The 72089-nt window shown below is 34.3% G+C and overlaps 6 protein-coding genes, 1 long non-coding RNA gene and 2 pseudogenes across 7 annotated transcripts; 4 read left to right on the top strand and 5 right to left on the bottom strand.

Annotated features, from left to right (window-relative positions):
- Positions 1-1375: 1375 nt before the first annotated feature.
- LOC113769046 lies at positions 1376-3265 on the top strand (annotated as a pseudogene).
- Positions 3266-12218: 8953 nt separating this feature from the next.
- LOC113769577 lies at positions 12219-15061 on the bottom strand. Its single transcript, XR_003468167.1, has 2 exons — positions 15017-15061; positions 12219-12384 (listed from the first exon to the last, which is right to left on the bottom strand). It is a non-coding gene; the product is annotated as an uncharacterized LOC113769577 (long non-coding RNA).
- Positions 15062-17212: 2151 nt separating this feature from the next.
- On the bottom strand, positions 17213-17569 carry LOC113769045 (self-incompatibility protein S1-like). Its single transcript, XM_027313530.1, has one exon. It carries the CDS (start codon positions 17567-17569, stop codon positions 17213-17215), a length of 357 nt encoding a protein of 118 aa, XP_027169331.1.
- Positions 17570-21104: 3535 nt separating this feature from the next.
- Positions 21105-21731, top strand: LOC113769044. The gene is made up of 2 exons (XM_027313529.1): positions 21105-21382; positions 21489-21731. The coding sequence occupies exons 1-2, from the start codon at positions 21191-21193 to the stop codon at positions 21729-21731; spliced, it is 435 nt and encodes a 144-aa protein (XP_027169330.1). The 5' UTR covers positions 21105-21190.
- A 9310-nt stretch (positions 21732-31041) lies between these two features.
- LOC113769576 (galactinol--sucrose galactosyltransferase-like) lies at positions 31042-34896 on the top strand. The gene is made up of 4 exons (XM_027314062.1): positions 31042-32356; positions 32937-33114; positions 33587-33954; positions 34186-34896. The coding sequence occupies exons 1-4, from the start codon at positions 31136-31138 to the stop codon at positions 34750-34752; spliced, it is 2334 nt and encodes a 777-aa protein (XP_027169863.1). The 5' UTR covers positions 31042-31135; the 3' UTR covers positions 34753-34896.
- A 4898-nt stretch (positions 34897-39794) lies between these two features.
- Positions 39795-40985, bottom strand: LOC113769043 (F-box/kelch-repeat protein At3g06240-like). The gene has a single exon (XM_027313528.1). It carries the CDS (start codon positions 40983-40985, stop codon positions 39795-39797), a length of 1191 nt encoding a protein of 396 aa, XP_027169329.1.
- Positions 40986-42005: 1020 nt separating this feature from the next.
- Positions 42006-44537, bottom strand: LOC113769042 (1,4-dihydroxy-2-naphthoyl-CoA thioesterase 1-like). Its single transcript, XM_027313527.1, has 3 exons — positions 44370-44537; positions 43959-44150; positions 42006-42149 (listed from the first exon to the last, which is right to left on the bottom strand). Exons 1-3 carry the CDS (start codon positions 44535-44537, stop codon positions 42006-42008), a joined length of 504 nt encoding a protein of 167 aa, XP_027169328.1.
- A 3216-nt stretch (positions 44538-47753) lies between these two features.
- Positions 47754-50826, bottom strand: LOC113769040 (annotated as a pseudogene).
- Positions 50827-67284: 16458 nt separating this feature from the next.
- Positions 67285-67578, top strand: LOC113769039 (disease resistance RPP8-like protein 3). The gene has a single exon (XM_027313526.1). The coding sequence runs from the start codon at positions 67285-67287 to the stop codon at positions 67576-67578; it is 294 nt and encodes a 97-aa protein (XP_027169327.1).
- The last annotated feature ends 4511 nt before the right edge of the window (positions 67579-72089 follow it).

Below are 72089 nucleotides of genomic sequence, written 5' to 3'. Positions count from 1 at the left end.
TTGTATACGGTGCGTTCGGTCATTGTTGAGCTGGCTGCAGGAAATATGTTCATTCTCTTAGTGGATGTTGGCTTGTATCCATTTAAAATTTTAGTTGCTTTTGTTGTTTCCTTTTGCTCTGCTTCGTTCCTGCTCAGACTTTGGATCATTTGGAACCTTACTGCAAGCGATAGGGATTTTCTTGCATCGTTAATTTCTTCTGACATAATAGTAAGCTCCCTTTAAAGATTCACAAAAAGTAATAGATCACAGTTAGAATGCTCCAAACTTAGGCTCAATATCAGATAAAGTACATTCAGATTATGTGTCTTTGGAAGATCTTGTTCCATTAGCAATGGGTAATTTTGAAGCTCTCTCCATTGAAGGGTTGAGGATTCAATGTGGCTAGTCAGATGCAGAAGCACCTTCAAGCATTAGGCCCCAATTTACTAAGAACTGGACCTCCGTGAGCCAGAATGTTAAACTAGGTGGGGTTATGGGATCTTTGGGATCCACTCCATTGCAACTTTTGGATGTCAAAGGGGATGATGATATTGCTGAGTTAATCAAACTCTCTATCTCCTTGGATGAATGGATCAGGTTAGATGCAGTAGATATTGATTATGAGAATGAAGTTGATGGAGAGAAATTGAAAATCTTAGAGCGTTTTTGGTCTTATACGGTTGAGATTTATTTTCTTTTTCTAGGCCAAACTATCCTCTGAGATCAACTATTGATTTTCTTCTGAAAAGAGGAATAGCCTAAGTGATTTGGTTTATTCGAACGTCTATTAACATATTGTAGTCACATACTCTCCACTATTTAAATATCTTCTTCTTGATTTGTTGGTAAAAAAGGAAAAGGAGAAACTAATATCCTGTTTCGATTATTATTTTTTGAAGATTTTATAGAAAAATATATTATAGCGAATTAATAAATATAAGATAAAAAGTTGATTAAAATGGTGTTTATGAAAAATGAAAAAAAATTTTTTAGGAAAAATGTCAATCCAAAATGTATTTTCTTGGGCACATACTATTATACTAATTCAATTGTTCCTACTAACTTTATTCTAACCGCCCAAATGACCATCAATCTCACACGGCAGCGCTGGCTTAGCTACTAGAAGGCCCTATGGCCATGAAAGCAAATCTCTCTGTAGCCAACTTGTAGGTTGTTCCACAAATCACTATACCACAACCATGCCTTCAGAAATTATTTTTTCGTACTTGATCACATACCTCTAGATTCGATTTCCCCCCACAAATGTCTATATAAACCCCTCTCCAGTCTTGCATTGATCACAACATTTCATTCCAAAGAATTTAAATAGCTCCTTTCTTTTCTACTTTTCTACTTATATGCTCAAAACCAGTTTCTTGATTCCTTAACAGTTATGGCTCCTAGCTTGGGCAAAGGTGCCCCTGAAGTAATAGGGGTTGGTGATGATAGAAACCGTTGTCAATCACTCTTGAAGGGACACAATTTCTAGCCAATGGTCATCCAATTCTAACTGAAGTCCCTGCCAACATTGTTGCCACACCATCACCGCTTTTCTTTAACCAGAAAAAAATGGTCCGCAGTTTTATTGGATTTGATGCTATAGAACCAAAAAGCCACCATGTGGTCCCTCTTGGTAAGCTCAAGAACATAAGATTCATGAGCATATTTAGATTTAAAGTCTGGTGGACCACTCATTGAGTTGGAAATTCTGGTAAGGATGTCGAACATGAGACACAAATGATGATTCTTGATAAATCAGACAATGGCCGCCCCTATGTTCTTCTCCTTCCAATTCTTGAAGGACCCTTTAGAGCTTCATTGTAGCCTGGCATGGAGGATTACTTGGATATTTCCTTGGAGAGTGGATCAAGCAAAGTTTGCTGATCGCGTTTTTGCAGTTGTCTGTACACGCACGTTGGAGATGATCCATTTTATCTAGTGAGGAAGGCAATGAAGGTGATCAAGGTCCGTCTAGGGACCTTTAAGCTTCTTGAGGAGAAACGTCCACCAGGTATAGTTGATAAATTTGGTTGGTGCACTTGGGATGCCTTTTATCTTAAGGTAACCCCTAAAGGGGTTAGGGAAGAGGTAAAAACCCTAGTGGAGGGTGGGTTCCCTCCAGGAATGGTCCTAATAGATGATGGATGGCAATCCATTTGTCATGATGATGATGATGTTAATGACCAAAAAGGCATGAATAGGACTTCAGCTGGTGAACAAATGCCTTGTAGGTTAGTAAAATTTGAAGAAAATTACAAATTTGGAGACTATACAAGTTCTAGGGTACCCTATGATAAGGACATGGGTGCATTTATTAGTGATCTTAAGGAGGACTTTAGGAGTGTAGAGCATGTTTATGTTTGGCATGCATTGTTTTGATACTGGGATGGGATTAGACCTAATGTCCCAAACATGCCTGAGTCTAGGGTCATTAGTCCTAAACTGTCACGGGGATTGCAGATGACAATGGAAGATTTGGCTGTGGACAAAATTGTCAACAATGGAGTTGGACTGGTCCCACCAGAAGAAGTTCGGGCGATGTATGAAGGATTGCATTCACATATTGGATCTGCTGGCATTGATGGGGTCAAGGTGGATGTTATACAAATAAGTTATCAAACTTTTAAATTGCTAATTTATTGCTCAAAAGAAAAAAATATAATGCCTTTATTCCATTTTTATCCTTTTGGATCATAGTGGTCTACTACATATATTTACAGGGATGTTTATAATTGGCTGGCTTATAATCTTCTTGCATGGATTACTATCTTTAGGTCTTCTAATATGACATGTTGTTGATAATGTAGAGGGCATGGACTGTAATTGATAATAATATTATTGGCTCACCCTGTTATGTAGAGTAAACGATTGCTCTTTTCCAAATCAGGTTTAATAGGAAAATGAAAGGAAAACGAGACTTAGACCCTATGTAAAGAAAAAATGGAAGAAGTAGAAAGATGTAGTAAAAATGGAAGAAGAATACTTCAAAGGAGCAAATTAATTTATTCAATAATGGAAAGAAATTGAAAGATATGTATCATTGAGTTTTGCTATATATAGACAAATTAAGTGCTAGTATTTTTAGGAGCTTGGGGGACATAGATCCTTTGTATATGTCAACATGGCTTGTAAAACAACGGACTTAATAGCAAATTAAGATTAATATAGTATTAAAACTACAGAAACATTCTATTGGTTTCGAGTTGAGCTTGCTAAAGCTTACTATAAAGCCTTAAAAGCTTCAGTGAGAAAGCAATTTAAAGCCTTAGGAGCACTGCAATGATATCTTTTATCTTGGAACAGAGGCCATAGCTCTTGGACGTGTTGGTAAGCTAACCTGAATAATATATTATTCTCACATTTAGTTATGCTTTTCTATTTAGCCAAATTAATAAATTAGAGAATGCCAATTAAGGACAATGGACTATATCTACTAATTTGGTTCGTGATGAAGAAAAATGATTGTGGATAGCTGCCACTCACTAAATGTTTGAGTTTATATTCCTGCGACGTGAAAATTTATAGTTTTAGATTGTTGGTTACCTAGCCTAAACTCTTGGAATATACATTAGTAGTTATTGTGGATGTTGTCGATGTAACAATTATGAACTTTTGCACTTTCACTCTCTTCTTTTTCCATTACACCAAATGTGTGATGCTCTTATGTCAGAGAAATTGATATTTTGTGGCTAGTTAGCAGTCATTAAATGTTTGAGTTAATATTCTTGTGACGTGAAATTTATACTTTGAGATTGTTTGTTACTTAATCTGGCTCTTAGAATTCGCATTTGTATTTAATATGTGATGTTGTGGACTTGGTAACTATCAACTTTTGTACTTTCACTCTTTTCTTTTTCCATTATGCCAAAGTGTAATGTTCTTATGTCAAAGAAATTAACATTCTGTGATATTTGTTAGTAATTAGTTTGGACTCCTAAAATTTACATTTTTCACTTGATTTTTAGTATTGTCATAGTTAGGGTTGCATATGATTCGAGTTATTAGCAAATCAATCGTGAGCAGTTTGAATCAAAACTCAACTCATGATCAATTAACATCGAATTCGAGTTGAATTCGAACTGACCAAGTCGAGCTCAAGTTCGAGTTCAAACTCAAACTTAAAATTACTAAACTCGTTAACTTACGAGTCGGCTCGATATATATATATATATATATATATTATTTTTTATTTTAATAGAGAAATTTCATATATGTCCATAATATTTTATTACTTGTTAAGAAAAATTATTAAAAAAATAAAATAATTATATTTTATTTTTTTAACTTGAGCTGGAGCTTTACATTGAGAGCTCGCCGAGTTCAAACTCGAGTTCGAATTTGATAAAATTAAATCGAAATTCGGTTCAATTAGGTCAAAACTCGATTCAAATCTTACAATGTGTGAGCTTCTTCTCCTACTATTTATGGGTTAGTTTGTGGGATGATTTGTTAGTAGTATTCCTGCCTGTGTGGGTTGCTTTTAATGTCTTTCATATACATAAATCCTTAGTATCAATCTTTTCTGTGACTTCTACAGATGCCAAAAAATTTCATGCTTTTACGAGAAAGAAATATTTACACTTTGATCGTTTGCTCTTTAGTTTAGATCCTTAAAATTCACTCTTTGAATTTGACAATGACAGTTATGAACTTCTCATTTTTTACCAATGAATTTGCTTTTAACCACAAAGAATATAATAAATGATAAATTTTATGGTGCCCTTGCAGGACTAGTGAAAAAAGTAAAAGGGTGTACTATTTTTCTTTACAGATTTTTTCCTCCTCAATATCTCAAATAATTAAAGACACCATCCCCATGTTTACAATCATTTTTATATTCTTACCATTATCCAAAGTATAATAGAAGAATTAATTAGAAACATTATTAATTTGTTTCTCATATGCACTTTAAATTTGTCTTGAATAGGTATTCATCATACAAACCAAATGGTCTTTAAAGCAATCTATGTGAACTAAATCAACTAATATATAAATGCTCCCAATAGCCACTGTGCTGATTTTATTCGAATAAGTAGTGATGTTCGAGTATCACCCTTGAGCTCTGCAACTTGCATTTATAATAGTCCTTGCTTTCATCATAGGCATCAAAATGGAACCATATTGGATCGAGATCCATCTAGACATCATAGTTGCATAATGTTGTGCCAATAATATAAGGACCAAACGTCCAAGTACATTGAGTTCCATTTTCCATACCGTGGTAGCCAAGATCATCATCCTTCTATGTATTGGCAATGAAGACTAATAGTTTTTCTTACTTTAAAATTTTGCATGTACTTTTGCACAAGTGCATGATATTCTAAAAGCTGATAGGAGCAGAATAATGCAACAAAAAGATGTGTTAAATGTTTCATTTCTACAAATAAGGGATAATTTCACAAACCTAAACCTTCCCTGAGGTTTATGACAATTTCACTCGGCTTCCCTCAAATTTTACAAATTACACTGACCTCCCTTATCACAATAAAATGATTGTAATGACCTTTACTTAATAAATAATTTATAGTATAATGAAATGAGATAAAAAAAAAAGAAACCTAACTTCTTCGGTTATCCTATTTATAAGTTATAACTATTAGGTTCATGAGTAAAGAGTTAGTTCCACATTAACCAGAGAGATAGAGAAAGAGTGGTTAATATATAAGTAAGGGCCCGAGACCGAATGGCTTAAGTTTTTGGGTCAGAATTGGATTCCTGACTTACATATTGGGCTTTTTGGTGGACTCTCTTGAGATGTTTCTTCCCATCAAATTAGTATCAGAGCTTCAGGTTGCGAGATTGGATTACTCATGGGCAAGTAGATCCTTCTCGGAGTTGGACCGATGAAAGTTCTCTTTTTGGTGGTGGACCGAAGTGCCAAGGAGTTTGGTTGGTGTTGGACCAGGTGTGCCATGAGTTTGGCAGGAGGCCCCGTTGGTGTTAGACTAAGGAATCAAGGGTTGGTAGGATTCCGGAATGTAGTTTGAATGTTGAAGAAGAGTAGGTCCATGTTTGGGAGAAGAGGTAACCTTAGATGATAAGGTGTGCTTGTGTTGAGTATTAAAGTGGGCTCAAAAAAGGGCTTGTAAATTTGGATTTAATGTGGGGTTACTCATGAAGGGGGAGATTTGTTAGGTTTATAAGTAAAGAGTTAGTCCCACATTGGTCCAACAGATAGAGAAAGAGCGGTTAATATGTAAGTAAGGGCCCGAGACCTAATGGCTCAAGATTTTGGGTCAGAATTGGGTTTCTGACTTACATATTAGGTTCTTTGGTGGACTCTCTCGAGGTGTTTCTCCCTATCAATAACCAACAACGATTCTCTCTCATTTAATATCACTCCGTTCTTATCCATCGACCCCTCCCTCGTCAATCACCTCCCAAGGGATCCCTCAAACTCTACTATATATTCCTATTTCTCCTTTCTTCTTTTTGGAATCACCAAATTACAAGCTTAGTTGAGGGATTTAAATTTGATGGTTGAAGTAAAATCCGATTTCATGGTCAAACTAAAAGGAGATGAAGAGGCACACAATAATAATGGAACAAATAATGCACTCATTGGTCAAAAGAGGAAGAGGGATTGAAATTGGTAAATTTGCTAATTTTTTTTATCACCTATCCAAAATTTTTTTTAAAATGTTAATAAATACATTTACATTTCTTTTTATGCTTGACAATTGTTGGTTGTGATTTTGTTATAGAGATAGAATTTCTTCTCTGTATTTAAGACATTAACATATTTGGATATTTAATGGTAGGCTAGATTATTTTGTTTTGAGAAGGTGTGGGCATTGGGTTTGAAGTTTGAGATGCCATTAGTTGTAAATGAATTTATGATTTTTGGTGAAATGAATTTTTTGAAAATCTCTATAGTCATAATGATGTCTTTCCTTCTCTTAAACTTGATTAATCCCATCCATGAGTAAATCTCCCCTATGGATTTTCTTCAAGGCCATAACTGTGGCTCATGTAATAGGAGTTAAGTCATTTATATGGAACCAAACCATGGCATTATATGTTGAAGATTATGCAAGCATAAGGATAGTTGATTGTGAGTTTAACCATTCCATAGAACCATATCATGAGAATATTTCTAGAGAATGGAATGAATCTTCAGAATTGAATACATGCTTTGGGAGAAGCAATTTTATGACTATGATGATGGAATTGCTTGGGTTTAGAATTTGGAATTAGACTATTTATTAGGCTAATTTGTTAGTATAGTGGGTTTGAGTGAAATACGAAAGAAAACAATTGCCAAAATAATTTTTGTTTTATTTTTGTACAAAAAAGGTAGTTTAGGATTTTTGAAAAAAATATAGCTTTTTGGACCTATATTGCTATACAAACAGTAAAAGTAAGGGAGGTAGATATAATTTAATAAACTTAAGGGAAGGTCTCTGCAATTGTTAGAAATCTCAAGGGAGGTTTCTGAAATTATCCCTATAAAAAACATTGTGATTAGTTGTAGGGATGGGCGCGGGTCGGGTACTCACCCCATTCACCATTTGGCTGACCCGATTCGCACCTTGCGGGTCAGCCATTTTCTGACCCTTACCCGCTCCGAATATCAGCGGGTATCCTATAACGGGTACCCGCTGAGATAGGGTCGGATCAGCGGGTACCCGTCCCGTCCCGTTTATCATTTAATTTTTTTTAAAAAAATGATTTATACCAATTTAATTTTATATTTTGCACATTCATCTAAGATTTAATAATTTTTTTTTTCTAAAAAAAGGTTTTCCACCAAGAAACAAGCATATGAAAAGAATATAAGATAAAGGAAAAAAATTAAAAGAATTCAAAATCAATAAAAGTTTGAAATAAGTAGCACAATTTTTAATATATATGTTCCACATTAATTAAACTTTTTTGTATAAAATATAAGATCATGGCCTTTACAAATGAATCTTATAAATAAACTATAGTCTCTCATATTTGTAATACAGTTTGTTTAATAAAATTACTTATTTAGTTCTAACTTATTATTTTATAGTGTGTGTATAAAAATAAAAATAAAAATAAAAAATATATATATGCGGGGCGGATCGGGTACCCGCGGATTTTTAATTATGTGACCCTAACCCGCTCCGTATCTTAGCAGATACCCGACCCTCTTTTGACCCGATCAAATAATAAAAATCGGATATCCTAATTTTCGGATCGGATCGGATCGGATATGCCGGGTTTTCGGGTTAGCGGATAATTTTGCCCACCCCTAATTAGTTGGGAACAAGAGAATATGGATAATAGTGAATAGACTTAGTTGGAATTTTGTGTTTTTCAATTGAAACTATAGATACAAGCTCTGTATGGTCTCATTTTACATAAGATTATTGGCTTTCATAACAGTACAAATATCGAGTAGGTACCAGTTGGCACGTAGTTTAGCTTCTTATGCAAAATCTGCTAATTGTAGAGACTATTTATAGAATGCTCTTCTAATTTTGTTAAGCAAATAGTGATGGATGATTTTTAAAATTTTCATTAATAAATATTTCTTATTTATATATATAAAAAATATCGAACAGGTACCATGTCTGACGTACAATAGATATTCCAAAGAGGATATAAATACAACTTTAAATTTGATATGAGAATTTTCTTTTCAATTTCTTACAATAGGAAATCTTCCCATTGTTTGCGACTTAGTTTGGATTCTTGGAGTTCAGATAATTTTATTTAATATTTGACATTGTTATGATGACAGTTTCCTTACCTTTAAGCCAAAAGAGTTAATGTTTCTTATCACAAAAAGATTGTCATTATCTGATTCTTTTTCACTTTGGTCTGGATTATTGAATCCTAATAATTCACATTTTGCATTTTGAATTTTTCTAATGGGGGATTAGTACATCTAAGCTACATTTAATCCATCAATTAAATATTCATACTCACTTTTATTATCATTATGATACTCTGTCGGTTTGCTAACATTATTGAATCAGTACACGTCTTCTTGCTTGATTAGGGCACGAAGTAAAATAATCACTGCTGTATTAACACCGATATATCATATTTATCAAAGACATATTGAAAAAGCAAAATTTTTTGGCAAAAAAAGAAAAAGAGAAATCAACTTTTAGTAATAATTTAGATAGAGAGAGATCAAAATTTAAAGAAAAAGTTATGGAGTGTAAAGGAGATGTTTGGATTATTTTAATTTATTCCATCTTCCGTAAAGGCGTAACCAGAGGAAAATAAAGAAAAGAGACTATAAAATGGACGTAGAAATTAAAAGGAGTAATTAGAAACATATGATTTCACTTCTCAAGCACCAATTACAGATATCTTGGAAAGAAATCGAAATCAACATCTTCTAGATCAATCACTTTGAAGTATAATTGGAACGTTCCAATTTGAAGGTTTCCTATGTATCTCCCAATTGCGTGGCCACTTACATCTCTAATCAAATCTCTTTGTACTCATAGACATCAAAATAGTATCAGTAGAGATTAGAGGTGTAAACAAATCTAATTAAACTAAACACTCCTGCGTTCAAACTTGTTTGATTACTTTAATAAATTTGAAATTGAGGCTCAGTTGGGCTTGTTTATTTATCAAGACAAACTAAAACAAACTTTTATTGACCTAAACTCGAGTTTGAATAGCTTGAAGTTCGAAAGTTTACCAATATAAATTATTGTTGCAATTTGATTTGGCGAGTTAGTGAAATAAACTTTAACACTCAGTTACCTAATTGAACTTAATTCGAGTATCTGGCAACTAGGTTGTCTTTCACCCATATTTGGGATCGAGATTGCACTGCATAGGACGGAAAACAATGTTGTGCCCCAAAGTTGGATTTAGATTTCCACTTATATGCATAACTAATCTCAAAAGTGTGGTAGCCAAGGTCATCATGCTTAAAATTTCCTTGACAGTCACGTGAACTTTGATATAGGTGCACAATGTTTCCAAAACACAATAGTAGCAGAAGAATCCAATAAAAAGATGCACTAATAGATTTCATCTCTGCGTATAACAATTTATTTTAAGCTGGAGAGAAGGCTTTTTTTTTTTTTTTTTTTTTTTTAAGTTGGGGAGAAGCCTGTTTACATAGTAGTGCTTAACAAAGAAAAAATATATCCCTTTTTTTTTGGAGCTCTGATATATGCCAAACGAGTTAATATTCTTGTGACAAGAAAATTTTAATTTTCCTATCTCTTGTTAGGTTGGATTCTTGAAATTCAATAATTGGTAATTTATTAAATTCTCATACTGGTAAACTTAGGGTCATGAACTCCTTACTCTTTTTCTTTTGTGTCTTTCATATATGCCAAAAGGGTTAATGCTCATATGACGAAGTAATTAGCATTTGTCAGTTGTCTATTAGTACTTAGTGTGGATTTTTCAAGTTCACATTTTGTATTCAGTACTTGAAATTGTAATGACAGTTATGAACTCCTTATCGTCAATCTTTTGTGCCTTAATTTCATATGCACTAACACAAAGCAACATCTGAATCCATCTGATCCGATGTGGAAGCCAAGTGTCAATGAACTGGCACACAATATCAGAATAATGTAAAAGAAAATGGGGTCTGGCCCTCTCCAGTTGAGAGCCGTCTAGTTATATCCAGTTGTGTAAATTGATAAAATTTCGGTGTAAATTAATATATTTTTAGTATAATCATGAGTTCTATATTAATTCTTTTTTTTTATTTGTTTATAGTATACGTGAGAGGGTTCAAATCCAAAATTTCTCACTTACACTCCTTTCTATCAAACTATCTAACCCATTCGAACCCCAGTGCTACATCAATTCAATTTTAAATCACGTTTATACTAAAATTGTACAAGTTTATAATAAATTTTTATTAGTTCAGATAACTAGATATTTGGGAGGCCCTTCTTCCAAAATGAAAAACCAAATTTCGTGGTGTCCCTGCTGAATTAATGAAAAACTAAAAAGGTGTAAATTTTTCTTTTCTCATTTTCCTCCTCAATATCTCAAATAATTAAAGACCCCATCCACATCCCTGCAATCATTTTTATGTTCTTATTATTATGCAAATTATAGCAGAGGAATTACTTAGAAACATTATAGTTTATTTCTCACATGCAAATCAAACTGGCATTGATTACAAGTGTTTTCACAGTATAATCGATGAAATCAATTATTTCCTTTATAATAAAGTAGCGCAGTACATGCTAATCTATCAGAATTAGTAATACCATTTGTTGTTAATTATGATTAGGGACATTTAAAAATAATATCTTAGTGTGGTAAGAATCTCATCATCATAACTCTTTGCTAGTTTTCTCTACACGATTAGTTATTCTAAGGACTTTTTTATTTATATTATACAGAACAATATACGTAATCGAAAATGATAAAGATGCCATGATTAAAGTTACATGAATATAGAAGTGTAAATAAAACTCCAAATTCGATTAGATTTAGGACATTCAAAACTAACACCTTTTTGTCCCCTACATAATTACTTTCGTAATGGCACCATTTCGATGTTTCTTTTTTATTTTTTATGTTCCTATATAGTTCAAAGTGAAAAAAGGTACTGATTAGAAACATATCATTGAAATTACACCAATAAAAGATGCCTTGAAATTACATTTTCTACAAAATGTTCTCGAAAGCAATCATTTTGAAGTTAAATTGTAGCATATCAATCCGCCAGTTTGCTCATTTACTTGACGTGGCTGGTGATCTTCAATTACCTGCCACCAACAATAGGCATTACATATATAACGATCTCTTTTCTCGACTATAGGCAACAAAATAGTACCGTTTGGGATCGGAATCAAACAGTATACTGCAAAAGAACAACATTGTCCCCCAAATATTGGGTCTAAATTCCCAATTGTACGAAGATCCATTTATAAGATTGTGGTAGCCAAGATCATCCTCCTTATCCTCCGTTTGGATTAACTGTTTTTGGGGGTGTTTTTTAAAAATTTTGCTATTGCAAAGTTTTTAGATTATATTTTGAAATATTTTCAGAAAATATTTTGAGATATTTAAGAGTAGAAGAGTTTCTAAAATATATTTTGAGTATTATTTAAAATTTTTAAAAAATTTAAACTAATTTTTAGATTACCTTTTAGAGTATTTTTAAAAAATTTTTATTGTATTTGAAAAACACTGTGACGCCCCCACTTCTCCCCAGGGCGAACCCAAGGGTATCCGCGGGACGCCTGCCCAGCTCTCGCCAGGACTCAAGACAAATCAAATCGAACTTAACGATACATACCAAATACTACGAGTCAAAATAAAGAAAAGTCGCTTCCTTAACTAAATATTTAAATCTTACATCATGTCCACAAAAGATACATCAAGTTCCAAAATGCAACCATTAAAAGTCGACTACACATTTACAGCCCCGATTCCAATCAAAAGTATAATCTAGTCGGCTTTACCAAAATCTTCCAATCCAACCTGTTAAGGAAAACAAACTAATAGGATCGTCCAATACTCAGTGAGGCCAAGAAAACACACATGCAAACACATAATCCAAGTAGCAACAACAATTACATTGTAGGTAAGGCTATCAAATTCGAATAATTCACATTTCGAATAGGAAAAATAAACAGAAATAATTCAAGGATACTGTAGCTCTCAGGAGCTAAATTCCACGTAGTCGAGTCGAAGTCTTGATCACATCTCACGTTGACACTCCGTCAACCACATAAGTATCAAATCCGTAGATACACCACTTTTCTTCGAATCCCGTCACCGTTACACCCCCTTACCGGGCCCGCTCATCAAAGTTTTTGATAATACTCGAGTATATCATGGCAATACTGCACGAGTAATGCCGAGCAAGATCTCTCCAATAGATCATGCTCTACGAATATCTCATGGTTTGCTAAGCTTATCGACCAAGCCCATGCTGGCTCGATTCGCAAAGTTAGCCAACGAGTTTTGGGCGTCCCCCGAATATGAATACGAATACGAATATAAGTCGATGAGCAACGCTCAAATCGACGATTCCAAATAGGAATCACAAATACGGATCACATATACGAATCACAAGTACAAATCACATCCACATTACCATGTACAAGTTGGATACGAATTCACATAGCAAAATTCGAATATAATTTCATTTGAAAGAGAACGAGTGCGATAAAGTACACCCTCGTCTCAAAATTTCAAATTTACATAACGGATAAGAAACAGATAACCACTTAACAACAAGTTCATGCACTTGACACTCACAGTGATTCAAGTAGCGAGTTCAAATGATGGTTTAGGCGTCTCCCGTGAGATCCTCTGGAAGGTCCTCTTGAGCGCCTGAGCATTTAATAGTGAATTATCATTCACACATCCCAATTATCAAGGAAGATTGTGCACTAGTACAATCTGGGGAAATTTCATGAAAATGAACCTCAATTACTAGTAAATCGAGGTTCAAGTGGAGTTTCTTAATGTACAAGAGCAATCGAGTTTTGTTATCTTGGAAATCAAGCATAAATGTTCAAGTATTATCGAAGGAATAAGGAATACTTGAAAAACTCCATTTCCTTGAAATTCAGAAAATTTCAGTTTTGATACGATATTTTGAAAAAATCGTATCTCAGATTCCACATTTCGAAAATTGGAAAACTTGGTACCGTTGGAAATCTCTTCCAAAGTACTAAAAGTTCTTAGAAGACACTTTTCCATGAATCTAAGTGGAAGGTGTTCAAAAATGAGCTTAAAGTTACTGTTCCAAATCACCCAGGATTGAGCCGGGGTTGGTTTTTCGCTAACTTTGAAAATTCAGCAGAATTCACTCGTTGCAAACCAGCCCTTGAAATTTGTAGCTCAATTAGAGGTGCAAGTAACGTTTAGGGCCTCGATCGGAGTTTCGAGCACCAAGATATGGTAGCTCAAAGTTGGGTAAATTTCAAGACTGTTAACAAATTTCCAGATTTGGTTCCGACTTTGGACCTTTAGTTAAGTGTCGAAACGGACTTGGATTGATACCAAATTTTGTAGTATAATACTCCTATATGAAGGGTATCTCTCTATCAAATTTCGTGGAAAAATACCTTCGGAAAGGTGGTTAACCAATCAACCAAAGTTTGGAAAAATTCTCAAGGCAATCTGCCCTTAATCCTTTTCTTCCCAAATCCAATCGTTTGGCTAAGAAAATCCTCCAATCATGGTTCATATGTGAAAAGAAAGTTTAAGAAACATTCATGGTACATTTGGTAGGTGTTTAGCATCAAGAAATTCATTTAGTAAGACCACCACAAATGTCACGTCAAATCTGTCCAAATCCAAGGCTTTCAAGAACAAAACAGTCACCGTATTTTGATCATAACTCACTCAATTTAACTCGGATTTGAGCATGGTTGATAGTGTTAGAAAATACATTCATAGGGCTGTGATTTCACAGAAGAAATCGTTTTAAGTTTCAGCATGCAACTAGCTCGAAATTAAGCCTAAAGTTGCAGCATCATCAAATCATTTCGGCAGAACGGAGAAACAGGACAGCCGACTTCAGATGAATGGTGTGGCTCACACACATGAAACCAGAATGTGCATTATACACCGTTGGAAACATGGGAACGTCTAGTTTCAAATGCCGCTAACGGCACTTGATTTCGACGTCGGAGTACGGAGTTATGGACGAAATACAAACACTGGTCTGGGTTACGACGAAACCGTTTTCCAGATTACTAGTTTTTGAAATAAATTCGTTTGACCCACCAAAACTCAGTATTTTTCAATGAAAATTTTTACACAACTACTACAACATATAAACAACACAATCAAGCCATTAAATCCTCAAATTTCTGCATTAAAGTGACCGAACAGAGCAGGGGTAAAATGGGAACTTTTTGCTTCAAGAGTTCAATAACGTTTCTGGCAACAATGCACCTTTAATCTACTTCCTTAAGCTCTAATTCAGCAATAAAACCATCATCAAACATCATCACAGCCATCAACCCAAAGTGGGAGTTCATAGAGCCCACATTTAACAATTTTCCAACATCCACAACAATCCATAAGAGATCAAGAGCTAAAAGATATACTAGACTTCCAAAAATCAAAGTTAGAAGGCTAGATTAAGACTTACTCTTAGTTGATGTTTAAGACAGAGATTCGGTCCTTTTGAAGCCTGAAGAAACCGTGAAAGGTCCTCCCCTTTTCAGCTTAATGTGTTGTCCAAGTGTAGAGCTAAGTGTATGTGAAGTTTTGGTTGAATCTATGGAGGTTTGGTTGTGATTTTTGTGAGATTTGTAGAAGGAAATGGTGAAGAGCTGCGGCTGTGCTATCCGTCCATTGCAGTAGCAGAAATGAAATGTGATTCGGATGCCTTTGCGTACAAAAGACGCTTGACGTCTAATATTTTAAGTACGTAAAATTTTAATTGCAACTAGTGCCCTACGCGCGCGTTTTGTGTTCGATTTCTCTCACGTTTGTTGCACTAGTGCACTAAACCTCTAGGACACTTACATTTATATAAATATTATTCATTCTTAATTGTTCCAAAATAATTGTCCAAAGTCCCTCAATTAAGCGCGCACGTGAAACACGTATTTCTAATTTAGGCGCAATAAAAATTGAAACCTTTGAGAAATTCTTATAACGATCTTACCACTAACTATCACTTCAATATTTAAACCTAAAATTGCCTATTTTAGGACCATTGTATATGTCTTAAATTTTTGAGCTTATTGTACTCCTAATTGGCTAAAGTTTTCAGACACGTTTTCACTTTTTCACTAAACAAGCTTCTAAGAAAATAATTTTTGAAACGAGACACTTTAAAAATATAACGAAGCTATAAAACCATATATTTAGGTCTAATAAGGATAGAAAATAATATTCGGGGCAAAAATCCAAATAGATAATTAATTGAGCCAAAATTAGGGGTTTAAAAAATAATAATTTTACGAGTCCTCACGTGAATTGAGTATTAATTCCTCAATTAACCTTTCTTAATCTATTATTGATCGTTCTTAATTCTCCAATATTAATACACTCTCGATTCAAATATAGTCTCGAAAAACGTGCACTCGTTGTTCCGAACTAAACGAGTTTTCGAAAAGTGAATTTTTCCAACAAAACGCTTTTAAAAATATAAAAGAGGCGTCGTTCCATATAAATGGATTTTAAATGATCGAAATAAATAATTTGGAGAAAAATGAGTAAATAAATATTTAAACAAACTACTAATATTCGATAAAATAAAATAAAAAAATTTCGGGTCCTCACAAACACTCCCATCCATTAGAAGATATACTAAGGTACTTCATCTCTGCAGATAAGGATGTGCTTTATGTTGGGAACAAGAGACTATATACTAATATAGTGTGCGATGAAGGAAAAGATTGTGGCTAGTTGCCTCTCATTAAATGCTTGAGTTAATGTTCTTGTGATAAAGAAGTTGGGATTCTTGAAATTTACATTTGTATTTAATGTGCGATGTTGTCAATGTGATAATTATGAACTCCTTTCTTTCACTATTTTGTGTCTTTTATATATCCCAAAAAGTTAATGATATTATGAGAAAAAAATTAGCATCTGATTTTTTGTTAGCAATTAGTTTGGATTCTTGAAATCCACATATTTTACTTCATATCTAATGTTGCATAGTGACAATTATGAGTTTCTTACTTTTATTGATGAGACCTTAGTCTAATAGTTAAAACTTAAAACTGAGAAATTTGGGATATTTGTAGATTGCTGTGTGTTCTTGTAGATTTGTAATGTACACCAAAAAACTTGGGTTAGTTTGAGTGACAATTTGTTCATAGTACTCACACTTTTATAGTTTCTTGTAATCTTATTTTAAAAAAAAAAGGGCTAAAACAACGTAAAGCTTACTATCAATCTTTCTGTGACTTTCATAGATACCAAAAGGGTTAATGCTCTTATGAGAAAGAAATCTATTATTTGCCGATTGTTCGCTACTTAGTTCGGATTCTTGAAATTGACATTTGGTAGATAACAATGATAATTATGAGCTCCAAACCACAAGAAATATGCTTAATAGTTGACAAATTTCATGTTGTCCTGGCTGCATTAATGAAAGCTAAAAGGGTATAAATTATTTCTTTTCTTCCTTTTTTTTTTTTTTTTTTTTTGCTTCCTTACTAGCTCAAATAAAGACCCCATCCATGTTGTTTACAATCCTTATAATTATAATCCTAATTATAATAATCCTAGTTATAATAGAGGAATTAATCAGAGACATTATAATTTCATTTCTCATATGCAAATCAAGGCTGTCTTGAATACATATATTCATCATACAAACCAATAGTCTCTAAAGCAATCGATCTGAACGAAAAAAGAAACGCTCCCAATTGCCAGTTTTCTGATTATATCCGATCAAGGTGTGATGTTTGAGTATCGCCCATGAGCACTGTGACTCACATCTATAGCTGTCTCTGCTTTGACGATAGGCGTCAAAATGGTACCATACAGGATCAGGATCCATCAGCACAGCACAATAGAACAACGTTGTGTACCAAAAATTGGGACGAAATGACCAACTATATTCAGTTCCATTTTCTATGTTGTGGTAGCCAAGATCATCATCCTTGGATCTGCAATGAAGGTTGATGTTTTTTCCTTGCCTGTTCTGGATATGCACATGTACCTTTGCACTGCTTTGTAACATTGCGAATGTTGATAGTAGGAAAACAATGCAATAAAACGATGCGCTGATATACTTCATCACTACAAGTAACGATGTACTTCAAGTAGGAAAGAAGAGAAAATTTGTGTTCTTCAACAAAAGATATGGATATATATGAGTTCTTTGTGGTCTCATTTTATAGACAAGTTTTTTGGCTTTTATGGAAGGACAGTAACTGCGAAGAACCATGTATGATCCATTGGGAGTAAAACCTATTCGAAAGAGGAAATGCATACAAATTTTGCAATTAATACGATACTTAATTTTCTTTTATGCAATACATTGATTGTGAAATATTGTGGCTGGCTGCCTCTGTTTCAATCTTTTATGTCTTCCACACACACACACACACATATATAGAGGCCTAATACTTATCACAAATATTAACATTTTCTGATAGTTTCTAAGTTTGGATTCTTGAAATCCAGGTCTGATTTAACATCTCATATTGTCATGGTGACAGTTTTCTTACGTACTTTCAATCCTTTTGTATTTTGCATATGTGCCAAAAGAGTTAATGTTCTCATTACCAGAAAATTATCATCTTCTGATTCTTTGTTACGTTGGTTTGGATTCTTGAAATTCACATTTCCTATAAGAAAATTTCTTATCGGTACCAACTCGTTATCATATCTAAATTATACCCAATTCAATATTTAAATCTGCAGTCACTTTTGTTAACTTTCTAGTACTTAGGACTTGTTTTGAATGCTCTCTGATTTCTAAAAGCTGATTTAATGGAGTTGATTAATGAAATTAGATTTTTCAAAATAACTCATATGTTCTGATTTGCTGTTAAACAAGCTATTTGATCGCGTGCACAGGTGTTCTCAAAATATTAAGAATTCAAAAATCAATGCTCTTTAAATTTGACGTTTAGGGAATAAAGGAAAATTTGAAGAATTCTAAAATCAATGCTCTTTAAATTTGATGTTCTGCGTAGATAAGCAAAAATGACGATTTGGATAGTAAAATGTGACAGATGAAGTAATACTTATTAGTCAACTACATCTCATGGTTTGATGTTACGAATTCCACAAATTTAATAATTATAAATCTACTAGAGTCTTCATAATTATAAATTTCTTTCACAGTAATAGATTCTTACTTTCCAATTTAAACGGCGCATTATCTTTAGCTGAATAGGGTATGGACGTAATCACTTAATAATACATGGAGCGAGCTAGAAACTTGTAGATTATCATAAAGAAGAAATTTTGTATAAGGAATTAGATACTGAATAATTACACATGAGAAAAAAATCTAATCTATAGTATATTCATAGTTCCTGATCCTTGTATCAAAGAAAAACTTGAAATACATTCATAGTCGGAGACAATATGGACTAGAAATATTATTTTCATATCAAATATGCAAGAAAATAGTACTCCTTTTTTAGTTGCTTCCCCCTTGTAAGAGGTTGGGTATGTCCGCCTTCATCAAAAAAATTTATATTATTCAGTTAAATTTCTAGAGTGACGTCCCTCCTTCATGTACGGAAATTGTCCATTAAAAAAATAATCCACAATTACAAGTTTTTTAAACATGTTTAGTTATCTTCTTTGGAACTCCGAAAAATAGCAAAAACAGGTGGTCACAAGTTGGGATGTAATTGAATTGAGTTACTTGCGAGTAGTTTGCTAAAGAACTGGACTCGCACTTGAAGCCGAGTGTGAGTCACGAGTGCAAGTCGAGCTCAGGTGTCTCAATAGTATTTCGATTCCAATCCGAGTATTATCTTTTGGGGTCGAAAGCTCATCGACCCTTATCAAGCACCAAATAATTAATTAAAAATTATATATTAAATTATTAAATTTTTACTCTTTTAAGCTTGGGAGTTGTATAAATTACCAGAATATTGGCTATGACTTTAAAATATTTATAGGTCATATAATCATTTCACATAGAAAAAAATAATTTGATAAGTAAAAATTAAAATTTTGCATTTCTGGAATTAGACAAGGATCTCAGGTTCGAGTACTTGACTTGAGTTTGAACATACTCGCAAGAAAATCAAGCATAATCAAGTCGATCTTGAGTTTTCAAACAATTCTTTGAGCTCGAACCCGATTTCCATTTCTGCTGCTCACTCGAGTTCAAGCAATGCCTCCTTATTGTCGAGTTGAGCTCGAGTACCATGATACTCGATTTGATTACATCTCTAGTCACAAGAATGGGGTGGCAGCACTTGATTACATTTCTAGAATTGGACAAAGATTTCGGTTCGAGTACTTGACTTGAGTTTGATCATACTCGCAAGAAAATCGAGCATAATCGAGTCGATCTCAAGTTTTCGAACAATTCTTTGAGCTCGAACTCAATTTCCATTTCTGCTGCAAACTCGAGTTTGAGCAATGCCTCCTTATTGTCGAGTTGAGCTTGAGCACCACGATACTCAATTTAGACTCGATTTGATTACATCTCTAGTCACAAGAATGGAGTGGCAGCACTTGATTACATTTCTGGAATTGGACAAGGATCTCGGGTTCGAGTACTTGACTTGAGTTTGAACATTTCACAAAAAAATCAAAGCATAATCGAGTTGATCTTGAGTTTTTGAACAATTCTTTGAGCTCGAACTCGATTTTCATTTCTGCTACCCGCTCGATTTCGAACAGTGCCTCCTTATTGTCGAGTTGAGCTCGAGCACCACAATACTTGATTTAGACTCGATTTGTCTCTAGTCACAAAAGTGGATGGCAGCACTTGAGGCAGGAGAATTAGGATTGTCAATGGGACTAGATTAGCCCGAACTCGGCTCGTTCGGCCAGACAAAAAACCCGATGAACCCGACATTTTAGTGAGCCGGTCTGAGTCTGAGCCTAAAAATTAAGATCGAATTAAATATGAGCCGAGCTTGGACCCTATTAGGCTCAAATCCGATATAGGCCCGGCCCTTTAATTATTTGTATATATATATAATATTTATATTTTGATATTATGTATAATTATATATCCAAATATATTATTATTAAATACTAAATATATATTACAAAATATAAAAATACATCTAAAGACTCTTTCATGAGTTTTCTTTAGAGCTAATATTGGTGATGCATAACTGAATCTCTAACTTTTCTTATTGGTTGAATAAATTTTTGTATTGGCATAATATTGGTTGATTTCTTTTGATCTACAAACACAAATCATCAAGCATGTTTGGATTCAAATCACAAGATTATAAAAAAAGTTTCAACTTTTAAAGATGTATTGGCTTATGATCGAATGTTTTATTACTATTTTTCATGCATTTTGAACGAATTAAATATAAATATTAGGGTTAATTCCACTTTGTCCCCTCAAACTTTGGGCGATTACCCACTTCAGTCCCTTAACTTCAAAATGGGACACTTAAATCCCTAAACTTATGAATTGCTCCCAGTTAAGGAAAATTGTTGACAGAATCCTGATTGCCGTTGGTGGTCGAAGTGCGTGGCAAACACTGTCCTTTGACTGAGGGCAACAATGAAAATTCACAAAAAATCACATATATAGATTAAAAAAAAATGGTGAAATATGGAGGGAAAGTTTCCCTCCATGCTACCCACTTCAGATGGATAATGTAGACCCGATCCAAATCATAAAAGGGCACTTCAGGTCGGTATGCTGAGAGACCCAAGCTGTCATTCTGCTATCCACAGGGCAGGAAGAAGAAAAGGAGAACCCAACGCATGGTTCAACAAACAAAGAGAAATGGTGAGGCAATTTTGTGATTGTGGAAAGCAAACATTGATGATGACATCATGGACTGCCATGAACCCAGGAAGAAGGTTTTGTCGATGTGCCAAGTACAGAGTAAGGGAAATTAGGGTTTTGTGTTTATACTTGTTTTTTATTTTGGGTTTGTATGAATTGCAGCCACCTAATCTTGTCTGCAAACATAATGTTCTTGTCAAACTAGGAACAAGGAGGCTGCATATACTGGGATTGGGTTGATCCTGAGATGTGTCAAAGGTCAAAAGAAATAATACCTGGACTGCTAAGGTCGATGAACAAGATGGAAGCTGAGTTGGATAGGTTGAAAGAAAATTCAAGGTGCCAACAATCGAAAGTAAGGAAGCTAAGGATGTACTTGATTATCCACTGGGTTGCCATTGTCATGTGGTTGTTTTTGTTCAAATCTGGGGGAGAAGGTCCAAAATGAGTTGTAGAAGAAGCAACCGCTTATGCCGGACTGCCCGTTTTGTTTGCTCAAATATGGGACCACCTTTGTCTGTCATTGCTAAGTAGTGGACCTTTTGAGTGGTGCAGGAAGGAAATTCTTGCTTTTGCTGACTATGTAATTACCAGCACTTTCAGAATCCCGCTTGCGGGTTTCAGCGTTTTATGCTGTCGGGATGTTAACCATCTTGCTTGTGAACATGTGCTACATTGCTTTGAATTTTTGTGACAGGTGAAAGCTTTGTCTGATGAATGTATTTGTGAAATGACCTGAGTGGTGGTAGATGGGTTAATTGGGTCGGTCGCGTTACCCAATTATTTATATCCATAAGTAAAATTTTAAGATTCGCATACCCATCTATTCATGGCCGGTATGGGTAAATGTAGTTCAATGGAAATGTCAAAAAACGAGTTTGACAACCCAATTGCTCGTTTACAACCTATTTATTCTAACTTTTTACAAATTCGTCTAAATTAATTTTGAAAACTTAACTGCCAATTTATACAACCCTTTTTTTTAACTGTCATTAATTTAAATATTGACTTATAATGCCCAAAAAGCCTAATTACCAATTTTTTCTTCTCGCTATCAAATATAATATTAACCCGCATGCGAGGTAACAATGAAATAGTAAAAAGACAGAAACCCGCTTGCGGGTTTCAGCGTTATTATGCAGGCGGGATTTTAACCTGCTTGCTTGTGAACATGTACCACATTGCTTTGAATTTTTGTGACAGGACGAAAGCTTTGTCTGATGAATGTATTTGTGAAATGACCTGAGTGGTGGTAGATGGGTTAATTGGGTCGGTTGCGTTATCCAATTATTTTTATCCATATTTTTATCCTAATTACCAATTTTTTCTTCTCGCCATAAAATATAACATTAACCCGCATGCGAGGTAACGTTGAAGTAGGAAAAACACAGAATCCCGCTTGCGGGTTTCAGCGTTATTATACAGTCGGGATTTTAACCATCTTGCTTGTGAACATGTACCACATTGTTTTGAATTTTTGTGACTGGTGAAAGCTTTGTCTGATGAATGTATTTGTGAAATGACCTGAGTGGTGGTAGATGGGTTTTAAATGTATTGTATCAAATTTAGGGATATAGTGGACCTGCTATGTCCCATAATTGTGAACGTTGGACCTGCTATGTAATCAGAATTTGTTGTTTAGGGATTTTAGTGTCCCAATTTGTAAAGTTTATTGCAAGTAATCTATGTCACATTAACAACAGCAATCAACTCAGAACATAAAATTTTCAGCAAAAACCTTTGATCATTCAACAAATCATCCAATACATAATAGCAATACCAGGAATGACAAAAATTCCACATTAACAGCCTCTAAATTTCACCCATCTGGACTAGCAAGACAAAGGCTATATGAGTTCCACAACAGAGGCTACCAAAAACAGAGGCTAACAAAAATTCCATATTAACAAAAAAATTCTTAGTTCCAATGGACTATATGAGTTGAACAAAAGTTCGCCACATCTGGACTAGCAAAACAGAGGCTTTTACTGCCCAATTTGATTGTATCTGCAAAATAAAAAAGGCTATATGCCTGTACAATTCTTGAGTTGGTTTGTCCAGCATCAGTTAGTTCATGCTTGAAGGCTATTTGGCCTATTGCTGCAATTTTCCCAACTTAACAGATTGGTTTCCATCCCCATGGAGCTGCACATTTTCAATTCCAAGTGACTCCTTCGCATGTCCCGCAGCTGTCTGTAATGTAGACAGGTTAACACACAAATTGCCTTGCCATGTGAATTGTGCTGGCTTAAGTCCACTGCTGGAATGAGAGGCTGTCCCCAAGTCCACGTATGAGTGTGGTGCTCTCATCGTTACTCCGTGGCTGTGGGAATAAAGTTTGCGACCATCAGCTTTGGAGCTTAACTGCAAACAAGCACATAACATGAATCAATAAGACATGACACCCATAAATAAAGACCTGATGTATGGAGACCACTTACATGAGTTGTTGTAGGACTCTTTTCCACATGCCCAGAACTATTTTGAGCATGATTATATGGGTTTTCCAGATCATCAGACCGTATTTTTACAGTTTTGAATCCCAAGTCTCCAGTCATGTCCAGTGAGCTCCTAAAGGTCCATTGCCTCAACTTACAACTATTCTTTGAGTGACCATGCTTACGACAAAATGAGCATTTTCTTCCTTTCTTTGTCACTGGTTCTTGTGCCCCTTGTTTTGGCTGATTGGCATCCAAATTTTGAGATGGACCTGTGTGACTCTGTTGCGTACTTACTCCAAGTATGTCAACGGTCACATCACTTGGACAAGCCTCGTTAGTACTTGGCTGCATAGATGGGCCTGTATCTCCAATATCACTGTTCTCCTTTGCTGAACTTGTAGTTGTCCCCTCAGTGGTTTGCTTATTTTTATCCGGACATCCTCTTTTGTTATGTCCGTATTTTTTGCAGCGGCTGCAGCTCATCATGGTGCCAACCTTGCTAACCTTGTGAGGTTTAGTTGGATTGACACAGCTGTCCCGTCTGTCTTCTTCTGAAGCCTTTTTTCTCATTTTCTTTGGCCTTCCAGCAAATCTTCTATAAGTCGGAGGCTTCATTGCTGGAAGGTCTATGTGCTCCCACAAATTAGGACCATTGATTGGATTAAGTACAGGTTCATAACTTTGTAGATACGTGATCTTCAAGTAGGTGTTGGAAACATGCTTCTCTGGTGCTTCATGTCTCCTGTTGATGGCAGCTACAGCATGGCCACATGGTATTCCCCTTAATTGCCACTTTCTACATGAACAGGTTTTGGCAGCCATGTCAACAATATACTGCTCCCCAAATGGACAGCTTATCTGATACTTCATTGTCCCAGCATATGACGCTATGCACATACACTGCTCTTGCTTAGCCTTTTCCAATATCTCAAATATTGCTGGACAAAGAAGACCTGAATACAAAATGAAAACAATAAATTGGTCATAAATTTCTCAAAGAAATTATGAACTGACCTTAATACTAGTAAATAAATAAAATGTGTCTTAACCTTCGTGCTTGGACATTGCTTCCCTGTTCCTCTCCATCCTCTTCAGCAGGTACAAATAAATGGTCTGCAGCATGGATATGATTGGTAGTGACCTGGCCTTTAAAATTACTGCATTAAAGGACTCACACATATTATTCACCAAAATATCACAATCCAATCCACATCTAAAATGGGCTCTACACCAAGTTTTGGGATCTTTTTCATCAAGCCAAGAATGCGCAGCTGCAGATTCTTGCCCCAACTATTCCATTTCGACTTTCCAGTGGGTAACATAAGAAGCTTTTGCGCATTTCCAAAGTCTTTCTTTTAAGGCCAGGCCTCTATGAATCTGTTTGAAATTGGTGTATAGATGTTGCACACAACACCTGTGCTCAGCTTGTGGCATTTTGTCTCTAACTGCCTGAACTAGTCCCTGTACACGTTTGAATACAACTTGGCTTAAATAAAAAGTTGTACCTGAGTTATTAAATAAAAAGTTGCTGTATAAATAAGTGCTAATACAATTTATCATACCTTTTGCTTGTCAGTCATGACACACCAATTACTGGAATCTGATATTTCCAAATCTTGTACAAGCAATCCCAAAAACCAGCTCCAATTGTCATAATTTTCCACTCTAACAACTGACAAAGCTAGTGGAAACATTTTATTATCCCCATCCATACCCACGGCTGTAAGTAGTTGTCCACCATATGTATCCTTTAAGAAGCACCCATCCAACCCAATCCAATGCCTACAGCCCTTTAGAAATCCTCTCTTCAATGGCTCTAAGCACATGTAAAGCCTTTTGAATCTGACAATCCCATTCTCATCCTCATCCGTCTCAACGAACACTGTCGATCCAGGATTTGCTCTCCTCAATTCACCACAGAAGTCCTCTAACAATGCATACTGTTTTTCATGACTGCCTTCAATTATGTCTCTTACTTTTTTCATTGTCCTATAGCCTTGTTTAAGACTGAAATCTACATTTAATTCTTCAGTCACCCTAGTCATGAGCTCCTGGACTGTCATGGATGGTGTTTTTCTCACCTCATCTACAAACAACCTGGTAGCTAGTTTTGATGTCATGTTTCTATTATGGAAGACACGTCCACAGGTGTGCTCCTTGCTAAGTGTCTTGATCTGGAAAGTGTTTTCACCTTGCATTTTTGAGCCAAAAATTTGCCATTCACAGCCTCTGCATTTCACCCGTACCCTATATGTGTCATTTTTTATGAATTGGACATCCCTTCCCTCCATAATAGCCTGGATTCTAACAGCCAACCTAAAAATAACAACTGATGAAAACCTCTGGCCTACCTTAAATCTTGGACTTCTCATTTCAGTTTTCTCATTAAAAACTGAAAATTTAGGCTTCTTATTTCTCTTACGACCATCTTCGTCTTCGGATTCACTCTCACTCTTCAACTCTCTAGAACAATCTGTTTCATATTCTGACTGCATATCCTCCACATTAACCATGTCAGGCTCATCACAAATATTTACTTCGTCAACAGCTTCTCCTTCCCTACTTGCTCTCTTCTTTCTTCTGTCTTTGCTGGTAGAAGGTCCAACTTCAGGAGCTCCTTTATGCACGCCAAATTGTTGTCCAATCTTTAAGGCTTCATCAAATAAAACATCCTCCTCAACTTGCCCCGTATAATCTGGATCATCGAACTTGTCGTCAGCCTGCATATCATCATTAGCCTGCACATTATTATCAGCCTGCACATCAGTCTCATCAGCTTGGATATCATTATCAGTTGCCATTTGTGCTTCTTTCCCTGCATTATCTCTCTTGTTGTCCTCTTCTTGTTGCAAATTAGGACTTTTGGAATCAAAATTCTCATGACTGTTTGTAGCAACTTCATTACTGTTGTCATCAGCCACATTTTTCCTTCTGTTGTCCATATCATTGAAGTCAACTTCTTCCAGTATTGCTATGTCACTGTCCATTTCAGATGTTTCTTTATCTTTTGTATCCTGCTTAGCAGAAGTTTTGTGGCCTTCAGGCATGTCTACATACTCTGTTTTTTGAGTTTGAAACCTCACTGGATTATCATCAGTGCCAACTTGTAGATAAACCTCTGCCACTCTATTCAGTGGCAATGTGTTTACTAGAAGATCACAATCCCAATCACACATGCAAAAATATAGTCCAGTCTCAAGCGGCATACCAGGAATCCTACCATACCACCCAAAACGAGCATCTTTCGGGTATCCTAGTCTTACTGCACATTCATCAAGCACTTGTAGTGACCATTTTTCAGCATTACAGTTGTCTATATAGTCTACCCTTCCTCCCACGTATTCTTTGCTGGGAGAGCTTCTGAACTCACCCTGATGGTGTATCGCCAAGGAAAATGAGTTGGGCAAAATGTCATTTGGACCACACTCTGGTTAAATAAAAAAATAAATCTTTAATAATTAACCCATTAATTATTAACAACATTTTTAGCATTTGGGACCACAATGTCTTCAACAGAAGGAACATTAGGGTTCCCACAACACTCACTTTTCAGTAAAATATGCAGACCCACTAACAGTACCATCAAAAATATATAATGCCTTGGACATGCATTCCACAACCATCCAAAACCCTAACTTTTCAACAATCCTTATGGCTTTAAAACGTTTTTCTACTGCTACCGTAAATTCTTACCCAAATTCCAATTATTAAATTCAATTAAAGTACACAAAAAACTCTAAAATATTTTTCTCATACCAGTACTTGTCTTCTCTTTTGCTTTCCATTGTTTCGCTGCGGACGCGGACGCTTTTTCTCTCACATTGACTCGCTTTCTTCCCATTCTTGCAATCTTCAGTGTTTTTCAGCAACAATCATTCGGATTTTTACACACTTTGGTTTTACCCCTCCTCTCTATTTTTTCATCCAAGACAGAGGAAAGAAACGACCACTCTCTGACTGTTTCGCACTTTCCCTTCTCTGGAATTTGTCTTTGTTTGTCCTTAATTTACGACCCAAATTTACGTTTATGTCCTTATCATTTTCAGTAACAATATTCCCCCATCTTCATTAACGGAGAGTGTTTGCCACGCACTTCGACCACCAACGGCAATCAGGATTCTGTCAACAATTTTCCTTAACTGGGAGCAATTCATAAGTTTAGGGATTTAAGTGTCCCATTTTGAAGTTAAGGGACTGAAGTGGGTAATCGCCCAAAGTTTGAGGGGACAAAGTGGAATTAACCCTAAATATTATTGAAAAAATTTTGGTTTATATACTTTTTAAGAACTATGATTTGTTCATGTTTAGTTTTAATAGTATAGTCTTGTAAATGTTAAATTAGTTTTACAACTTAATAGTCATAGTAACTATATTAAAAAAATTAAGGAGTAATGAGTGAGTTTGGACTAAACCCGACTAAGGCTCACAACCCGAATATTGTGTGAGTTGAATATGAACCTTACATTTATGAACCCGAAACTCATAGCCCGAAACCCAAAAATATTTCAACTTCTCTTCTTTTTTTTTTTTGACACAGGGGTGTCCGGGTCAAATCCTTACGAGGCCCGACTAATCCCCTGCGGCCCGGGCCCGGCGCCCCAACCCGGCCCGAACGCGGTAAGTACACGGAGGAATCCAGCGGAGCGGAGACTCGAACTTGTGACCTCAAGGTTCACTGGTGAGAAGCGCTGCCGCTGGACCATTCACGCGGGACTGACTATTTCAACTTCTCTTCGTACGAACCAAAGAAGATGAAATATTGCAATCAAAGAGTTCTTGAACGTCGCGTCTTTCCATCAGCTGTGTGTGATTTTGTTCTTGACACGTATATATGAAGTAGGATCCTTGAATCTAAGGGCAAATTAACTGACTAAAGGCCCCAAAGGTGGGGAAAATATATAATATAGAGCAACTGACGGTGGGATGAGAGCCACTATTCTCTCCCCTTAATATATGCATGTTGTCTTCTACCAACGTTATTAATCCAAAGGGAAAAAAATGGAAAACCTGTTTCACGTGTAAACGGGGTCAACAATCTTTGAGACCGGCATTAGATACAAACTTTGAGAGTTGCGATGGTGAAATTTGCCTGTGCTGACTCTTAAGGGGTGGTGGTGGTGGTGGGTGAGTTGTAATAAAAAAATTAATTTTTATGTGGTAAATTATAATTCTTGTAAGATCCAAATTTAAATTTGTATTCCTTTACATTCATTATTGTGACAGAAAGAATAGGGGAGGGACTCCTGTAATTGCAGCTGGTCCATACAATTAAACTTACAATTTATGTGGAAAATTTTTCTACCATGCATGTTTGAATTCCATCTTGCCACCTTTTTTTGTTTTGAAGGAATTACTCCTACACTTTTGATTCACAATCTGTCCCTTAATTCAAGGAGAACTTTAGTTAAACATAGACCTTTACTCAAGCCTCGAATGTGCCTCTACTTTATATCCTTTTAGGAATCAGTGAGAAGCAAGATTTTCTTGAATGTCCCAAGCTTTGTACAGTTGACCATCTCTTGGACAAACTTTTTTCTTTGTTTGGATGATTCCTCATGCCAGGGCCGACAAACAAATCATGAAAGAGATTGAAAAATACAGTGCTACAAGATAAAGCGATTGTATATACAGAAAGATTTTGTCTGATGCCACAAAGAGGGCTCCAATAAGGATGAATTTGTAAGAATTGTTTGGGTGATTTTGGTCATGTCGACTTAAAAAAAAAATTTGTACACTGCATGTGAAGTTAAGGTTTGTGATTTGTTGTGCCATTCGAATTTTTAGAGATCAAAGTGTCTTCTATAACGGACAAAATGAGGTATTAATTGTGAAATTGAATTGTTAAAAAAGCACGACTAAGAGGCACTTGAAATTAGTATTTTGTGAAAAGTGCAATTTTCTAATTTGAAGGAAAGTAAAATTATGTTAGAGCAGGTACTAGATTAATTTTTCCTTCAATTTTTATTTTTTTTATTATTAATAAATTCGGGGTTGACATCCCTCTCCCCAAAAAAAAAAGCTACTCATTATCTGCATAACCTATTAATTCTATTGATTTTTCCTTGAAAAACTTTCCCCTATGTTCATTTCCTTGTTTGTTTTTTGTTCTTTTAGCTCTATACAATGTTGCTGTTTTGCTCCTTACCATGTTGCTGTTTTAGCTCCTTTTCACTGTCTTCATAGTAGTAAACAGAGAAATATATTCGTTGTCTGCCAACTTTGAGTCTTTAATCAGGTTGGTGAAGTAGCACGAAACGTCCAGAAGAGGAATGAAAGCTCGAGAAAGAACCACAACGTATGGTTGGAGAAAACAAACTAAAGTGTTAGAAGACGTCTGGAGAGGTCCCATTGATAATGAGTTCACTGGTCAAGATAGTCAGCAATTTCTTTTGGAGCCAAGCAATTTTGGCATGGCCAAGAAGTGATAAGACAAAAAGCATGCAGCATTGTTTTTTTTTTTCCTTCCTTTTTTGAGATGTTTCCATATTCCAAGAAAGATAAGATAAAAGTAACCAGAAGCCTCAAGATTATGGCTAGAAAGATAGTAAAATAAAAGTAGCCAGAAGCCTCAAGAAAGTAACCAGCAACCAGTTGAGCCCTCCCAAAATAGGCTAGTGCAGGAATTGGATTACGTGTAGGATAGATAAGTAAGTAAAATTTTTCAATAACCAAGAGCATTTTGGTCTTGTATGGTTGAGATTTATTTTCCTTTTCTAGGCCAAACTATCCTCTGAGATCAACTATAGATGTTCTTCTGAAATGAGGATTAGCCTAAGTGACTTGGTTTATTCAAAAGCATATTAACATATTGTAGTCACATGCTTTCCACTATTTAAATATCTTCTTCTTGTTTTGTTGGTAAAAAAGTAAAAAGAAAAATTAATATACCGTTTGGATTACTATTTTTTAGAGATTTTTTTTTTAAAAAAAATATGCTGCAGTAATTTGATGTATGTAATATAAAAGGTAATTGAAATGGTGTTCAAGAAAAATGTAAAAATGTTTTGAGGAAAAAATGGCAATCCAAAAATGTATTTTCTTGGGTACATAGTATTATACTAATTCAATTGGTCCTACTAACTTTATTCTAACCGCCAAAATGACCGTCAATCTCACGCTACGGTGTTGGCTTAGCCACTGGAAGGCCCTATGGCCATGAAAGCAAATCTCACTGTAGCCAACTTGTAGGTTGTTCCCACAAATCAATATACCACAACCATGCCTTGAGAAATTATTTTCTCATACTTTATCACATACCTCTAGATTCGATTTCCCCCCTCAAATGTCTATATAAACCCTCTCCAGTCCTGCATTGATTACAACATTTCATTTCAAAGAATTTAAATAGCTCCTTTCTTTTCTACTTTCCTACTTGTATACTCAAAACCAGTTCCTTGATTCCTTAACAGTTATGGCTCCTAGCTTGAGCAAAGGTGCCTCTGAAGTAATGGGGGTTGAAGATGATCAAAAACCCTCGTCAATCGCTCTTGAAGGGACACAGTTTCTAGCCAATGGTCATCCAATTCTAACTGAAGTCCCTGCCAACATTGTTGCCACACCATCTCCATTTTTCTCCAAAGACTTAACCAGAAAAATGGTCGGCAGTTTTATTGGCTTTGATGCTATAGAACCAAAAAGCCGCCATGTAGTCCCTCTTGGTAAGCTCAAGAACATAAGATTCATGAGCATATTTAGATTTAAAGTCTGGTGGACCACTCAATGGGTTGGAAATTCTAGTAAGGATGTCGAACATGAGACACAAATGATGATTCTTGATAAATCAGACAATGGCCGCCCCTATGTTCTTCTCCTTCCAATTCTTGAAGGACCGTTTAGAGCTTCATTGCAGCCTGGCATGGAGGATTACTTGGATATTTGCTTGGAGAGTGGATCAAGCAAAGTTTGCAGATCGCGTTTTTGCAGTAGTCTGTACATGCACGTTGGAGACGATCCATTTCAGCTAGTGAAGGAGGCAATGAAGGTGATCAAGGTCCATCTAGGGACCTTTAAGCTTCTTGAGGAGAAGCGTCCACCAGATATAGTTGATAAATTTGGTTGGTGCACATGGGATGCCTTTTATCTTAAGGTAACCCCAAAAGGGGTTTGGGAAGGGGTAAAATCCCTAGTGGAGGGTGGGTGCCCTCCAGGAATGGTCCTAATAGATGATGGATGGCAATCCATTTGTCATGATGATGATGATGTTAATGACCAAAAAGGCATGAATAGGACTTCAGCTGGTGAACAAATGCCTTGTAGGTTAGTAAAATTTGAAGAAAATTACAAATTTAGAGACTATACAAGTTCTAGGGTACCCTGTGATAAGGGCATGGTTGCATTTGTTAGTGATCTTAAGGAGGAGTTTAGGAGTGTAGAGCATGTTTACGTTTGGCATGCACTGTGTGGATACTGGGGTGGGATTAGACCTAATGTCCCAAGCATGCCTGAGTCTAGGGTCATTAGTCCTAAACTGTCACAGGGATTGCAGATGACTATGGAAGATTTGGCCGTGGACAAAATTGTCAACAATGGAGTTGGACTGGTCCCACCAGAAAAAGTTCAGGAGATGTATGAAGGCTTGCATTCACATCTTGAATCTGCTGGCATTGATGGGGTCAAGGTAGATGTGATACATGTAAGTTATGAACCTTTTAAGATAATGCCTTTATTCCATTTTTATCCTTTTGGATCATAGTGGTCTACATATATTTGCAGGGATGTTTACAATTGGCTGGCTCATAATCTTCTTGCATGGATTACTATCTTTAGGTCTTCTATTATGACATGTTGTTGATAATGTAGAGGGCACCGACTGTAATTGATAACAAATATGATTAGCTCACCCTGTTGCTGTTATGTAGCGTAAACGATTGCTCTTTTCCAAATCAGATTTAATAGGAAAATGAAAGGAAAACTAGACTTAGACCCCATGTAAAGACAAAATGGAAGTAGTAGAAAGATCTAGTGAAAAATGGAAGGAGAATACTTCAAAGGAGAAAATTCATTTATTCAATAATGGAAAAAAATTGAGTTTTGCTATATATAGACAAATTAAGTTTTGCTATATATAGACAAATTAAATGCTAGTATTTTTAGGAGCTTGGGGGACATAGATCCTTTGTGTATGTCAACATGGCTTGTAAAACAACGGGCTTAATAGAAAAGTAAGATTAATATAGTATTAAAAGTGCAGAACCATTCTATTGGTTTTGCAGTTGCTAGAGATGCTATGTGAGGAATTTGGAGGTCGAGTTGAGCTTGCTAAAGCTTACTATAAAGCCTTAACAGCTTCAGTGAGAAAGCATTTTAAAGGCAATGGTGTGATTGCTAGCATGGAGCACTGCAATGATTTCTTTTATCTTGGAACAGAGGCTATAGCTCTTGGACGTGTTGGTAAGCTAGCTAACCTGAATAATATATTATTCTCACATCTATTTATGTTCTTCTATTTAGCCAAATTAATAAATTAGAGAATGTCAATTAAGGACTTTTTTTTTTATACTTCATTGCCTAAGTAAGTAGATTTTAACATTTTCGAAGCTAAAGGTTGCTTTTAACTACTATTCTATTTTCTTTTGACCTTTTATTTAGACCATTTTGAAACTTAGGAACTTTTGTTTCTCAAAAATTTTTACGACAACCCTTCTAATGTATCATATTCAAAGAATTGTGGGAATGCTAAATCATACAAGGGAAAAAAGACCTTTATAATATATTCTTCATTGAAAATATTAGATGATAGAATTTTTTTGCTGTTCTCCTTCTTGATGGTTAATCTTGCCTTCTATAATTGAGTTCATGATCTTGCTGTCTATTTACCACTAATGCTATATGTAGATTAATTTTGTGCCATTCCTACATTCAGGGGATGACTTCTGGTGTACTGATCCATCTGGAGATCCTAATGGTACATTTTGGCTTCAAGGGTGTCACATGGTGCACTGTGCTTACAATAGCCTATGGATGGGAAATTTCATACAACCTGATTGGGACATGTTCCAATCCACTCATCCATGTGCAGAATTTCATGCTGCCTCTAGAGCCATCTCTGGAGGACCAATCTATGTTAGTGATTCTGTCGGAAAACACAACTTTCAGCTGCTTAAAAGCCTAGTTTTACCTGATGGCTCCATCCTAAGGTGTCAACACTATGCTCTACCCACCAGAGACTGCCTCTTTGAAGACCCTCTACATGATGGAAAAACTATGCTCAAAATTTGGAATCTTAACAAGGTAAGAATTTTGGATTAATTCTTTCATCCTCCCTTTGAATTATGAACATTTTTGTGCTGTCAATGAGGGTTAACCTTGTCTAAATATACAGTAACAATAATGCTTATCGACTGTGCTTATCAATTATTAACGTTTAGACATGCAGATTCCACATATACGATATATCATTACCCTCTGATTAGGAGTTCAATTCCTGTCATTTTACTGTGGCTCTTGGATGCATTTTTGCAGTTTACAGGAGTTCTTGGAGCATTTAACTGTCAAGGAGGGGGATGGTGCCCTGTAACTAGGAGAAACAAAAGTGCGAGTGAATTTTCTGTTCCTGTTACCTGTTTGGCAAGTCCTGAAGATATTGAATGGAGCAATGGAAGGAATCCAATTTCTCTAAAAGGGGTGGAACTGTTTGCAATCTATATGCAACGGGAGAAAAGGTTGAAGTTATTGAAGTTGTCAGATAATATGGGAATCTCTCTGAAGCCATTTGAATATGAGCTAATGATTGTTTCTCCTGTGACTGTCTTGACCAAAAAATTGGTCCAATTTGCTCCCATTGGACTGGTAAATATGCTCAATTCTGGTGGTGCTGTGGAGTCTCTGATATATGATGATGATGACAAAAGTTCAGTGAGTATAGGAGTCAGGGGAAGTGGAGAAATGAGAGTTTTTGCATCAGAGAAACCTATATCTTGCATGATTGATGGAATTGATGTGGAGTTCAGCTATAATGATCAAATGGTCATCATTCAAGTTCCATGGCCTAATTCATCAAGATTATCCTTAGTTAAATACAAATTCTGAAAACTAGCATGTGAAGTTTCTTGACTGAGATTCTTTTCTTTATATTGTGAATTTTTTAGAAGTCAAGATCTTCGGATCTTGTTTGTCTGAAAAGTCAGCCTGGTTGATTTGTACTGTTTTGAGCTGATCCAGGATGTCAAAAGATTTGTGTTAATACATAGTCAAAAACTTATGTATAATCATGTGTGCATCTGGATTTTACTGTATAACCCTGGATTGGATTGACCCAAGCTCAAACTGATTTGCCCAAGAAATAATGGGTTCGACAAGTAACATAAATGGGTTGGGCTGGATTTAGGCCTAAAATATAGGTCTGAAATTAAAATGTTATGAACTTGTAAATAATACCAATAAAAGCCCAGCCCACATATCTTTATTTAGTTTTAAAAATTGTGCAGTTTTTTTTTTTATGTTTAGCAATAAAAGCTAAACAAGTGACCCATAATAATCACATCAGTTGGAGCATCAAGTCTAGTATTCAAGTCTAGATCCCTTACGTTGAATCAAGGGGCAAAGAAACAACAGTAAAATCATGGATGACAAAATCAGTGATGAGTGTTAACAGTCAATAATTAAGTACTTGACCACATTCGGGTGTTACTTCAAACCAGCCGGTAACTTTGTCTAGCGAGGCTCGCTCAATCTCTGGCCCAAATGCTTGAAGTAGATCATTTGAAACAGTGATCTTTAACGATACTGATCCCGTTGGTGGCGGCGCCGGCGGTGGCTGTGGGGGCTTTGGCAAGACTATTGGGATATTCCTCCTCTTGTCAGAAAAAAAAATCAAGTCAATTGTAATCACGTGGGTTTAAATATTAAGCTCAGACATGAAATTGAAGTACTATTAGGGTCTGTTTGGTTGGAAGTAAAATGTTTTCCTTGGGAAAATATTTTCCGTGGAAGTAATTTTTCATGAAAATCATTTCCCTTTCATCATTTTCAGGTGTTTGGTTAGTTTATTGAAAATATTTTCTTACTTCATTTTTCTGGTGTTTGTTTAACTTTTAAAATATTTTCACTTTTATCTCTATCTTTACTTTCTACACATTATAACTACATATTTCTTCCCATGCAAAATAAGAAAATTTATCTCATTGTTTAACTTTAAAAAATCTTGGAGAAATGTATATATGAATAAAAAATATCTCCTTAAGCAATAAACAAATTGCTGGCCATTTAGTGTCAAATATCAATCACATGCAATGCTTATTGTGACATATATCTTGCACTTTCACTGCTGAAAGTTTCTCTAGAAAAGAATGTCCCTATTATACATAATTAATTACTAGCATAGGATGAGCAGGATGAGGTTTTTTTTTATTTTGAATATACTAGGAGGAGGGTTGGGTGGTACGGGGGAGGGAGTGTAAGAAAGAGGTCTTGGGTTCGAGTCCTCCTGTTTACACTAAAAAAAAAAAAAAAGAACATACTACAATATGTTTTCAATAAGTTTGGAACATACTATAGGCGGGATGCATGCATTTCGGAAAACAACTTCAGTAAGTTTGGAAGGGAAGTTGTTTTTCATAAGATGAGTGAAAATATTTTACATAGGAAAATGTTTTCAGTAACTTTTGTGCAACCAAACACGGGAAATTAGGAAAATATTTTGCTGGAAAACATTTTCACCCGAAACAAGCGGACCCTTAATGTAAGTCAACTAGTATTAGTTGTTCAATCATTAATTAAGTAATAAAGTACACACTAATTAATGTTCTTTGCATGTTTTACTATCCTTAAAAAAGTGTTGTATACCAAGAGGACTCAACTTAACTTTTTTTTTTCATTAAGAAAAAATTTGAACGGATTCGGCTTCTGTCACCACCAGGGATCAAAAGACAACACTCGGACAGATTGTCCACTAACATAATGCTTATGTCAATAACAGGATTCAAATACATAATTTTCTTATGAAAAAATGATCCGTTCTTATCAATTGAGCCAACTTGTATTGGCTGTATTGGCTAACTGAACTTAGCTACTATCAATGAAAGTCAACTAGTATTAATTATTCGAACGATGGCTGCCAAAGTGTTTATGCTCATTACTTGTTTTACTATGCTAATTTGAAAATTTTGTATCTGAAGAGATGCATTGTAATCTGTTTATGATGCCAATATTTTATTAAAACCTTGGGCTTGTTATATTTGCTGCTTTTTTTTATTTTGCAGAATACGCATAATTCTTTTCGAGATCAGTAAAAAACCGGTTCAGTCCAAATAGTAGTTCCTCCGTTAGGACTTCTTCTTTCACTTCCGTTTTTTCTACAATTTCGTCAAGAATCAATATGACAGAATTTGGTAAACTATATGGATTTACATATTTTGAGTTGTTGAAAATTATGTCCTCCTACTCCTTTGACTTGTGGCTATATCATGAAATCTCCATACTTAAAAGACACAATTATGCTGCAATAAATATATTCAAATAGTACATCTTTTCGGGGAGGGGTGAGTCGGATAATTTGGGAGAAAGGAGTGTAAATAAGAGATTTCGAATTCAAACTCTCTCACTTACATTAAAAAAAAAAAAAGGTGCATCATTCTAAATTTTAAAAGGAAAAAACATAAAATAGGGGATGACAACATCAAAGAAGACTACGATTTTCTTGGATGATTGTACATGATTTGGGCAAGTAGACAATTAGATATTTCATCTTCATTTTTTCTTTTAGAGTTAATATCAATTCACAGCCTGAAAATTGGAAATTGTTCAACTGTAAACTCAAAAAATAAGCACTTTACAGCCTCAGACCAACAATGTTAGTAACTTGTAATATGGTAAGACGACCTCGCAAATTTTAAGACATAAATGCCCCTGTGAAACACTGCCTTCCAAGCTGGTAGTGGTGCTCCAAACTACTTACATTTGTAACTGTTAAATGTAAATAACTACAGAAATTTCAAGCCCAAAAGGGTAAAGTGGCCTTTTCACACCTTTTGCCAACTCACTTAAAAATGAAGATTAATTAGTCTCAGGGTATTTTTATGTGTTTTAGATGGGCAAAGTGGAAAAACCCCCAGCGTTCAGGGAATAAATTGCTATTGACCCTTTCTTCTATTTCTTTTGTCAAATGTTCTCTTATCTAAAATGTTTAACCAAAATGTGTTAAACCAACCAAAAAGCCGGAATCCAAATAACCAAACCAAAAAACATAAATGAGATGAATATAGATTATGTCAGCAAAGCAAGTTGATATCTTGAATTTCAAGAGCCATCAAAAAATTAAGAAATCCATCATTGTAAGCGTCATCATTAATAGTTTGCAACTTTTTTATTATTCAAGAAGAGAATCGAAGACTCATAGTGGGGAAGAGGGAACAGTGAGGGCTTCAAGTCGTATTTGAAACTTCACGATCACCTAGTCAATGTCACTACTAACTAATCTGACTCGTGTAGACTGATTATTCATATTTAAATGCTTTGTAGCTCTATCCAATTCATTGTGTATATAATAGGTGATGGCACATCCAAGTAGAAGCCAGAAAATGCTGCATATACCACAACATCGAGAGCTGAATCATTTAAAAATATGTCTCTGCATCTTGAAATATTTAATGTCAGAAATGTTACGACGGAGCAAAATTGTTAGGTGCACAGTCATCCTTAACTGAAATCAGAAATCTGTTGCATGCACATCAGCAGATTGATCAAATAAAATCAGTTCAAATCTCAAAAATGAAACAGAATAATGTAAAAATAGAGTTTACAGCATCAAGAGTTGAAATGCTCGGTTTAGCAAAAGAAAGTGAAATCAACCTGCCAAACTAGTGAATGACATCTTATTGGTTTGCCCTCCGTTTATTAGGTACTGATTGACTAGTCTCCAACCTAAGTACCAAAATAGTTTGAAGCATATCCTGCAGCATCTTCACCTTGCAAATACTCCAATCTGAAAAGACAAATATTGAAATAAAGGGAAAGGAAATCACCACAAGAACAAGAAGAAAATCGAACAAGAATAACAAATATAAAAGATATCAACACTGATGTGATCAAGTCAGTATCTCATTAAAGGCCAAAATCTATTCAACCAGATGCAAATTTGGGCCGAACTTCATCACCTAAACAAATTCATAGTTCCAAAAATTAGAGTTAAAACATTCGTCTTGCATGCTGAATCGAAGGATTTTATACCTCACAGTGATTCAACTAAAACATCAAGAGACACTAAGAATAATACTAAATTGTAGAAGTAAATGCAATATTGTAGCAAAAGTTTGGGAAGCTCAAGTATTTTGTGTTCTTTAGAAGTCAAAATAGAAGAAGATCATAGGACTGCATGCATGAGCAGAAAATATTCAATCAATCTTGAACAGCTTGGTACTTGGTTTAAGCATGCACGCAGTTGCACGTCCTAAAAGACCTATTTAAACTAGTGGCTTAGGTCCACCAAATCCATCAGCTGATCAAGAAAGAAGATTGAAAAATATAAAATAGATCCTTTCTGTAATTATAGCAGCAAAAAAAAATGATAATGGAGACCAAAAAGAATGCAGAAATACCAAATAAAATGATTGATCCAGAAACTGGAATGGTGAAAGTTAAAATTCAAGACAGAGCTCAAATTATTCAACACTCTCTCTTTGTTTCCCAGCTTTCTTTTTCCATTTTTCTGCAAAGCAGCAAGTGTGAGCATTCGGCGTTACTTACTTGACACTGGCCCAAAAAAAGAAACCAATAACCCCTATTTATGCACCATGCAATTGGCAATAATTGTTTCCCCATTTAGGATACATAATTTCACTTCCTCATCTTTTGACTTCAATCAGGTAATGAGCTTCTTTTGGATTTTTAATTCAATGTTCCCTTTTTCAGAATTCTTTTGTTCAATAAACCAGAAAGGAGTGCATAAGTTCCAGTACACATACATGTCAATAATTGAAATTTGCACAAAAGCCTACTCCAGCAGGAAATCTAATAACCAAATAGCCACCCAGGTAATCACCAAGTTTTATGACAATCTAAATGAAATGTAATTCACATAATTAATAAATTTGTAAGCTTTTAACTTCATTACCATCAATTTTCAACTGAAACCCTCAAAATGATGTTGCTCTCCATTTCTGACTGTAGAAAGTAGGCGAGACAAGGCTCTCGAGAAAGCAGCCAACATCTCTGGAAGTATCTCTATTAATGCCAGCAACCAATATTTCCCTTGTAGTTCCATCTCTCAAATTATGAACAACAAGGTTCTGACCATTCTTGTCCAAAACAACATCATCCTCCCCCAATAGACAAATAGGTTTATAATAATGTTCAACAACTTTTGGTATAATAACTCCAAATTTGGTCCAAGATTCTCCAACACCATAATCCTTCATCATCCAAATATCCATCTGCTGACTAGATTGCTCCACAACCATTGCTAGACATCCACCAAGAACAACAAGCTGCTTAGAAGACGCCAATGAACCCCAATTGCGAGTGCTACAACCAGCACTAGGCCATGGCACTTGCTTAAATTCCTCGGTACTCAAATCCAAAGCGGCTATAACCTGCGATTCATCAACTCTAGACTGAGCAAGCCAATGCACAGAACCGTTCAGAAACACCCCAGAATGAGTAGTAGGAGCGTAAGAACAATTATAAAGTCTCCTGCAAGTCCCATTCCTCAAACTGAAAACAATTACAAAATTTTCAGAACGCCTAATAGTTGTACCCCCATAAGGCCAGATGATTTTATAGTCATCATTAAAACTATCATAACCGAAAGCAACCCCGGCATTCCCAACCACCAAATTAAAAGGGCCCTTTGGTAATCTTAAACGCTCCTTGGTTGTGGGGTTTACCAAATACATGGTATCAAGTGCTAGTAAATGTTTGCTGCTAAACTCACGCCTTCTCAATCCATCATTTGCTACCAACACCAACCCATTGCAAGAACCCACAATTCTGGCGCTGCTCAATGTGTTCTCTAAAAGACGGTTGAGCTTTTGTGAAATCCTGACGTAATTGTTAGGGGAGGGGAAAGTTGTGGTGGAAAAATTGATCGTGAAGTACTGGAAAGCGGGAGTACTGGAGGAGGAAACGATGATGAGTTTTTCCTGGTCATCGAGGTGGAAGGCAAGGTGGGCTTTGATGAATAGTGGGTCGTAGAGTAGAGAGTGCCATGGCTTCGAAACGAGCCTCAATTTGCCGATGGATTTTGTAGGGAGTCGTAACAGGATGTCAATAATGAGTTCTTGGGGAAGGGGAAATGTCGGGGATAGGTCAGCCGTGGCCACCGGCATCTGGGTTTGATCGAACTTTTCTAGGGACATAGATTAACAGCTAGGGCGGGCGGTGGCGGTGGTGGCGGCGGAGTGGCGCTGCTGGCGGTTGTGGCGTTGTTTTGAGAGTTGGCGAACGTGTGGGCTGACAGGCACTAAAATAGGTGCAAAGTGCAAATCCGGTCAACTTCGGAAAAAAAAAAATCCATATTACATTTCTCCAATTGCTTAAAGTATATATAAAAATTAAAATTAAATTCATTAAATTTTACAGCTTTCATTATAGTTTTGATCAATTTTGCACTACCAAAATATTCTATGCAAGTTAAGTGACAAAACATTCATAGATGAGTCCGATAAAATTAAATTCATTAAATTTTACAGCTTTCATTATAGTTTTGATCAATTTTGCACTACCAAAATATTCTATGCAAGTTAAGTGACAAAACATTCATAGATGAGTCCGATTTGAAACGAAATTCTCTTCAATTAACGGGGAGGAGCCTTACAACGTGAGCAATTTAAAATGACTGTGTGATTTTCAAACCATCATGATAGTTTTATGGTCAAATTCGAGTCTCTTTTTATGTTGCTCATGACATAGATGAATAATTTTTGTTGGTTACAAGAATATTAATATGTCCTATATCTCAAGAAAAAATAATAGAAAAAAACAAGTAAGAATTTTTAATACCATTTTTACAACCAAAATTTAGTATCAGAAATTAGATTACATGTAGAAGCTTGATGTGCTTATTATTTATGATTAATCTTTCCTACATTTATAGTGTATACATTGTCAGCATTGGATGAATGATAATTATATAAAATTTCAGTTTGAAATTTAATTTTTGCACATGTATTATGAATTTAACGATAATAGTATATACACTATCAGTGTATATAAAATTTACTCTATTATTTATTACAAAGCCGAAAAGAAAAAGCTCTTAAGCTTGCAGGAAGACGAGGGATAAGCATATGTAAAATGTTTGTGCATGAATTATTGATGAAAGGGAAATTTAACAACAAAAGATCTACTCATAACTTTGCATGTTTAAGGTTGTTTCCACCATCTACGGCATTTGCTGACATATTGCATCGAACTGTAACCTTTGATGTTGCTAGTAAAGATTTGTTCACAGAATTTGAGGAATCAATCTTCCAGAACCGCACTTCCCATACCTGCCAAGCAGTACCAGAAATGAATACATAAAAAAACCCTCTTAAGATTTTTCCATGATTATGATTGCTCCCTCTAAATATAATCAATGAGACTGGATGTGTGATTGTAATTAGGATGAATTTGTAGTTATTCTTAGTGAAATATAGTAAAATTCTGGTATTTGTATACTTAGGAAAATAAAAGAACCCAAAATATAAACAAATATAAACAAATAAATGGATAATCGCACCCAAAATAAATAAATAGATAATCACGAGCAGCAATGTGAGTATGTGTTGGGAAAATGACAAACAAATAAATTCAAGGCACAATAATAATGAAGGCAAAAATGAGCTAAAAATGATGGCCAATGGTCTTTTTACTAGAAGATTTACTTCAGTTTTATTCCTCAAAAACCTCACACTACAAGTAGTCTTAGCATCACATACATGTGCTTTTGTGTGTGTGTCTATATATATATATATATAGAGAGAGAGAGAGAGAGAGAGAGAGAGGGACGGAGGGAGGGAGGTGATCTATCTCTTAAGTCACCTACGAGTCTATGCAGATTGCAAATTTTTGGAGTTTTTATAGAAGAATACACTGTAACAATATATAGTGTATATAAAATAAAAATGTGATTGAAAAATGTGATAATTGAAATTTTTCTACAAAAATTCGCAATCCAAAGAAGGTTAAGTACAAGAAAAAACATGCACCAACTTGCTAGCTAGCTTAATTAGTATTAAAGAAAGCTTACAACCGAGTCACTATTAATCAAGCATGAGTCGTCTCGACGTCTGATGACCAAAAAAAAACCCAACCAATTACATAATCACAACTAATAGTCAACATTTAACACTACTTGTAAATCACAATAGATACGCTATCATTTAGAAAATAAAACTTGCAACAGACTCCAATTAATCAAATGGCTTGGTTGAATATTTTGCTAACACATTAATTAATGCAAACAAGTTTTACCAAGTATTGTTGTAGTTTACCCCACAAACTCCTAATGCTAACTTTAGTTTCACGCCTCAATTTTCCGGAGTGGCTGAGTATAGATAATGCGTAAAAAAAACAGTGAAAATGGATTGTCATTTGTTTCTTGGGAAAACATTTTCAGCTAAAAAAAAATCAAATTCTAAAAATTTTAGCTTTAAAAATTTGTCTTATTTTTTTAAATAATTTGGAATTTTATGTCATATAATATTGCTAGGATTCATGATATGAGCTGGAAGATACTGTAACACTAAATATGTACCTCGAATCATATGTAAAGTTAAATTATAATTCCCCATTTTATGACATGAAACTTTTGAATATGTCACGAGACTTTTCAAGTTTTGATTTAAAAATCAAACTGCAGAAATGGGAAGAAAAAGAAATGAATTTTTAGCAAAAGATATCCACTCTCTCTTCATTGTGAAGTGGAGATAAAACAGAGGAAGGTTAAATACCTGGGAAAAAGTAAAATTAAGTAAAGCCAAAATGAGCCATAGAAAACCTAAAATCAAACAAAATTATAATTTATTTTTCTGATCTAAAAAGAAAAGAGCAAATTTTCGTTCCTCTAGTTTTACTCTTTTTTCCTCTCATATCTTATGTTTAACTTATCTATTCTTTTTCAACATAGACAACAAATTTCAAATTGTAAGAGTAAATTTATCCTACATTTAGTTAATTTATCAAATTTTAAGAGTTGACTTTTCAGCTAATAATCTATAGCAGGACAAAATGATCAGTCATTTTCATTGTTAAAATGATTTTTGTTTTTAGTTAAAAAAAAGTGCATTTCAAAGGAAAAAAAATAGTATTTGTAGCACCTGAATAGTGGTGCCAGCATTGAGAGGAGTGGCCTCAGCATGCACAATATCACCAACTTGTGCACTCTTGAGATGGTTAATGCAGAGTTGTATTCCGGCGGCTCTCCGCCTCCCGGAGGCCAAGTAGGCTCCTCTGCTCCCCAGATCTTCAGCTATGAGTGCCGAAACTCCACCATGCAACACCATGAATGGCTGTTCAATACAATTATTAAATACCATTAGTTGCCCAATTTTTCTTTCTTTTTTCATGAACCCATTTATTAAAAAAAAAACTTATTGAATCAAGTGTAGATCACCTATGTTCAATTTTGACTTCAAAAGAAAAAGAAAAAAGCTAACTCATATACGTTAAAGATTAATGGTAATGACAATTGTTAGAGCTAATTTATCTACTTTTTAAGAATTAATTACCTGACAACACTTGGGTGTCACTTGAAACCAACCGCTAACTTTTTCCGGCGAGACATGTTCATCTTGGAATCCAAATACTCCAAGTGGACCACTCGAGTCTTCATTTTCCGATGCTTCCGATGCCGAAGATGGTGGTGGCGGCGGCGGCAGGGGCTTTGGCAAAACCATAGGTGTCTTCCTCCTCTTGTCAGACGAGTAAGATCAACTCTAATGATGCGGGCTTAAGTTTTAATATCATACATCAAATGAAGTATTAATGGATGAAAGACAAGTAGAATTAATTATTCCAAGTTGAATATTAAACTAAGGTATTATCAATGAAAGTTCAACTGATGTCGATTACTCAAACGTTAACTGCTAAAGTACTATTGTTTTATGACAATTACGTTTCAAGTTCAAGTTTCAACCTCTTTTGCCTTGTAGTTATCTCAAGGAAATCCCCCTACCACAAAAATATTGGAACTGAATTTTTTTTTTTTTTTACAAGGGAACCCACAGCCGCTACTTGAGAGTGTGCATTGAATAAATCCCATTCTGTACAATAACCAGCCAACCACACAAAGAAGTAAAACGCACTAGGCAAATCCTGTGCGAAACTCAGTTATTCTAAGAGAAATTCGAAATTCGAACCCGAATTAGCAGGAATACTTGATACTAACGCTACCATTTCGGTCAACTCAAGAGACTTGGAATGAGTTAATATCTAAAACAAACTATTATACACCCATAAATAAATTTACCCTTCAAAGAAGTTCCAATTGTACTTCATTATATTAATGTATACATACACACACATACACGCATACAGATAAAAAGACAACATGAAAAATAGCCGATGTTTCCATGTGTGCTTGTGTGTGTGCATGCTTTGCGCCACTAGACAACTAGACATTTTTTTTTGTTTGGTCAAAAGTTCTCTCTTCCATTACGTTTGACCAAAATGTTTTTAAGGAGCAACTGAATTTATTTACTATTATGGACGACCAAAGGGTCTGAATCTAAAATGTATAGTTGTCTATTGGCACAAAGCATGCACAAACACAAAAACATGGACTATTTTTCATATTCTCTTCTTATAGGTATGTGTGTATATATGTATATGTGTATGTGTATATATATATATATATATATGTTTGTATGCATATATACAGACATACATACATACACATAAGAAGACAACGTGAAAAATAGTGGATGCTTTAGTTTGTGCTTGTGGATGTATGCTTTGTGCCAGTAGACAACTATACAATTTATTTATTTTTTTTTTGGCCAAAAGTTCTCTCTTCTATTACGTTTAACCAAAATGTATTTAAGGAACAGCTGAATTTATTTACTAATATGGACGACCAGAGGGCGTGAATCTAAAATATCAAATGGTGTTGACCAAAGCATAAATGTGATGAATATATTTCGGCCTTTAAATTGAAGCAATAAAAAAAAAGAGATTATTTTACCAAATTCATTAGTTTATTGGTGGCCCAGTTGGTTTGTCAAAGTTTTTGAAGAGGAATTCGATCATCGTAATTCGTAAGCGTCATAGCCTGTATAGATCTAACTACTATCCTAGAGTCACTTTATTTCGAAGATCAGTTGGAGAAATATTTTCCTGGATCCTAGTTCCTTGTCTATGAGAATCTCAAGAAACTTTTGCATTTTATGCAGGCATTGGGAATGAGAATATTTGGATTGCAGTACATGTTATTGAAAATGGGTCTGCCTGACGAGTATCCACTGAGTAATACTCGTTAAGATAGTATTAAGGAGTTGATTTTTTAAAAAAAAATTAAATTAAATTAAATGGCAAAACTGTCTAAATAAAAAATAAAAAAATAATTATTAGTATATATATATATATATATATATATTCACATGATAGGTTGAGTATAATTTAAGCGTGCTAATGAATGTTGACTAGACATATCAACCAGAAAAAATTCTTGGAAAATTAGGGGCAAATTGTTGTATCATTCCCACGAACATTCAGAAAGATAATGAATGTCAATGGGAAAAAGTGCTAGGATTACCTTATTGCAAAAAAAACAAAAGCCTTCTAGTAGTTCAGGATAAATCACCAATAATTTCCTTCTGGTTTAGGCATCGTAATTATAAATCACTTGTGGTTTTATAACCTACATTTTATTCCCTTGTGCTTTGGAATTAAAACTTAAGCTCAATAGAAAAAACATATTTTTGAGTTTATGGGAGCCAAATTAATGTTGTAATGCATCTTGAAAACCAATAAAATGGTACTGAAAACATAAATGTGATTTTTCGGCGTTGTTGAATTGATTTCAAGGAGAAAATTTTTTTAATCTTGATCATTAGAAATATTTTGCTTTTTAATAACATGTTTCACATTGCCGACAAGCTGTAACGACCCTTTCTATATTGTGATTTCACAAAAATTCATTTATTTTACCCCTTATCAGTAGTTAGGGAAGGGTTATTAGAGTTTTCCCACTGTCAAATTTAAGATTTGAATTCTGTGCCTGCCAATTGGGGGTGGGAAAGATGCGGGGAAGTGGAAGGGCAAAAAGGGAAAAAGATAAACCCTTTGATTTACCTTTAGTTTATCTTTTAATCCATAGCGCAAGGAGGTTAGTACTAAGTAGGCATTACAACCATGGTGCAAGTGGTATTCTTTTTCTATCCAAATTGAATTCCAAAATATATACTACTCCCTCTATCTCATAAAATTTGTCATGTTTGTCACTATTTATTGTTTCAAATTAATTGTCATCTTAGAGAAACCAACATACTTTTTTCAATGAAATTTTATTTTTACCTTTTATATGACCCACCACTTATTTCTCACAACTATCAATACATCAAATAAAAGATGGTCCGCCACAACGGATATAAAAGGAAAGTAAAAATTCTTTTTCCTATTAAGATCACTATACATAAATTGCACGTTCTACCAAAAATGATAAATTTTGCGGAATGGAGGGAGTACTAAGTTGATCTATATTAATTGCTGAAAGAGCTAACTCTGTTTTCACTGCAACTTTGGCTACCAATTTGATCCATGCAACTAAGAATATGGGCTAAAATTATATCTTTTCTCTTCTATGTTATATTTGTTAAATAGCGAGTGTCATATATTGGAAGGATTTTCAAGTAGTTCCTTTGTTGTTTTACCTGCAGTAAATCGGACAAGTGGAAACTGGTCTAATTGACCAATTAATATTCGAAAATTATGATCTCAATCCAAAACAGGAAGAATGAAACGGAAAGACATTATTAAATAGCCAAAAGAAAAAAAAATTTCATGACAAAGCCAAAAAAAGAAAAGAAAAGAAAGGGATAAGCATTAAAACTGAAATTCTTCCGCATGGGTTGTTGATAAAAGGGAACTATAACCAAAAAAAAAAAAAAAAAGCCTTATAGCTTTGCCTGCTTTACATTGTTCTGACCATCTTTGGCATTTCCTGACATATTGCATAGAACTGTAACACTTGATGATGCTTATAAAGATTTGTTCCCAGAACTTGTGGAGTCAATCTTCCAGAACCGCACTTCCCATACCTGCCAAGGAATTAACCAATTCATAAAATCTTTCCATAAGCTTGATTGACCCAAAGTATAATTGATGAGAATAGATATGTGATTGTAACTAGGATGAATTTCTGGCTATTCTTAGTGAAATAAAGTGGAATTATGCTAATTGCCTTCCTGGAAGTATAAAAGAAGCAAATTCCATGTTATTGGAGAACCATCACCTTACCAAAACTTGTACAGCTTGTTAAGTTATTTGCGCATATAAGGATTCATAGAATGTGAGTTTGCTCAAAGCCTGAAATGAGTAAGGGCAAACGATCCAAACGGTCGTTCAACCTTTTTTGTTTTTTTTTTTTTGTAGTAAACTACTTTAATTAAGGATAATGTCATCCCTTGAATATGGTTATACGATCAATTTCGTCTGTCCACTTAAAATTGGGACAATTATAGCCCTTATTTTTTGTCAATTTGGTCTGTTAATTCATTGCATATAAAAAGATAGATAAAAATTCACATACATTCAGATTAAGAAGGGAAAAATGCTTGCAAAAAATTTTGCCCAACTAAATTGCTTACAATACATCTGACTCCTTCGAATTCTCAAGACTAATTGGGGCCCTTTTCTACTGTGGGATAGTATAGGATTGATGTATGAAATGTACCATTTGGAAAAAAAAAAAAGAAAAGAAAAAGGTTGAGAAGGACTATTTTTTTTATTGTAAGTATTTTCCCTCTTCCTCGATCTGTATTTTTTGCATGTTTTTATGCTCTTTTTTTTTTTTTTTTTTTTTGCTTTTTTGCCTATTTAAAGACTTGGATCAGCCTACATGAATTAATGACCTTACTCATGTTTAAAAAGTCGGAGAACAAATTGAGTCAATAATAGAAGTTGATGGTTGACATTATGCCAAACTAAAATGGAGGGACTAAATTGGCTCAATAATAAAAATTAAGCAACAACACTCTTCCAAAATAAAGTCGAAGGACCAACAACAGTGATAATGGATTGCTCATTTGTAATACTTCTAAAAGATTTTCAGCAAAAGGAATCAAATTTAAAAGAATTTGGTTTAAAAAGTCCTCGTTTGTCTTAATTTTTTTTTCTTTTAAAGACTAAAATGTTACGTTATATGACATCATTGCCCTGTATCCACAAGGGAGGATAAGTATATAAATGTAAGGAAAAATAATTATAATTGTTTGTATATGTATATACATGATAAATTAGGTAAATATTAGGTGTGTTAACCAATATTGTTAAACTCGGATCGGATAGCAACCCGTCTAAATTACTAGATCGGGGGTCAACTGGTCGGATCGGTAGGATCGTTCTAAAAAACCCTCTAACGTCAACATGATATCATAATTATTTTATATTTTTATAAGTTTCAGAAATATTCAAATAAGTTATTGGTTATATTTGGCCAATCATGAAAAATGTTCCAAAAATATTATACTTGCAATCAAATATACACTTAATAATTATATATAAAAATGTAAATTCATAGTTAAAATATATCCGTTTTCCAAAACTACTTAAGAAACTAAATTAAAACAAATTAATGCAAGTTGGAATCACCGATGCTAAATTAATGAGATCATAGAGATGAAAACATCTTGATTTAGAGATCATTTAAGAAAGCGAGTAATTTTAATATTGGATGATGTTTTCTTATTCCTATTAATAAATGAAAGTGTTACAATTTAGATAATTCAAATTATATTTAGAGAAAAGAAAAAAGAAAAGTTTGAGAATCGGATCAACCAGTCAAATCGGGTTACTGGTTTAGCTGATCTTTTATGGTTTGATTGATTTTTTACCAAAGCTTCAAAAAAAAAGATCGATTCACGGTCGGACCGATCATACCGGCTGGTCCGATCTGAATCTAACAACACTAATGTTAACAAGTGTTCAACGAACACTCGTTAGAAAAACCTTATATATAATTGGGAAACTCTTGTACACCCTCGGGCAATCTCCTCCATGTATCATACTTGTGATTTAAATTGATTGCCTCTACTCGTCGATGTCTAAGATTCACGTATATCCACTTTGTCTCCATTGTGAAATGGAAAGAAAACAAGGGAAGGTTATAGAGAATTTGATATACATGAGGAGAAAAAAGTAAAATTTTAAGCAGTGCCAAATTTAGCTGACGAAAAGCAAAACAAAGAAAATTGTAATTTGAGGCTGTTCTTGCTTATCTCAAAACCGAAGTGCAAATTTTATTTTCATTACTTTAAATTTTATATTATTTAACTTTCTCATTGCTTATGTTTCCTTATCTTTTCTTTTCTCACATTGACAACTAATTTCATGTCCTTTAAACCTGAATATTCTAAGACATTGGCTCCCATATTCAGTTAATTTGTCAAATCGTAAGAGCTAAACGTTTTACTAGTTTTTCAACAATTAAATATTAATTAATATTGGTTTGAGGCAGAAAAGTGCATTTCAGAGCAAAGTTTTTTTTTTCATCTAGAAAAAGTTTCTAGAATAGTACTGTAGTACTCTTTTGAAATTTGATGTATATAACATAAAGGTTATGGATTTTAATACCTCTGTCCCCTCTCTACTTCGTAAATCTCGCCTCTTCCTTACTAGAATTTTTAAAAAAAAAAATTTTTGATGCATATGAATGAAAATGGTAATTATAAAAATTAAAAAATATGTTTATCATACAACCAAAAAAGTTAATTTTTTTTAAAAAATTTTTACTATCCAAACAAACCGACGTACTTGAATGGTGGTGCCAGGATTGAGAGGAGTGGCCTCAGCTTGCACAATGTCACCAACTTGTGCTCTCTTGAGATGGCTAATGCAGACTTCTATTCCCGTTACCTTTCGCCTCCCGGAGGCTAAGTCGGCTCCCATGCTGCCTAAATCCTCAGCTATGAGTGCTGACACCCCACCATGATGTGTCCCAATTGGCTGTTCAATCCAATGATCAACCATCATTAATTTCACAATGATTTCCTTTTTCATTTTTTTGATGAATTTATTTGGAAAAAAAATGAAGAAAACTAAGTCATGTACCTCGATGATTAATGGCAACGATGATTATTAGAATTAATTTATTTAGAGTTAATAACTAATTACCTGACAACACTTAGGTGTCACCTGAAATCTGCGACTAACTTTATCTGCCGAAGCATGTTCAAGCTTAAATCCAAATGGTCCAAGCGGATTACTTGGACCAAGAATGTTTGATGTTCCTGATCCTGGTGCCAGTGAGGGTGGCGGTGGCAGTCACGGTCGTGATTGTGGTTGCGGTTGCAGTGGTGGGGATTTTGGCATAACCATTAGTGTCTTCCTCCAACCACCAGTCTTTGGGTTGGTGACCACCACCAATACATTAAAGTTTGGTGGGGTGGAAAGCAAGAGTTTACATTAAAAAATGACTCTGCTTAAAAAATTTAGACGGTCTAGTGGTGATTCAGTCCCCTTCGCGTTACCTTTGGACCTATTCAGGTTCTCCCCCTCTCCTAATGTAGAATAATCTATAGTATCGACCAAAAAAAAAAAATTGATGTCTTCCTCCTCTTATCAGACTGATAAAATTAACTCTAATCATTTGGGCTTAAGTAGTAATCTGTGAGACACTAAACCTAGGAACTATTAGACGAAAGTCAATTGGTATGAATTATTCAAACATTAACTGCTAATTGGACTACAAATGCTGCCTCCTTTTTAATATAGCTTAAAGAAAATGTCGTAGATGCCCAGATGGATTAAACTCTCGGGTGTTATTAATGAAAGTGAACTAGAATTAATTAATTATTCAAACGTACATGACTGCTATTTTTCTGTTTTATCATCCAAAAAAAAAGGGTTGTATCTTGTATATGCATAGATTGATTATTATCTATTTATATGAAATCTTTGAGCATGCAATCAATTGGTGCTTTTTTTGCAGAATATTCTTGATTGTTCTTTTGGGAAATGGAATCAGTAAAACAGATTCATCCTCACATAACTATAAGACATTCTGTTACCATATTATATATTGAGGGTTCCTATGTAGAGTTCAACATTTTCTTACCGTATTATATTCTTGATGGTTCATCGATTTGGACTTCTTCTTTCCTAATGATTTTGTACAGGTCCAAAGTTCCAGTCAATGGTCAAGAATCAGTTTGTAGAGTTGATAAACAAGACAGAATTAGGTTTTCTGTTGCCAATTAGATGAGTATATTAATCTAAATTGCATTTGTCTCCCACGGAATCTTGCTAAACCAGCTAGTACTGTTAGATGATATGAGTTTTTGAGAATTACATTGCAACCTGTTCTAACCGAAATCCTTCTACCATAGTTGAAAAACTTATATAAGATTGAAGAAGAGAAAATTCTAAACAATCAAATATACACCTATGGATATAAGTGGCAAACCAACCCACTTAACTAAATTTACCCATACCCGCCCAGGAATAGACGGGTATAGGTATCTTAAATTTTTGTAAATGGATAAAAATTTAAATGGGTATTACTGGGTAACCCATCAAATATAATTAACACATTTAGAATTCTCTTCCCCCACCCATTTTTTTTTTTCAAATTTTTCATTTTATCATGATATTAACTACTTTTGTTTCATTATTATTATTATTTGTTGATTTTATTTTATTATTTTATTTTCTCTTAGTTTGTTAACTTGCTCATTTTTTAGCATTACCAATTTATGATAAGTTTTAGCCTCTTTTCTTATCTTTCTAAAATAAAATTTTAAATTTATATATGAAAAAAATGTTTGGGGTTCAAAATTTTTGGATTAAGTTTTTATATTAACTTTTATAGTACTTAGTTCAAATTTTTTTTATTCTTATTATTCAATTATTAAATAATATGTAATTTTGCGACATAGAGTATAAATGAAAAAAAATTGATAATTAAGCTTATTGAACATTATAAGTAAATGTTTAAAATTAATAATGGGTACAAAGAGCGATATAAATTAATAACTTAGTTTGCAAAAATAAATTTAAATGAGTTTACAAAAAATTAAAATAAATGGGTTATAAATGGGTAATTGAGTTACCCAATTCATTTTTTGACTTACCCATTTATACCCATCTAATCAAATGGGTATAAATGGGTTGACTCACTTATACCTATTACCCATTTTATCCAATCCAAACCCGCCCAAGTCACCCATTTTGACACCTCTACCTATGGATATATTCCAATGGTACTAAATTCTGAAAATACATAAGAAGACCAACAAAAAAAAAATCCACCCGTTGGTGTGTGACTTGTATACGCATTTTTTTTCATGCCGGTAGACATTTAGATAGTTTATCTTTTTTTTTTTTGGTCAAGTGCTCTCTATTCTAGTATGTTTAGTCAAAATATGTTTTTTATTCCCCCAAGTCGGATTAGGGGCAGGAGCGGTCATCAGACCGACCGCTCCTGAACGGTCTCCTCACAAGACCCAAATGTGAGGCGAGAAATATTCCACGTCAGGAAGCCTTCAACAGGCCCCAAAAACGACGGCGTTTCAAAAAAAAAATGTTTAGCCAAAACGGGAACATGACGGACCAAACGGAAGAGTTTGAATTTTGAAAATCAAGTTCAAAATTTGAATCAGCCGCATAAAACAAAACTGAGAGAAAAGAGGAGGTATCCTGCTGAAAGTAGCAATTGACAGAAAAGTGGGTGGAGAGAGCTGGGGTATGGTGTTGAGTGAATAAGGAAGAAAGCAAACAAAAAAGTGGAGAGCCACACAAAACAAAACTGAGGGAAGAGAGGAGACGTCCTGCTGCAGGTAGCAATTGACAGAAAATTGGGTGGAGAGAATTGGGGTATGGTGTTGAGTGCATAAGGAAGAAAGCAAACAGTGCAGTGAGAGTGTTGTATGCATTTTGAAGCTGGGTATGAGAGTGTTGTATCCATTTTGAATGCGTGCAAGGCAGGCGGCAAGGTAGAAGCAAACAGAGGAAATTAATCATCTCACGAAGCCAGATTTTGTCGTGCAACTTAATAACCGAAGCAACTGCGCTCTCCGAGTTCGGTGAAACATAAAGCGTATGGTGAAGACCAAGGTAATGTTACTGAATACAATGTGTTAAATGAGTAATATGTAGTTGGTCTATGCTCATCATGCAATCTTAGTTTGCTCCTCTCCTGACCATGCAGTGTGTATAAAATGAAGGCGTAGAGTTCATTGAGGTGAAGCAGATGAAAAGACATATATGTGAATAATAAAAGGGTGTACCTGGTGTTGTAAGTTAATTACATAATGTAAGAAATATATTACAATGAGTAGAAAATGCTTGTTTGGCCCTCAAAATGTAGAAATAGTAGAAAATGCGCAATTGGCTTAGGCGCTTGTCATTAACGAATGATATAAGATCTAGTGAGCTAAAGAACCTAGAACCTAAATATAATTAAGCAGAGTGATATACATACACGTTAATAGAACTTACATCGTCTCTGTGACCAATACATTACAGTCCATATAACTTAGTGTACATGGAGTTCTATTAGTACATAAATAATGTCGTTATCTTAGAATAAAAGTGATTCATTAATCGTATTGATAAGCGTAATAATAGGATTTGGTATACAAGTAATGTGTTATTCATAACACATTATAAATGGTAATATACATTTATCTTGTCGTTTATGTACATACAATTCATGAAGTGTTACAAATTATGGTGTTTGATGCATAATTGGTAGGAGCAGAAATAATGAATTGCAGCAAATTGACAGAAGATAGGATCCCTGAATTAGGAATGGAGTTTAACAGTGAAGAGGATGCGTACAAGTTTTACAACAAATATGCCTTTAAAATGGGTTTTAATATACACAAAGACTATCTGAATAAAGACAAAGATGGCGTGACCACGTCTAGGAGATATAGTTGCTGCAAGGAAGGTGTGAAGCGCAAGTATGAAGGTAATATGATGCCAAAGAGGATACGAGCGCCGACGAAGATGATCTGAATGTGGAGGAACGTGATAAGATTCAATTTGTAAATGAAATAGGAGAGGCAATAATCGCAAGAGGATTTAAAAAACGTACCAGTGGGAAGAGAAGTAAGGTGATGCGAAGTTAGGTCGATAAATTTGACAGATTAAAAAGAAAATCTAGATTGTCAAGAACTACACAGACTACGGTAAGGATCCAATAACTATGATGGTAAACATTTATGCTACAACAATGTTATCGTAATTCCCTATCTACAATCCATAAGTACCATTCACTATAAAATAACATTATTGTCGTGTCAATAATACAAGTCTTAGAATCGGAGCCGACATCAGTTTCATTTGATGAACACATGTTTATGGGATGCCGTTCATCAACTGACTCAGTTTCGGTTAGTATAAAATAAGCATGGTTTTAACTTTTATTTGGATATTTCTTACAGCACAATTAGTTATGATGATGTTACATTGTGTGATGATTTTGTTACGGCTGACATCCCTCCTGATATACACTTTTTGTCTGTTTTATATAATTATTTGGCCCATACAAAACTCGTAGATGCATTCAATGAGTTAGTCAGTGAATGGCCCTCCAAACAGTATTGCTCCCGAAATCGAGGAAAGTCCAACGGTGTGTATACATTTAGTAAATAAAATAAGGTCCTTTTTTCGTATTGTAGAGCTTTTTTTTCTTTAATTGTAATGGTGGGCACCCGAACGCTGTCGAAACATGCATATTTTGTAGTTAACATATAATGTTTTAATGATATATTATTTTGTATTATCTGAAAGTCCACCGATTGGCTAATCAGGGGCCTCATAGAAGTGTCCCTACAGAATGGATGCACCCCAAATTTTTTATATTTTTCAAACATAACTCCGTCAGAAATATTTTAATTGTTTGAAATATCATTTTTTTATAGTGTCTAGTCCAATTTAGCTTTGAAACTGAGCAATATAGGCATTGCTAATGAGTTGTTGACAATTGAATAATTATATTGTACAACGTAGGCGGAGCGTGCAACAATTTCAACATACTGTAATAAGGATGCATATCATGTATTTTCACCATCACTCCAGGTGACAAGCTTTTATCATAACCCCATATATATATGGTGTCTTGTTAATTGGATACTTCGACAGCGTATATCATTAACCGTATGTATCATTAACTGTATTGACTGATTTGTCATCGTTACGTATTTCAGGAAAGAAATAACACCTTGGGATTGCGACTAACTATTGACATCAACTCCCCTCAGTTGCAGGTTGATGAATGATGTGTACCTACAATTTTTATGAATACAAAACAATTGGCTATTCCAAACAATTGAGTTTGTTGCTCTCCGTCCCCAAGTTCACTTCATTTACTGATGTTCGTACTTGTCCAGAAAAGATATTGCTCAATTTCGATCGGTTCCGTATTGTAAGCTTGTTTTAATGTACAATCTCTCAATGAATTATGCTTGTTGATTGTAATTCTAAAATTACTTCAAACATTAGGTGTCTAGCACCAGATTTGCGGTGTCTAGCACCAGATTTTTCAAACATGAAGGTGTCTAGCACCAGATTTGTGGTGTTCGTGGACGAACATTTACTAAATGCAGCCATGTCATCCCGACCAGGGAATGCCGCATATGTACGTTATAAGAAGTTAATAAACTGTTACAACTTATTGATGTGCTTGTACAGGCACCTTGTCATGTTTGTCTATGTTAAAACTTAGACATATGGCTTATAATTGTGTTAATGATGAGTATTACAGATAGTATTACAGTCACTTCAATAGGTATTACTACTTTAGTACGGAAATGAAGTTACAATTGGCGTCTCGGATTGGTTCCACACGACTACATGCCAAGTAATAGTTTCGCAAAAGAACATGATATTTCGTTAGGACAACTAATTTGAAAGTGGGGTAACTAATATTTAAAATGCAACAAATAGTCATAACGAGATGTACAGATTGAGTTACAACGAGTTAGGCGTATGTTACAATTCATTACAACTAATGAATTGGCAATCGGCAGCTTTTCGTCTTCTCTAGTTAAAACTAGTGACTAATGATATTTCCCAATGTTACAACTAGTGATACTACAGTTAGTTAACGTCCGATGAACCTTTTCTCTTCTCTTGTTTGTGCAATTGCTCTTGGCACCAACAATAATTCCTCCCCTCGACACATTAAATTTTTTAGACACTTTATTAAGTGTCTAATGAAAATATAGAGATGATCGTTTCGAACCCTACAACATTGCATGTAGCGAGGCCTTCTCGAACATCTCATTAAAATAGCGAGATCTTCCCGAACATCAAGCAAACCTGGATGCATTTAATTGGCTCCCAAGACTTGGTTTAAAACTGAACACTGTATTGATGAGACTGTAATCCCTGTTGTAGGGAGGTTGAAGATAACAAAAAATGAATCGAGTACACAGATCCATTGCCACTTTAATATGAAGAGAAATTGAAAGTGTGAAATTGAATAATAATACGGGCAAAAATGAAAGGGGGACGAACAAACTGGAGTCTTGTCTGTGTAAGGGATATACACCTGCAATGGGATCCTTTTATAGTCCGCAATACCCTCTAATATGGTAAAATATCATACCCCAACATACATGAGACCAACTAGTACATCACAGGAATGGAATCTGTTTACTCACATGCAGCGCATGCACCATACAATCTTGTTAAGCTCAATAAACATAATATTTGGATGTAGCAAGGTGATTATGTTACAAGGCTCCGATGTTACAATCTCGAATGCAGTTACATTTTTATCATACAGGCTTACTGTCACATGTGCTGGTAGAATGTACTCGACTGACTGCAGAACGGTGCTCTTCTTTGTTGCACGTGTAGACTTGTGCTTTATCTCAATGTCAAGGCCTCCTAAAAAGCGAAGAACATGTATTTCATATGATTTCATATCTATTGTTGTGTAACAAATTGTAAACCAATTTGTAACAGTTTTTAAACACACTGTAATTAACAGTCTTCAAACACCACTGTATTAATTTTCGAACACACTTTAACATTCTATTAACTATTTAACAGTTTTCAAATGCACTGTAACTTACCAATAATTATTTTGTAACACTCTTCAAACACACTGTAACTAACAGTAACAATAACAGTTCTGCATTAATTTTTAAACATTGTAACACTACAATAACTATTTTGTAACACTCTTCAAACACACTGTTGCTTCCTTGCTCAGTTGTTGTCATGGTGGCCCCTTGTTGCAATCTCTAACTGATGTTATCAGGCACAACTGATGAGGTATAAATTGGATTCTTCATGTCCATTACATCTTCATTCAGCTCTGGATGTTCTTTGGTTTCAATATTTGTCCTCGTAATTGCATCGTTTTCTTCATATTGCGCTGCATTATGGTCATCTTCTTCAGACCCTTTCGCATCAATTTCATCAGCATCATCATCTTCATCGTTGCCCCCTTTTTCAGCAGATTGAAATTCAAGCTCTTCTTCGGTATCAGGACTCATGTGCATTGTATAGTCCTCCTGTATAGACTTTTTTCCTTTGTCCAATGTTTCAGGCCCAGAAGTGGAAGCTTTTGCTCTCGGATGAGAACACAACATTTCTGCAATCTTTAATATCATTCATTGGTTATAACAACAATATTATACAGCTCGTTTAGCTCAGCCTGCAGTTACATCACGACATACCAATCCATAAATGAGCCACTTGCTCTCAAGAATGGAAAACAATACATGTATATACAGTAAAACTACATTTTAATGACAGTTCTTAATTTAACGTTTGTACTACTGGCATAGGTTCTATAACGGTAAGTTCTATGGCAATAAATAAAATGGTCACAGCGAAGATTGAATTTTCATTGGCAACTATCAAACATGATGTCCAACCACAATAATTACTGTATTAGTAATCTTCTTTTCACAATTTGTTTGCCACCGTGCAAAGTTTCTTGTTAATTATGTCTAATTTAGTCATATCATAATCTATTATCCTACCTGTCAAGATCGATGCAATCAATTTCTCATTTATTTATCACGGTATTCAACAATACGAATGAAGTAACAAATTTGTAGAGCAATTTCAATGTATGTTCAGCCAATTTTACACAACACTTTTAATACTGTCATTACTGAATCACTGTGTGTAACAATTATCCAACATGATGTGCATCCACAATAACTAACAAGATTCATAACCGTTTTCCCACACTGAGTATGTCAAACTTCACAATTTGTTATTTCTTCTGTCACACATTGTCAAATTATAACCTACTCTCCTACTTATTTAGTTCCATGCAATAAACTTGTCTATCTAAGCACTGTGCAAGTATACAATTCCAGTGGAGTGACAATCACATTCTTGCAATTTCATCATTTGTTGGGACAATTTTACACACCATTCTAAAGGTGTCACTAGTAACTCATTGCATAAATGATTTGTCCAATACGATGTGCAAACACAATATTTATCAAGACTTATAAACTTGTTTCCACATTGAGTATATCAAACTGTGCAATTTGGCATACTTTCTACCTGCTACTGTCAAATTATAATATTCTCTCCTACTTAGCGCATTATAATCTTCTCTCCTACGGCGCCCTTAAATGAAATGTCTTGTAACCATTTCACTTCACTTTTTATGTCTCCATCAACAGTATGTACCATCTTAGAAGCCCATATCATGTTTAATCTCCACTCAACCACTGTTATGTAACAAAACCTACACCAATCTCATGCATAATAACCATAACAATCACCAACCCATGCACGCAATTTTTCAAGCACTTGGTATGCAAAATTTTCAGTACATTTCTTTCCCCGTGTTGGTAATTATAATATCTATTATGTGCAGCCGAAGGTTCCAGTGTATTATCCATTTTTCACCGTATTAAACAATTACTTCAACCAAAACTGCAGCAAGTATAATTAGCCCATTTGTTCACAATAATGTATACAGCAAAAGATAACTACAAGTCAAATAGATCCACAATTTATCTGATACCATTGATGTTTCTTACCTGTGTTTCTTCTGCTTTATCTCTTCTCCGGATCTCCCAACCTTGTACTCCACAATTCCGGTTCACCTTCTCAAGCTTTTTGATATTTGAGTACCAATCCCAAACTCTATCCTTCTGCCACTACTTATTGCTTCTTCTTGCCGTGATTTTCCTTCGCAGCCACTCTATTTCTACTACTTCTTGCTATCCCTTGTATACTACCTGGCAATTTCCAATTCTACAATGTTATTTTGCCTTTGCTTTTCTTTCTTACTCTGTTTTGTAGAATTTTGCATTAATGAATATGGGCAATTATTTTGGAGGGAGCGCGACTTAGCTTTTCATTTGGAGGATTCATTTGGGCGGTAACGGACCAACACTTCATGAAACGGTCCGTCAACTCTTTTTCTTTTTGTTTTTCCCGTTTCTCCTCAACACGGCGTCGTTCTAGCCCTACTGAAGCCTTCCTGGCGTGGCTTATTATGATCCATTTGTTGGGCCTTGTGAGGAAACCGTTCAGGAGCGGTCGGCCTGATGACCGCTCCTGCCCCGTATCCCCCCCAGTCCTAAGAGGATCAATAGTTGTCCCCAAATTATCCCTTTAATTACTCAAATTTAAAATCTATCAGCTACAAATGAAATGTCTTATCAACAAAATTGGACTCAATTCTGAGTCAAAATATGTTTAACCAACAATTAATTCAGTTCTTAAGATTGTCACGCCCCATTTTTTTGAAAAAATAAAAAAACAAATCTAATGTATTTAGGTATTAGAAAAATGAATTTTTTGATTTGATAAATGAGTTCTTTATTTTATAGAATAAACAAAAGAAAAAGGGCCCAAAATGGGACTTAAAAAAATGTGACGATTTTGGCCCAAAATAAAAGTCTAAAAATGGTTTTTTAGGAAAAATAAGTGTCGTCACTTGGTATCGAGTTTAGGTGTACCAAGTCATCTAAAATTGAAATTTAAATAAAAATAGATAAAACTCTTTTTAGATGACTCCAGGTCTTTGGAAACAAAAGAAAGGGTTCGAGAGTCATGGTTGAAGAAAGGGAAGGTAAGGATAAAATCCAAAACACCCTTTCGACCTAACTAAGACTAGTTGCGAGATTTTAGTCGAAAAGTTTTCCTAATCTAACTTATAGACTTATCACATTGGGATGTTTTTACATGGATGCAAAACCTAAACCTAGGAGGATATCGGGGGGGGGGTCGAAATATCTTTTCGAAATTTAATTGATGTCAATCGCATTAATTGTGACGCCCAAGAATGATTCTTTGAAAAGATAGAAACCCATAAAACAAATAACCAAAACCCAATCAAAAATAAACAAACCCACCATCAAAACCCAATTAAATTAAACCTGATCCAATTCTCATCTAAATTTTTTTATTAAAACCTAACAAGATAATAAAATAACTAAAAATTATTAGAACCTAATTATACCATAAAATCCAGAATTAATCTACCCAACAACTCACTGAAAATATAAAAGGAGGATTAAAAAGGGCAAAATTGGTTCAAATATTCAGATTTTGGGCCATAGTGAAATTAGTTAGAAATTCGGGGGGCAAAAATGTAAATTGCTTAAGATTTTTCATGCAAGCTTCGCATGCTTCCTTTCTTTTGCAACTTTTCTGGGTCTTCATGTCAAAACAGAGGGAACCAAAATCCAAACAAGCCTCAAACTTTCAAACCAAGACAATGATATCACATAATCCTAACATCAACATCCGACCTTATTACATAAATATCATATCTTTAATCAAAATCAAAGCAAGCCTGAGCTAAATGATGCACAACAGGAAGAACAATATCAAAGGCAAGCAACAGTACAGGAAAGCCTTGATGGATTGGGTCAAGATTTAAGCTTATATGGAGATGAAGCAAGCAAAAAGAAGCTACCTTTTGATGAGTGGATGCAATAAACTTCGAAGGATTAGCTGTCCATGATGACATTAGGAAAGATTAGCTGTCCATGTAGTTGCTCAAACGTGTCGAACAACGAAAATGGGAGCCAAAAATAAATTTGAACAGGAAATTAATTTAAGTTTTGCAAGTTTAAAATTAATTAGTGCTTGATTTGGAGGATATAAATATCCCGTATTTACCTGAAGAAATTGGTGAAGTTAATCTTCTAAGGTATCTTGGTTTAAGACGGACAGAAATCATAAGGCTTCCAATTGCTTTAGGTTGCTTGCAAACTCTTGACATTCAGTAGTGGAGGTACCAAATGTGTTATGGAAGCTTAAAAAGTTTGCAGTAAGTTTTATGTCCATGACACTAGTCGAGGTGTACCACTAAAGTTTGAAACATTGAAGAGTCTCTGAACTCTCTATGCAATGTGCATCTTGATAGATTGATAGCAAATTAATGTTGCTAAATTTTCTGGATAGATGGAAGGTCAAGAAGTAATGAACTTTTTGATTCAATTGAAAGTTTGATGTATCTGTGGAGTTTGTTATGCCATGAAAGACGGGAAAATCCATCTTTGATTGGACTTTCAAATCTGAGTAATGTTACAAAGCTTAAGTTATCAGTGCGGTTACATGAGCTACCTAGCCTAATAGTTTTCCCCCTAAACTCTCTCATTCGTGGTTTTGTGGTACAAGACTTGCAGAAAGTCCCTTGCCAATACTGGAGAAGATGGAACATCTTTCAATTCTCATATTGGATAATGCTTATGTAGAAGAAGAATTAGTAATTTCTGGAAACAGATTTAAGAATTTGAAGTTTCTTGAGCTCACTGACCTGCTTAATCTGGTACAGATAGATGTTGGGAGTGGCGCAATGCCAGAACTCAGGTGCTTACGCATCAGCTACTGCTGCGTTTTAGAAATGCAAAATCTCAATACTTAGCACAGTAAGTAGTCAAAATTAGGACAAAATAACACTGCAAAATGTGCCAAAATAACAATATTATAAATTTATTTTTCTTAATGTGTAAAACATAGAAGAATTGAAGGGACAAGTATGAAAATGAAAACAAATAGACAGTTCAACTGAAAAAATCACAAAAAATAATAATAAGATAATAGGATAACATGCACAATGATAAATCAAAAAAGCGAGGATAACAAAACCATTTAAAAAAAAAAACAATTCTCCACTGCACTTGCTAAGCTAAGGGGAAAAAAACGAGGTAAACAGGTAAAAGGCCCAACTTGCTCGTGGTGGACCAAATAAAAAAATCCTTGAAGTAGTATTGCAAACCCATTATGGGCCGAAGGATGCATAAGCCGACAGCCTGATTTTTTTGGGTTCAATGAAAATAGAGGTTTTTCATGTAAAAGGGTTTTTTAGCTCTGAGAAAAGGGCTCGAGCAACTGGTTTTCTAGTTGAATTGCGTGGGTTGGATTTGGTTTCAAAACATTCAATTCAAGAGACAGGTATGTCAACTTTTTAGTGTACAATTATTTGTTAAATGAATAGGATTTAAAACTCGAAACCCAAAATATATATAAAGTTCTGTGGTTAAAGTATAACAACTTATTAATTGGGGTATTGTTTAAATAATTTTAAGCAATAGGTGATCAAAATGCAAATCATTCAATATGTTTTTTGTTCTCTAAGAGATTGCCCCCTTATAACTTGATTTACGCTTTGGTTCCAAAATTTCAAAGTGGAATTCTTTAATCACTTAAGAAAAATTCATCTCACTTTAGTCTCTAAAGTGTAAAGTCTATCCCAATTAAGTATAAAATCTATTACACTTTAACGATCAAAATATAGAACAAGTAAAGAAGAGTTTATGCTTAAGGTTAGGGACTAAAATAGGACAAGTTGTACTTAAAGTGGAATAGATTTTATACTTTAGGTACTAAAATGTTTAGGAATCAAAACGAGAATTTAGGTATATTTTAGTTTATACTTTAGTTTAGGCCTAGCACTTTCTTCGATATATTAGTATTGAAGATTTAGTCATGGACATGCACAAGAATTTGAATGGATTTCAAAGTATTAATGCCAAGAAAACTTTGGAATTTGACCAAATCCGAGCTAAGAGTTAGCTTTGCGCAACCTTGGATAATTTGATAATAAATTGGCGTAGAGAAATCAAAATTGAGTGTGATTAACAATATATGCTTCCTATCAATACTTGAAAATCGAAGTTGACTGAAGATCCAACTCACTCTGTACAGCAGTATTGGGAATATCCTGAATGCTGACTTTTTGAGCCAATATGGGCGTACTTATGGTTCGAAATAACAACATTGTGTTCTACAGATTATTATTGTTATTATTATTTTCAGTCTAATTTCGAGCGGCACCATTTTTATAGTTTTTTGACATGTATAACTTTAGTTTATTCAGGCGCTGCTAATGCTGGACCTTTCTACCAACAATTCGTCCCATTTTTTCAGCTGGGACGGTGAGCACTGACAATGTCTCCTGCTCTGGAGCATTTCCCTCACTGAAGAAGTCTGGTAGAGGAAAAAATAAATATTTTTATTTTGTAAAGCTCAAGTAGACTCGAGTTCAAACGCAATTCGACTTGAATTTGAGGTCGGATTCAATCTAGAACTTTACATTAAGAGTTCATCGAGCTCGAACTTAGTAAAATTGAATGGGTTAATTCCACTTTATCCCCCTAAACTTTGGACGATTACCCACTTCAGTCCCTAAACTTCAAAATGGGACACTTAAGTCCCTAAAACTTATAAATTGGGACACTTAAGTCCCTAAACTTATAAAATAGGACACTTAAATCCCTAAACTTATAAATTAGTACCACTCTATGATTTTATGAAATCTAAATTGGAATCAAGATTCTATAAGAAGCAAGCCATGAAGAAGGAAAACTCCTATTGAATAGAGAACTTCGAACACTTACTGTCTGACCAATTTCTGACATCAAGCAAGCAATACCAGCAATCACTTTCTCGTCTCCCGTATTAAGAGTTGGAAGAAAAAGTTAGAAAACGCCATCTACAGTGCAAATACCAAAATCACTCATTTTCGTGAATGATATCTAAATCAAGATGTTTTCATTCCCATCATCTTATTAGTTTAGTATCAGTGATTCCAACTTGCATTAGTTTTTTAATTTAGTTTTTCAAGTAATTTTGGAGAATGGACGTATTTTGGTCATGAATTTACATTTTTATATATAATTATTAGGTGTATATTTGATTGCAAGTCTAATATTTTTGGAACATTTTGTATGATTTGTCGAATATAACCGAGAACTTAATTTCAATATTTCTGAAACTTATAAAAATATAAAATAATTATGACATTATGCTGATGCCAGCAAATTTTTGAGAACGGTCCGACCGATCTGACTAGTTGAGCTTTACAAAATAAAAATATTTATTTTTTAAAAAAATTTTAAGGTATGATGAAAAGGTTACAATCCAGGTATGATGAAATTTTTTTCAGATACATGACACCAGAGATGATGAAATATCAGCCAAATCCAGGTACCTTGCTGTTCATAGTCTCCCTCGGGATAAAAATTATTTTGGGTCTTCAAGCCCTCCTCTCCGGTCTCTGCTTTTTTTCAATGTCCGCTATTACAGGGAAAACATTAGTCTTATCTTCAAAAGTTTCAGAAAGCTGAGGATACTAGACCTTGAGAATGTTGAGATGTACTCTAATTTGCCAAAAGGAATTGGTGAAGTCAGGCTTCTAAGATACCTCAATTTAAGAGGCACATACATTAGAAGCAATGATGGAGCCAAGGGGGGCAGAGGGGGGCCATGGCCCCCCCTAACTTTTGAAAATTTTAATTCATAATATGTAAATATGTGTGTAAAATAAAATTAGCCCCCCCTAAATTTTTACAATTTTAGTTTATATTATGAGAGTTGATATATATATATATATATATATGAATTAGTCATCTTTGAATTAATTTTTTTCTTCAAAAAAGTTATTTATTTTTTATTGTACTAATTATTTAACTTTCAAAAATTAAACATATAATTTGATGTTCCACAGTAAATTGACCCAATGTGATGTATTAGAATAAAAAGACCCAATTCATAATTGTTAATGGGCTAAAACAAAAATAATTATCCGAATTGCTTGTTTTGAGCATTGCTTTAGATCCTAGAAGTGGATTTATGCTGTTAAAAATTGATGATATTTGTAAACTTGCAGAGAAGTTCTATTCGAATGATTTTATGGAACAAGAACTAGTACGTCTAAGAATAGAACTTCAACATTTTGAACTCGACATTCCAAATCATCCTGAATTGCAAGAATTATCTAGTATTCATGAGTTATGTCAAGACTTGGTGAAGACAAGAAAATCAGTGATATATCCTCTTATTATGATATTGATTAGACTTGTTCTTACTCTTCCTGTATCAACAGCAACTACAGAGCGGACATTTTCAATTATGAAAATAATCAAGACAAAGTTCCGAAACAAGATGGAAGATAATTTCTTGAATGATTGTCTAACTGTATATATAGAAAAGGAAGTTGCTGAAAAATTTAGCAGTGATTCAATCATAGATGAATTTAGTTCTATGAAAGAGCGTAAAGCTCAATTTACTTCTAAGAAAAGATGTTGAAATTACAAAATATGTTAACATAACCTTTATTCTTTTTCAATTGAAAATAGTTACATTTATATTACATGGTTATATATATATTGCATAGGTGACATATTGGAGAGCATCTTCTCATAATGTGCAAATTGGATGGTTTGTGATGTTCTAAGATATTTAATCAAATGTTATCTTTTTTTTTTTAATTTTTGTTATGACTATACCGCATATTTATGAATAGACATACCTTTATAATTAAATTTAATATTTGATATTTTTAGATGTCATATATTTAAATAGAAGAAAATTATTTTGAACATAATATATTAAGATAATTTTATTAGGAAAAAATTTTGGCCCCCCTCCCAAAAAAATCCTGGCTCCGTCACTGATTAGAAGGCTCCCTCATTCCGTCGCTTGCTTGCGATACCTACAAACTCTTGACATGCGGGCAAGGCATGCAGGTTGGAAAGTGAAAGTTTCAAATTTCATTTGGAAGCTTGAAAGTTTACGGCATCTATATGCGTATGATATGGAATGTGATGTGCCTCTTAAGATTGAAGGATTGAGGAATCTGCAGACTCTGTCAGGCATTCGCTTTGATGACATTATGCACAATAACATGATAACTCTGACAAGTCTTCAGAAACTGGGGATTAGAGTAGATAAAAGGTCAGACATGAACAAACTCTGCATGCATTTATCTGAGGTTGGAAGCCTAAAGACGTTACATCTTTGTTGTCCTGCAGGAGGCGGGTGGCCACAATCTCTAGCTCGACTTTCTAAGCTCCATCGTGTAACAGAGCTTAAGCTATCGGGGCCATGGTTGGACAAGCTGCCTCCTGATTTCCCTCCAAATCTCTCTCGTTTGTCTTTGGAATTCACAGATCTTCTGGATGACCCAATGCCAGTACTAGAGAAGTTGAGACAGCTGTCGTTCCTCCAAATAAACATGTAGAGGCGGGACCACGGCATATGGTCATTTCTAGGCATGGGTTTCACCAATTGAAATTCCTTGAGCTCAGTACCCTGTATGATTTGGAGGAGATAAAGGTGGAGAAAGGTGCATTGCCACAGCTCCAGTGCCTGAGAATCAGGAGCTGCCGCAGATTAAAAAAGTTGCCGGAAGAGCTGAAGCACATATCTACTCTTGATACGCTTGAGCTTGTGGACATGCCAGAAGATTTCATCAGTGGGCTTGATGCGGACCTGGTATCCACTGTCCCTAACCTCAGAATATTTGACTCGCCGAAGGAAAGAATGCAATAATGATTTCAAGTTTTTGTAAAGCGGACCTGGTATTTGTAATTCATACTGAGAATGCAAGCTATGTCGTGGAGTGATTAATGAAATTATTTCAAGTTTTTTATCAAAATACATAAATAAAAAGAATAAAATGTTTCCGTATTTGTTTTCCCCAATTCACAAGCTTTTTAAGTCCTTTGTTTTTTTTTTTTTATTATTTGAAATCTCACACTTCAATGCTTGCTTGTAAATGGATACCTCACTAAACTTGATTTGAAAAAAAAAAAATTATTTACTTGCACCACAAATACAATTTCTATTACATCTTTTTATTTTCTTAATTACCTTTTAATCTTACATATATCACATCATAAAAAGTACTATAATATTATTTCAAATAATCTCCTATACAAATCTGTGTACTTTTACCTTTATACTCTCATTTATTTATTCTCTCCACTGAGCGGCCCCTACTTCACCTTATATTGTACCATTGTCTAAATTTCAGTGCAGTGATTAATAAAATTAGTTCCAGTTTTTATCAAAATATGTAAGTAAAAGGAATCTTCCTGATTCAACATCCTTAGTTTGTCATTGTTTTAATCTTTATTTCGCCATATAATTCAGACCAACTGACAAGCTTTTTTAAGTGCTCCATTTTTTTTTAAAGTCTTATAGGATTTGTGTCTCTATCAATTTACATTCTTGATAGTAAACTCTTGGGATTTGGAAACTTTTAAACTCTTGATTGATCATAATTTTTCCCATTCTGTCCAAACAGAAAAGGGGAATAAGGAAACAAAAGCCACTGTTCAGGTACTAAAAGAGAAGAAAAGAACGAATTTAACAAATAAATCAATGAATTCATCCCATATAAAAAGTGTTGGTCCATCTGAAATTGAGGATTGATTGCTTCCTATATCTACTCACTACACACAAGAAGTAAAAGAAAGAAAACAAATTTAAACATGCGAAAAGCAAATAACAAGCTGTTCAACGAAAGTTATTTGGGATAATAAATGTTCAAGGGGAAAAAAACTACTGAAGGGAAAATTTCTGAAAATTTCAACAAGTGCAGTTTATTTATGATGAAAGGCATTTATAATAATTCTTACGCACAAATTTTTTTTCTTCAATTAGTTCCAGTCTAAACTTGAACGAAGTTATTTGGGATAATAAATGTTCAAGGGGAAAAAATTAGTGATGGGAAAATTTCTGGATACGGGCACAAGTGCAGTCTATTTATTACGAAAGGCATTTATAATAATTCTTATACACCAATTCTTGTGTTCGTAGTAATTTTTTTACAAAAATCTATAAAAATTTCATATGTAATAGATAGTCCACTGTCTATAAGTTTGTCACTTTTAATTTTGTGTGATTACATAACATGTACTGCCTTGAAGGAAATGTATACTGGTTTGGCACTTCCTCTGAATTCTTCGTGATTACATAACATGCATTGCCTTGAAGGAAATGTATATACTTCACGAAAAGGCTAAGCATAATTTTGCTTATAAAGAAATTTTTATTTATTTTTTTGTGAATTACTGGAATGAAAAGAACATTATAAAAAGAAGGGTTAAGAACAAAAACTCCCCTTAGAATTTGGTCAAAGTTTTTTTTTTTTTTTAAGAATTTGGTCAATGTTGTTCTTACATCTAAAGTTTATTTCTTTTCACTTTACCTTCCATTTCAGTCTAACCCATCAAGTTAACTGTCAAAATAGTTGAGTTGATGAAAATGCCCTTTTACATGGTTTAGAAGGAAAGAATTTAAGAATTTTGGATGTTCAAGTTACAAGACACGATTTTTTACCATAGAATAATTTTTTTTTTATCTTTAGGATAAAATAAAGTGGCATATTAATAATTTTTTCTGTCCAAATCATCATGCATGTAATTAATTTAAGTGGAGAGACCCTGAATTTTGTGAAAAGGAAGAAAATTATTTGTTCATTGAAATGCCTAATCAAATCTTCTTTCTACCTTCAATCAGATGACTGGATAAATTATTGAAAAAATTGATCATAAGTATGCAAATATTGTTTTTAAATCAATATTTTCAACTTCAAGTCAAGATATATTAATGAAAAAAAAGATTCCAAACTTGAATATGAATGATATCTCATATATCTCATACATCTAGAGCCTCTCGTGTTACACTAACATAAGGTGTAGCCCTGAATCTCAATGCAGAGCAGGGCAATCAAGTTGAAGAAAGAAAAAATGCGCAAAAATGGAGAAAATGATAGCGCTTCTTGCCATTTTGCTCCATGTTATTTATAGCAGTATTTTTATCATATTCAATCTGGGAAGAAGGAATGTTTGCTGAAATTGAACTAATCATCAGTTATAAATAGTTTGAAGTAGATTAGTGTATATTTACTTATTCACGTAGTTATGACATTACTGTATTATAAAAGGAAACCTAGGACAAAAGTATCATTGGATTTCATCATTATCATTATCATTATCATTACTATATAAAATGTATGAATTTTAGCATTAGAGAGTGTAAGCACTTTTTTGTCTTAGTTTTTGTTATCACCAAATTACCCTTATGTCTTTTAATTAAAATTATTGCATTTCAATGTGGCACTAATTAAAAGAAATAAAACAATCCAATTGATTACATTTCAATAGTATTGGTGATTATAATTAAAAATTGCTCATTTAAAACTATTTACCTACCCTTGGACTTCATCTCCAATCATTATACGTATCAAAATTTCTTAATCAAAATATGAAAATTTTCTCATTAGTCATTAGTTGAGATTGTATATAAAAAAAAAATCAATGTAAAAAAGTAGATACTCTCTAAAAAAAAATGAGAGGGAAATATACAAGAAGAAGAAAGCCCTTATTCATCTATATATCTTTATACAAATATCACAAGCAAATTTCACAATTATGCACGTTTTACCAATGAGATAATATCAGAAACCTCCCTTGAGGTTTCTCCTAATAACACTTGGAACCTCTGAGATTTTAGAAATATTACTTACCTCTCTTACTTTTGTTATTTCTGTAACAAAATTTAAAAAACCCTAAACTGAGGGTTCATTACTTCCTATAAACTACTCAAAACACAAAGATGTAAAACAAAAGAAAACAAACTCAAATGTGGGAAATGGAAATAACAAACTGTCCATCTACGTTGTTTGGAAATAAATATTGAAGAGGAAAAAGATTGTTGGCTATCTATTATGAAAGGTACTTGTACTTAAATTTTGTGTTTCTTAAAGATGGTACTTTACTTTCTAGCTACTAACACAGCACTCACAATTGACAGAATTGTCTGTCTAAAATTACATCATACCTTTTCCATTCAATGAAGATTAACCCACAGCTAAAGTTTAGGGATACATCCAATAAGAAATCTTTTCCTCTTAGTTTTACTCCAAAAAGAAAAACAAGTGATAGCATATTTGTGTAATACTAAATCACTGTCATAATATTTGTGTAAAAGCAATTGAGCATTTTATGCAGTGGCCATAACATACAAAATTAATTGCTCATACAGAATTATATAAAGAAATAAATCTCAAATGGCGCCTACATATTTTTGAGCTGTGTTTCTTCTACAAAACTTTTAAATTAAGAAGCAGTTTTAACACCTATTTTTAAACCCGTGAAAATGGAACTTTTAAAGTAAATTATGTACTTCAAACTTACAATCTTGAATTGTGAATCATTGATTGATTGATCAAACATAATATTTTGTTGGATACTTACATCTTTCCTTTTTCTTGACAAGTCTTTGAATTTTCTAAAAACTAGTTCAAGTAAAGCTAAAACTTCTTTCAGAAAAGTCTAAAAAAATGAAGCTAAAACTTTTAATTTATACAGATAAATAAAGGTAAAGAGTTAACTAGGAAAGGGAAAAAAAAAAGAAAAGAGTCTACAGCAAAAAACAAAATTGAGTATTAAGAAAAAACAAAATTGAAAGTGATAATTTGAGTATTTCTTTAAAAAATAAAATGTTTATTAGCAAAAATTCTGAAGTGATACAGTAGTGATTGCAGATCGCAGTTTAGGTGTAAAACTCTACATTTGAAATTTGTTTAGCGCAAATCATTTATTGGACATATCCTTCAAAGATGGAGTGCCCATATGCAGTCCGATTTCTGCATTCGTTGTAAAAATTAAAAGTGTAGTGTTTTTGTGTTATGTTAGCATCTACATTGGATATTCTCATTTTGTCTTCAATATTTATATTCTAGATTTGTATGTCTACATCATAGTTATAAAATTTGATGAATGAGCAACCTAATCAAGTTGGGTCAACAGTTAGATCGAATAGAGAATACACCCATGGATCCGTCAATGACTCAATGAATCAATCAATAAAGTTAAAAATTATTGGTTGAACCACTAATTTAAAAAATCAAAATATATTATTATATCATATAATATAGTTATTAATCAGACCGGTCAATCTACAATTGGACAAACAACCAGTTGAAATAATCACCTCTTTGAGTTGAGGTTCGAGTTGAGTTTTATAATTATGGTCTACATTATCTCAAATGT

This window comes from Coffea eugenioides, chromosome 4 (genome assembly GCF_003713205.1).
Source record: "Coffea eugenioides isolate CCC68of chromosome 4, Ceug_1.0, whole genome shotgun sequence".
In the NCBI taxonomy this organism is placed as follows: domain Eukaryota; kingdom Viridiplantae; phylum Streptophyta; class Magnoliopsida; order Gentianales; family Rubiaceae; genus Coffea; species Coffea eugenioides.
Note: the sequence above shows the minus strand (reverse complement) of the source record. Positions and strands in the feature narration are given on the sequence as shown.

What these genes read in the sequence shown, in the direction of transcription:
- LOC113769045 (XM_027313530.1), bottom strand. Translation starts at nt 17,569, where the DNA reads ATGTTACAAAGCAGTGCAAAGGTACATGTGCATATCCAGAACAGGCAA.
- LOC113769044 (XM_027313529.1), top strand. Translation starts at nt 21,191, where the DNA reads ATGCTGAGAGACCCAAGCTGTCATTCTGCTATCCACAGGGCAGGAAGA. An exon ending in GTCGATGTGCCAAGTACAGA is followed by an intron (nt 21,383 to 21,488) that starts GTAAGGGAAATT and finishes TTGTCAAACTAG; the next exon opens with GAACAAGGAGGCTGCATATA.
- LOC113769576 (XM_027314062.1), top strand. Translation starts at nt 31,136, where the DNA reads ATGGCTCCTAGCTTGAGCAAAGGTGCCTCTGAAGTAATGGGGGTTGAA. An exon ending in TATAGCTCTTGGACGTGTTG is followed by an intron (nt 33,115 to 33,586) that starts GTAAGCTAGCTA and finishes TCCTACATTCAG; the next exon opens with GGGATGACTTCTGGTGTACT. An exon ending in AAATTTGGAATCTTAACAAG is followed by an intron (nt 33,955 to 34,185) that starts GTAAGAATTTTG and finishes GCATTTTTGCAG; the next exon opens with TTTACAGGAGTTCTTGGAGC.
- LOC113769043 (XM_027313528.1), bottom strand. Translation starts at nt 40,985, where the DNA reads ATGCCGGTGGCCACGGCTGACCTATCCCCGACATTTCCCCTTCCCCAA.
- LOC113769042 (XM_027313527.1), bottom strand. Translation starts at nt 44,537, where the DNA reads ATGGTTTTGCCAAAGCCCCTGCCGCCGCCGCCACCACCATCTTCGGCA. An exon ending in TGACACCCAAGTGTTGTCAG is followed by an intron (nt 44,151 to 44,369) that starts GTAATTAATTCT and finishes TGTATTGAACAG; the next exon opens with CCATTCATGGTGTTGCATGG. An exon ending in ATGCTGGCACCACTATTCAG is followed by an intron (nt 42,150 to 43,958) that starts GTGCTACAAATA and finishes ACTGCTTGGCAG; the next exon opens with GTATGGGAAGTGCGGTTCTG.
- LOC113769039 (XM_027313526.1), top strand. Translation starts at nt 67,285, where the DNA reads ATGGTCATTTCTAGGCATGGGTTTCACCAATTGAAATTCCTTGAGCTC.